Below are 61,075 nucleotides of genomic sequence, written 5' to 3'. Positions count from 1 at the left end.
TTACACATATTACAAAAATAACAATGCAAAACAATACAAGAGTGCAAAACAATACAATACAACAGTGCAAAACAATACAATACAACAGTGCAATGGTCAACAATCCAATAAGTCTTAAAAAGTATATACAAAGTGCAAAGTGGAGAGTCCAGGAAGAGCAGGAATAAATAAATACTATATGGTATGAGAATGACGGTTGTACAGGAAGTTGTAAAGTTGTAACATTGTACATTGGTTATTTTTTTTTTTTTTTTTACAGTGCCACAGAGGGTTAGCTATTCAGGAGAGAGACAGCAAGAGGGAAGAAACTGTTTTTGTTTCGGGAGGTTTTGGCGAACAGAGATCTGTAGAGGGGAGGAGTTTGAACATGTTGTGTCCAGGGTAAGAGGGGTCTGCAGTTATTTTTCCTGCCCGCTTCTTCACTCTGGATATGAACAGGTCTTGGATGGTGGGTAGGTTGGCACCAATAATCCTTTCTGCAGTCCTGACAGTCTGTTGAGGTCTGTTCTTGTCCAGTTTGGCGCAGGAAGTACATCCTCTGCTGGGCCTTCTTTATGATGGTGTTGATGTTGATTTCCCACTTCAGGTCTTGGGGGATTGTGGATCCCAGGAACTTGAAGGATTCCACAGCCAACAAAGTACTGTTGAGTATGGTGAGGGGGGGCAGTGCTGGGGGGCTCCTCCTGAAGTCCACTGTCATCTCTACAGTTTTAAGCGTGTTAAGCTCCAGATTGTTGCGACCACACCACAGGGCCAGCTGTTCAACCTCCTGTCTATATGCAGATTCATCATCATCACGGATGAGGCTGATGACTGATGTGTCGTCTGCAAATTTAAGGAGGTTAACAGACGGGTCACCTGAGGTGCAGTCGTTGGTGTAGAGGGAGAAGAGCAGTGGGGAGAGCACGCATCCCTGAGGTGCACCAGTGCCCATGTTGACGGCATCATCCACTGATCTGTTTGCGCGGTAGGCAAACTGCAGAGGGTCCAGCAGGGGGCCTGTGATGGCCTTCAGATAGGTTAATACCAGTCTTTCAAAGGACTTCATGACCACAGACGTCAGGACGACGGGCCTGTAGTCATTCAGACCAGTGATGCAGGGTTTCTTGGGGTCTGTAATGATGGTGGAGCTTTTAAAGCAGGAGGGTACTTCACACAGCTCCAGAGATCTGTTGAGGATCCGTGTGAAGATGGGGGCCAGCTGATCAGCGCAGGCTTTCAGACAGGAGGGTGTCACACCGTCTGGGCCTGTTGCCTTCCATGTCTTTTGTTTCTGAAAGAGCTGGCACACATCCTCTTCAAAGACCGTCAGTGCAGGGGGGGAGTAAGGGGGAGGTGGGGAGGTGATAACAGGGGGTGCCGATGATTGTATAAAGTCTGGGTTGGAGCGTGTGAGGGGCTGTGAATGTGGGGTGATCAAGTCTGCAGTAAAACACATTCAAATCAGCCAGTTGAGGGTTCCCCATCGAGCGGGGGGAGGTTTTCCTATAGTTGGTAATGTCCTGCAGGCCTCTCCACACTGAACCAGGGTCGTTACCTGAAAACCTGTTTTTCAGCTTTTCAGAGTAGCTTCTCTTTGCCACTGTTGCGTCAGACTAGGTCTGGAGCGGTTTGTTTTAAATTCACAGAAAAATGCAGGGGAGGAAAATAAAAAAAGTAAGAAAAATGGGTGGTGTATTAGCTGCGGTAAATGCGAGTTGATTAAGAGAAGCACGAGTCAACTAATGAGTGTCAGCTGTCCGCTGTTCTTCTGATTTGGTTGTGCTGCAAATTCAGCTCACAGGTGCTTAATTATCTGGTTGGCGTTTAGTTGGTAAGACACACTGGTGAGAGTAACACGAAGATTCAACTGTGCTTGCTCTCAGTTTGGTAGAAGTGCTGTGCGAATACGTAACACTGAAAATTGGAGAGGCTGCCGGTAAGCGCTTGTCTTGTTTGATTTGATTTGTGGCGTATACGTTCGGCATGTTTGGAGCTTGGCGTTTGCACTGATAGTCATCATTGTAGTGTTTTAATGTTGGTTAAAAACGGAACGAAAAGCTTAAGGGCCCATGCATCTGAGACTTTGCAGTCTATTAATTGTGGGTTTAGCGAAATGGCTGTAACTCTTGTAACCACGCATCTCCAGTTGGGCACGGGCGCTTCATATTTTATATTGGGGTTGCTCATGTTCATTGAAGTTGGGTAGTTTCTGGTCAATTATACTCACTTTTTACAGATTACTATTTTTCTACAAATCCTAAATGCAATATTGCTAATATAATGTTTTAACATGGCAAATTTGGTACATATTTATTGGAAGCATATTTGCACATTTCATTCATGTATTTGCACAGGATTATAGCATATTTGCACATTTCATCCATGTATTTGCATTTTGCACATTTACTGCATTTTGCACATTTATTTAAGAGGCAACTAACTACTGTTCTGTCTATCTACATGTCTGTTTATCTTAGGTTTTTTACCTAAGGGCCTAGAAACTAATAGGACAAAGAGGACAAAAGAAAGTGGTTCCTGTTGCTAACTGTTAACCATTGCAACCCTATGGACTTGTGCTCTGTATTCTAAATAAAAAGAAAAAAAAGAGGAAAGACCAAAAACGGAAACAACTGTTGTCTGTCAAATCCTTGAGTGAAACCCAGTGCCTTCAGAACTCCTTCAGTGTCACATCCTTTCGAGTTGGGGAAAAAACACGGTGCTTAAAACCAACCAAGCAAAAACTGAAAAACTCACCAAAACCCAAAACAAAACCGTACAACTTGACAGCCACTTTGATCTTCTTAGTCAGTGTGTTTCTGGCCTGGTTGTACAGGATCCTGTCCCCACTCCTAAAGGCCTCCTCTTTGGCTTGACGAAGCTGCTTTGCTGTGAACCATGGTTTATTGTTATTAAAGATGCGGTTTTGGTGGGTACACACATGTCTTCGCAAAAACTGATATATGACGTCACAGTGTCTGTGAGTTTGTCCAGTGATGTGGATGCGGCCACAAAAACACACCAATCAGTGCAGTCAAAGCAGGCCTGTAGTTCCAGCTAATTTCTGCCTGTAGTTTGGGAGGAGATGAAGAAGGCAGTGATCGGAGATTCCCAAAGCTGCACGGGAAACAGAGCAGAGATTACTAGAGGAGAAACTTGCAGTTTTCATTGCTGGACTGTAAAAGTGGCCAATATGTTATTGTAAAGGGCATCTTGCAAGATACAGTTATATCTATATTGAATGTGTACTACCCTCCTGCTCACACCTCTGACTTTATAACTAAGGTATTCTTGGACTTTTCTGAGATTCAGTCAGATATTGCCATTGTAGGTGGAGATTTAAACTGCATACTAAACCCACTTATTGATAAATTACGTTCTAAAGCTATGTCTCTTTCACCAGAGGTTAAGGCACTTGTTACATTTGTGAGGACTGAGGATTTGTTGATGTTTGGAGAACAATTCACACTTCTGATAAAGCGTATACTTTATTTTCTGCACCTCATGGTTTTCACAGTAGGATTGACTATTTGTTCTTGTCAGGTCTTGCAATGCACAGGGTTTTGTCTTGCTCTATTGGTATTATTTTGATTTTTGATCATGCCAAGGTTATTTTGGAGCTCTCCTTCAAGGGTGTAAATAGTGGAGTGAGGTTCTGGAGACTGAACACATCCATCTTAAGAGATCATACATTTGTTACTCATTTGACCACTGAATTTCAGTACTTTATTTCCATTAACACTTGGTCCACAGACAACCCGGCCTTACTATGGGAAACTGCTAAAGCATATGCTAGGGGGCTGATTATTTTCTTTTCAGCAAATAAAAAAAGGCACAAAAGATAAAAGCAGAATCTGTTAATGGCTGAACTTAAAACTAAAGAAAATGCTGATGTTGAGTCCCAATCTCCCACTATTTTGACAGAAATATCTGCAATTAGAACAACATTAGACAACATTTTAACACAAGATGATGAAGTCAAAGTCAGATCTATTAGACAAAAATTGTATGAACATGGGGATAAACCTGGGAAATAATGTGGACCGGGAAATCATGTTGGCTATACGCCTTGAAGGTCACCTGCCTAAAATTATAAAAGAGAATCAAACTGGTTTTATAAAGGGGCGAAACTTTTATAATAATGTTAGGCATCTTCTCAATATCATTCATGTCTTCCAGCGTTGGCAAGTTGATGGTTTAGTGCTTTCTCTGGATGCAGAGAAGGCCTTTGATCGAGTTGAATGGTCATATTTATTTTACTGCTTGGATACATTTGATTTAGGGGTTAATTGTATTAGATGGGTCAAGGTCTTGTACGATAATCCTCACGCAGCCATTCTTGCTAATGGACTAAGGTCTGACGGTTTCCCTGTGCATAGAGGAACAAGGCAGGGCTTCCCATTGTCACCCCTTTTGTTTGCCATGGTTATTGAACCATTGGCATAGGCCATAAGGACAATACCCTCCATCCAGGGCTTACAAGTAGACAATGTACATCATACGATAAGCCTTTATGCGTACGATGTCTTAATTTATATTTCAAGTCCAGACTTACCTGTGTTACTTGATGTTGTTGGTTTATTTAGCAAAACTCTCTGGATATAAAATTAATTTGACAAAATCAGAGGCCATGCCGCTAGGGAGCCTAAGCTCAATACCTACAACACTGCCCTTTTTCCCCTTTAAGTGGTCCCCAGGGGTCTTTATCTATCTAGGCATATTCATAACCCCTACATTTGAGCAAATGTATAAGACTAACTTCATTCCATTGTTTGAGAAGGTGAGGCTAGATTTGGAGCGTTGGAACTCTTTGCAAGTCTCCTGGCTAGGTCGTATAGCTCTTATTAAGATGAACATATTGCCTAGATTGCTTTATCCTATCCAAATGATCCCAGTTTTATTTTCAAATGGAGTCTTGAAAAAATTAAATGGTTGGCTTAGTGCAAACGTTAACCAAAGCTTAAGATGATTAAAGAGATTAACCAAATTTGAGAAAGTACCAGCTTTGTGCCCATTTGCGATATGTATATGATTGGATTGTAAATGAGAAAGCCTCTCTCTGGCTGGATGTGGAAACCTCCCTTTCAAAATACCCACTGAAGAACCTGTTGTTTGTTAAGAGTTTAAAACTGGTAGGTCATGCTGTGACAATATTGTTACTCTCAACACAATTAAGGCTTGGCCACTAATGCGGAGACTTGAGGGGAGGTCAAAAATAACATCTCCTATTTTGAACAATTCTGATTTCCAACCAGAATGTCTTGATGCTGGCTTCAGACAAGTCATTTAACCAAGTGGTTGAGAAATATAATATCCCCAGACAGAGCTTCTTTCGTTATTTACAGATAAGACATTATATATTGAACAGTACAACCCTAATTTATAACCCTGGTGCATCTCATCTTGAGAACGTTTTGTTTGGAACACCTTGGAGATTGTCTATCAGTCTGCTCTACGGAGCTATGCGTACTCTGTCAATTGTGGCTTTGCAAGAACTTAAAGAAAAGTGGGAGAGCGAACTTTCTGTTACAATCAATGGCTATGAGTGGGACGATATTTGGGTCTACGCTAAATCAATTTCAGACTGTAATCGAGCCAAATCTATACAGTTGAACATTTTACATTGAATGCATATATCCCCCAACCGCAGACATCATTTTAATTAAATGTAAAACAGAAAATGGTACTCTAACCCATTGCCTTTGGTCATGCCGTGAACTGCAAAGATACTGGTCTAATATCTTGACAGAAATTTATTCTAGGTCTCCCTGCTAGATTTATACTGTTAATAAATCAGAGGCTGTTCTGTATTCTTACATATGCAGCTAGGAAGAATATATTATTGCAGTGGATAAGTGATAGACAGCTAACTGTTAAGGGCTGGCATACTGTTTTGTTTGATTTAGTACCTCTAGAATACCTGACATGTGTGATACATTCCAAATCTAAACAATTTTATGAAGTTTTGGAGCCTTATCTGAATTATTTGGACCCCAACGTCTCTGCTATATTGGATTGGAAGTCCATTTTCCAGGCTCTCGCACACCCCCTTCATTGAGGCAGAGGTTAGGTTTGCCTCCCCTCTGTGCTTTTTCACTGTGGTTTTATGACAGATCAGCAAAACTAAATAGCTTCTACACATATGTGAAATACATAACATATTCTATGGATGCAAACGACATATAATAAAAGTATTTCAGTGATGACAAACAATGAGAAAGCAAAAGGCATGCGCTCAACCCAGTGTGTGAGGTATTGCACAATCTGAGATGAGGTGCAGCTTGTCGTTGCCTCCGTCGTGAGTCCCCTCTCTATTTGAACAGGACATGCTCAAATTCAGCGATTTTGATTATAAAAATGGTTGGAATCATACAAAAATTACATTTAAAGCACAGATCAGTAGATACATATTAATTTGTATTTTATTTTATCATTATTTGTTTTTTACTTTTCATGATGACTTTTACTTTTCATGAGGCTCTTCCTGTCATTACCGCACGTCCTTATGTGTATGTAATCTGAAGAACTAACCCTGCTACCCAAACTGCTACCAGAGCTCAAAATTGTTCACAACAGCACAAAGTTCTTCATAGATTTAGCCTCTTAATTTTGCTTTCAAAGTGCACCAGATTGATGCATTGAACTTTAAAATGTTCTTTCATATAAAAATGTATTCCCCGAGGAACATGCCCCTGACCCTCCTATGGGGTTTGCATCTATTTCACCTTTTTCATCCCTGAGGAGTTTAGTCCTTTTAAAACGAGGCCAGACAGGGACGTGAGGGAATAGAGGAGTTTATATAGTGGAGAGAGTGACAGGTGCAGGTAATCAGCCAATCAGGGGACTGGGAAGGTGAATCAAGAGGGGGCGTGGCAGGGTGTGGAAGAAGCAGGGCTCAGCGCTGGCGTGAAAATAATATACCACGATAAAAATACCCATTCTGCAATAAATTACATTGTTTTCACAAACTAGTCATTTCATTTACTACACATTATTTAAAAGAGTTTGGTATATTCTATGGTCGCCCACAGATTCAGTGTTTAACCGAAAAGGAGTCGATGTCATGTGCAGATTTCTTTCAAACCCCCATACTAATCCAAACCCCCAAATACCAGCTGTGCTTTTTTGCTCTCGCTGTTAATTTCTTCCATTAAAAAAAAGAAAATGATGTTTAAATTAGTGGTGGGCATAGATTTTTTTTTTTTAATCTAGATTAATCTCACTGTAATCTTGTAATTAATCTAGATTAAAATGGCTCATTTGAATTGTTGTTTTCATATAGCCCTGGCAACTAGCCAACATGAATAATATGCACATGAAAAGAAACTTGTTGAACTCACCTCAACATGTCTCTTACAGTCATTTAACCCACCATGGGCAATGCTGAAATCCAGTGGCGGCTCGTCCATAAGGGCGATTGGGGCGACGCACTGCCTATGGGAAAAAAAAAAAAAAAAGAATAATAAAAAATTCCTGATGTTTAAATTCAATTGCACGACTACATGTAAATGTAAATTTCATATATTTTTTCTGTCGGATTCTACCACTAGACCGTCTTATCTGCCTCTGTATGTCATTGTCGAATCAGGTAACAGTCATTCAGTCAGCCTAAAGTCAAGATTCAAATGGCCCCGCCCCTTCAGGGCGATCTTGGACGAAATGAAAATCGCCCCAGACCTCTCCCATTGACTCCCATGTTAAATGCGTTTTTTTCACAAAACAGAGCTCTCAATGCATTCTCTATGGCTTCCGGGAGGGCTCGCCCCTCCAAGTCTAGTCATAAGTAAGCGACGCAAAAGCCTATGGTAAAACCAATGAGGACGTCACACAGCTTCGACAAAGGCATGTCAAGATGGCACCTGTTCAGCACAACAATTCCATCCGCTCTTTGACAGAAACTTCTTTTTAGTCAGCGTAATAATGAAGATAAATTGACCAAGGACTTCCTAGACCAAAAGTATCCATTCAACAGTTTTCTACAAAGGGAGGGAAATTGGAACAAAAGAAAATCGCGGTCGTGAAGTGGCTAACGCGGTCTGTATTTCTATTTACCACTGTCACTTTTCATAGGTTTCACAGTGTGAACTATCTTTGAATAATTTTTTATGTGATGACTTATTTTGCTTTTGTAAGCCAATACTTTCAAGATCAGTTAATAAATATCGTTGGTTTTGACGTATGTTGCCCCCTTCTTTATGTTGTTAGTGGACATATCATGTGTCCTGTTCAGCTATGTTACAACATACAACATTTGAGACGTGTAGATAATGAAAAAGTGGGATCATTTAATGTGGAGCCACATCATGTTTGCTTATGAAAGCTCCTGAATGTAACTTTCTTCCATAGCGTTCCACTTGTATCTTGCTACTCTAGCTATGTAGAAAGAGGGGAGATATTACTGTTGGTTGCTGCCAATAGTGGACAAAAAGGTATCGCTGCATGAGTAAATCGGATAACTTAATGTACCTACTGAATGGGTCGCCTTAGTCATCCAAAAAAAATTGCCCCCCCTGAGAATTTTTTCAGGAGCCGCCACTGCTGAAATCACTGTTACAGATAGTAGAGCGTGCAAGACTGCCATTGTGATTTACTTTTATAAGACAAGGGTACACCTTTGTATAGTCAGTTGTAAAATGTCTAATATTTTCTTTTTGGGGGCACTCTCCCTGTGCCATAGTGCCCCTTTTCCTAGATACACTGAACTGATCAATTCGGTTTGTGAGAAGAGATAAAAGACTGCCCACACTGCTCGCCTGTCTTGCTCGCTTGCTCTACATTTTTAAGAGATTTTAAGTAATTTGCGGGCATCTGGGAGTTGTTATCAATATGCGGGAGACTCCCGGAACTACCGGGAGACTTGGGATGTCTGAGAACTGTCTCTTTTTTTATCCTGGAATTAATAAAGTGATCCTGAAAGACTGTATGACCCCAACAAATTCTTGACGTCGTGAAATCAAATTCGTTCAGTTCATCTATTACAATTTGTATACACATAACATCTGGGAAGGTCAACAGGCATAGGATATTTTCATCTTTTGGTTCTTGAAATAAATGCTGTGGTTATTTTTCCTTCTTCTCTGCCTTCATGTGGCAGAAAAAATTACCAGCTCAGCCGGTAGACAGTTGTAGCCTATATGATCACTATCGTTACCACTACAGGCACAGGCAGACTACCAGCTCCTCTTAAGACCTAGCGATCCATTAATCAAAGGGAGCGAGCCAAACATTTTCAATCATAGCTCCTCTCTCTAACAAGTACCACACAATGCAAACTATAGTGATTGGGTGCGCCGTTTTAATTTACCCGTGTAGAACGCGCCGTTTTAATTTACCCGTGTAGAACGTTGCGTCGCATTAGTACCGCTTTTGGCGCTCGGGTGTAAAATCATAATAAATTCATATTTTTTTTTTTATTTCAGCACGGGGTGGCCGCAGGGGTGACCAGGAACATGTCTACGGGGGCACGGGACACCCCTGGCCTCCCTGTAGAAATGCCACTGAATCATAGCTTGCTTACATAGTATAGATCCAGCTACCAAACCAACTTTGAGAATAGATTAACGGCAATATTTTTTATATCGCCCGATAAGAGTCTCGCGTTAAGGCAGCACATTAATGCCGATAACGGCCCACCACTAGTTTAAATATTATAATAATATATTTACCTATATTTTGTCTTCTTAAGTTATTACAAAAAGTTAATAAACTAATATTTACAGACAAGCATCTGTTGTTAATTTGTGTCCTGAGTACTATGTACTGAGAGTTTTTTTTAATACACATTTGAAAAGATAAGTACTGTACGATGACATAGGCCAACACCGGTGAACTGCCACTTTAAAAAACAAATCTGCTTGTTTAGTCCATTGTTTTTGCAATGTGTGTGTGTGTGTGTGTGTGTGTGTGTGTGTGTGTGTGTGTGTGTGTGTGTGTGTGTGTGTGTGTATGTGTGTGTGTGTGTGTGTGTGTGTGTTCTGATGATATGGTCCTCCTCTCATCTCTCTCTCCCTCTTGTCTGCAGATGCCTGTAAGCTCACACTGGGCCCAAACACAGCAGGCAGAGAACTCTCTCTCTCTGAGGGGAACATAAAGGTGACATGTATGTATAAGGACCAGCGGTATCCTGCCCACCCGGAGAGATTTGACTACTGGAATCAGGTGTTGTGTAGAGAGGGTCTGTCTGGACGCTGCTACTGGGAGGTTGAGTGGAGTAAGTATGGGGCTGATATAGCTGTGGCGTATAAAAGCATCCAGAGGAAAGGGAAGAGTGTTGACAGCTGGCTGGGACGTAATGGCAAGTCCTGGAGTCTGACCTGCTCTCCTGACAGTTACTCTGCCTGGCACAATAATGAACGCGCTGTCTTACCTGTCCCATCCTCCGGCTCCAGAAGAGTAGGAGTGTACCTGGACTGGCCGGCTGGCTCTCTGTCCTTCTACAGCATCTCCTCTGACACACTCACCCACCTGCACACGTTCCACTCCACATTCACTGAGCCCCTCTATCCTGGGTTTTGGGTTTGGCCTGACTCCTCAGTGTCCCTGTGCTAGATCACATGACCTCCCCATGCTGCAGGAACACAGGAGTCACAAACTCCTTTTCATAAACATGTGTGATGCTGTGATGTTATGAAAAATAGTGATATGTGTATTCTGTTTGTACACCACTGCTTTGATGAATTAATAAGTATTGTTTAGCAACAATATGACCTATTCTGCTCTCCTTAAGGTTTAGTTATTTACTGCATTTGGTTGAAAATGATGCACATGCGTGTGTGTTTAATGGCGAATGCACCAGACTTTTTTTTGCACTTTTAAATAGGAACTTTTAAATGGTGACTTCTACATTCATTACTGTACTCATAAAATTCTGATCTGGTTTAACTAAGCTGGCGTGTGTAGAAGCAGATGGGTGCACATATATTGTGCTTAGATGGTGAGAAGGTCTTCTCCAGCATTCTTAGATGTGTGAGGCCTGTAATATTTTGGCTGTCTGCATTTAGGGACATCTGTGCCAAGCTATTGTAATGGCTTTGCATATTCAGCTGTTTTGTACATATCTTTTTGTGATTATCAAAATGATCAGTTTGTCCTTTTCTTTCTCTTTGTTTTTGCGCATGGAAGTTATATTATCAGTCTGTTTGTTTCTTTTGTTTTTGCACATGGATACTCTAAACCCCTTGGTGGTGGGTGAATGAGTGTGTGTGTATGTGTGTGAGGCATAGTTAATGTGTTATGTGTGTGTGTGGCTGTGTGTGTGTGTGTAAGGCATAGTTATTGTGAAATGTGTGTGTGTGTGTTTGTGTGAAAGAGAGAGCCATAATTATTGGGTAGTGTGTGTGTGTGTGTGTGTGTGTGTGTGTGTGTGTGTCTGTGTGTGTTAGAACAAGCATGAACAACAGAGGTATTTCAACATCATCCTGCATTGACCACATCTGCATTAATAGAAAAGAATTATATTCAAAAGCCATATCTGTTCCTGTTGGTTTTAGTGACCACAATGTTGTGTGTGTGTGTGTGTGTGTGTGTGTGTGTGTGTGTGTGTGTGTGTGTGTGTGTGTGAGAGAGAGAGGAATAGTTATTGTGTAATGTGTGCGTGTGTGTTTGTTTCTCTCTCTCTCTCTCTCGCTCTCTCTCTCACATAGTTATAGTGTAATGTGTGTGTGTGTGTGTGTGTGTTTGGCATAGTTATTGTGTTGTTTGTGTGTGTATGTTAGGCATAGTTATTGTGTTGTGAGTGTGTGGTTTCAGTCCTCTGTGTATCCGTTGATCTGCACATGCAGACTGGTGGAAATGAAGAGAAGTAAGACAGAACCTCACAGCAGTGAAGTGTGATGTTCTGGACTCACTGAATAGTCAAGTAAATCACATCATGTTCTGCACACTGGACAATACCAACAAGCAATTTTTTCCTGAAATAAAATGTCTAAATAAATATATTTTGAGAATATAACATGGGGGTGGCTTTACAGTGATGGATGAGTCTTCATTATTTGAGTTGATAAAGCTTTTGTTTTTCTCTGAAGCCAAATCAGAGAGTATGAATGTATTCTTTTCCAATGTGTCAACTTCAAATACATGAATGACTTAGCCATCACATACACTTCAGTAGTATAATAAATAATGTTTCATTTCCACATTATGCATCACTGTCGCATGCAGGTATATTAGTGAGGGCAGATGTGAGTTTATCTCCAGAGTGACTCTTCAGGCAGGTGTTGGAATGAAATGTTTTATTTCATGTTTAGATGGAAAGCTGCTCCTGTGCTCTGTGGCTTCTTACAGATTATTTTCATCTAGTCAGAGAGATGTCATCTCTTCAATGACCTTGGAGAAAATCATCTCTCATAAAAGCTGTCATCATTTCTGTTTGATTATGAAATACTGATTGTATGTTATTGTGTCCTTGTATGCAGCTAAGGATATCAACATTATCTCTACTCTCTCTATTAGGTGCGAGGAACAATTCAAATTAATTACACAGAAATATAAATAAACTACTCAAATGTCTTCAGACACAAACTACATGGGGCCTTAAAAATGACATTCATTTTTAAATAGAGAAAAAGAAAAACATGATGATCATAGAGATGCTGCAGGTAACAGACTATCCAGCAGTATTACTGTGTTAGGGTATATTTACAAATAACGTTTTACACTAACAACAAAGAAAACAGTGTTTATTTTAAAATCTTAAACGCAGTCATTATCATATTCATCATTGTTATGCTTCACAAATTCTCTCCCACTCTCTCCAAATTGTACACAGAAAAAACATGTTTTTTTATCTTCTTGATGAATTATCAGCAAAAGAAAGATCAATCTGCTGAATGGCCTAGCCCTCCTTGTCCCCACAGCGGGCCCACCACTTTTTCCACTTCCTGTTTCCTGTTGGACACCTGTTGTACATCTGAACTGGGTAAAGCAAATCTATAAATATCGCTGCAATCCTTACTTATAATACGACAACGTTTTGTAAAAGCTCTCGAACAAGAGAAAATAAATCTTGTTGGTGCTAACTTGAAAGTTTGGAACTGTTTTTGAACCAGAGTCTGTTGGGCCCAGACAAAATGGCTTTTGGAAAGGGGAGCAGAGACAAAGGGGATAAAGACAATGATCAAATTGTATCAATGGCACAAGTACAAGAACTGCTTGAACAACAAATCACTTTTTATAAAGAACTTTTACAACAGCAAGAAAACTATTTCAAAGCATGTGTCTGCACTATTTTGGAGACATGCAATAAAAGGATTGATGCGATGCTGAAAGATCAGCAAGACTTAAGAACAAGTTTGCAATTCTCACAAAAGGAGTTGGATGATCTAAAATGTGCAAATAAAGGAACTCAAGCAAGCTGCAAATCACAGGAATCGGATATTGAGAGACTGGCAGAGTCAATGCTGATACTGGATGCAAAATCTGACTTACTTGACAGTCAGGCAAGGAGAGCTAATTTAATCATTGATGGCATTCCTGAGGCAGAACAACAAACATTGTACTAAAAAAGGACTTGCTTTTTACTGGTGTAAATGTTTTCAACTGCTAACCAAGGGCTAACCAAAAAGGGGTTGAAGGTGGCTCATCTGAATATTTGTAGCATGAGAAACAAAATCAATGACATTTATGAACTCTTGACTTCTAACTCTGTGCATATTCTTGCTATTTCAGAGTCTCATCTTGATGAAACTTTTAGTGATGCTATGATGTATATTCCTGGTTTTAACATGTGCCGTAGAGATAGAAACTGTCATGGTGGTGGAGTGGCTGTTTATGTTCAAGATCATATTCCAGCAAAAATAAGAGAAGACCTTGTGTCAATTGATATTGAAATAATGTGGCTGCAAATTCACTTACTGCATCAAAAAGACATTATTGTTTGGATGTTGTTACAGACCTCCCAGTGCAAATATTAGCTATCTGGACAAGATTGACACTATGCTTGATCAAATATGTGACCTAAACATGGAGGTCATCCTAACAGGTGATCTAAATGTAGATTGGCTATCACCCAACTGTCCATTAAAACAGAGGCTTATGAACATAGCCAATTCATGTAATTTAAAGCAGATGGTGAAACAACCAAATAGAACAAGCATGAACAACAGAGGTATTTCAACATCATCCTGCATTGACCACATCTGCATTAATAGAAAATAATTATATTCAAAAGCCATATCTGTTCCTGTTGGTTTTAGTGACCACAATGTTATTGCAAGGAAGGGAAGTGTTCCAAAGGCTAAGCCAAAAGTCATTTTGACGAGGTCCAATAAAAGGTTCTCTGAGGAGGCCTTTTTAAGTGACACAAGTAAGATAAACTGGTCAAGTGTGCTTAAGGAAGAGGAACCAGATATAGCATTAAAAGCATTTATGTCCAAGTTTGTGCCGGTGATAGACTTTCATGCTCCACTCAGAAAGATGACTGTCAGGACCTCTGGAGCACCTTGGGTGGATGAGGAACTGAAACAGCAGATGTCATTGAAGAATGAAGCAAAGGCAATAGCTAATAAGACTGGAAGTATCATTGATAGAATAAAATACTGTAAACTGAGAAACTACGTCACAAAACTAAATCTGAAGAAAAAGAGAGCACACTTGACTTCACAGTTAAGTGAATTTAGCAGGGATGGGACATAACTATGGAAAATATTAAATGGGATATTGGGAAAAAAAAGCATCTTCACAACCAACATTTCTTGAGAATGATGGGACCTTCATCACAAATCCAACGAAAATCGCCAATCACCTCAATGCCTATTTTTATAAGAAAGTGGACAAACTAAGGAAGGAGCAATTATCAGAGGGGAGTAATGGCTCGACTCCTACAACAGGGCATCTAATAAAAGAACATTTTTGCAGCTTTCAGTTCAACAGGGTGGAGGAAGATACAGTAAGCGAGATAATTAAATAATGTTGCAAGGACCAACAGGCAGGTCTTGACAACATAGATGGAACATTTCTCAAAATGGCAGTGAATTACATCTCTGATCCGATATGCCACATCTTTAATACCAGCTTAAATAAGGGTACCTTTCCACAAACCTGGAAGGAGGCCAAGATAATATCACTACCTAAAGATAAAAAGAAGACTTTCACCCCATCAAATTGCAGACCAATCAGTTTACTACCAGCACTTAGTAAAATATTTGAGAAAGAAGTTTTTAATCAAATAAAACATTACTTTTATGAAAACAACCTGCTAACAGAGTTCCAACATGCCTACAGGAAAGGACATTCGACATGTACAGCTTTAACCAAAATGACATATGACTGGCTGCGAGAAGTAGATAATAAAACATCTGTGGTGCTGTCCTGCTAGACTACACCGCAGCATTTGATGTTATTGATCATGGATTGCTGCTTCAAAAGTTGGGGAGGCATGGTTTTAAACCCTCAGCTATAAAGTGGTTAAGCAGTTATCTGACAAAAAGATCTCAAAAAGTATTTTTTAATGGCAGTTTCTCTGACAGTGTGAACCTTGACTGTGGTGTGCCACAAGGGAGCTGTCTAGGTCCACTTATTTATTATATTTTTACCAATGATCTACCATCAGCTATACAAAATGCAAAAGTAGCAATGTACGCAGATGACACTACGGTGTATACATCGGCAAAGACACCAGCAGAACTGACCCAGTCTTGAAACAAGGTGTTAGGAACAATAGAAAGGTGGGTAAAACAAAACAAACTTGTCCTCAATAGATCAAAAACTAAAATGCTTGTGTTTGGTTCCAGTTATGCTTTAAGCCATGACCCAGTGCTTAACTTGTATATGAATAATAAACCCATAGAACAAGTAAAGGAAACCAAACTGCTTGGTGTCACCCTAGATAGTAGACTGTCATGGTCTAAACAGATTGACCACACAGTGAAGAAAATGAGTAGTGGTCTTGCACTACTGAGACGCTGTGGCCAATTCTCACCCAAGAATTGAGAAAGAGAGTTGTCTGTACTTTGGTTCTAGCGCAAATGGAGTACTGTAATATTGTGTGGTCAAATGCCACTAAAGAACATCTTACCAAACTTCAGCAAGTCCAAAACAAAGCAGCGCGGCTTGTTCTTAGATGTTCCTACAAGACAAATATCAACCACATGCACTCATCTTTACAGTGGTTAAAAGTTGAGGACAGACTGAATGCTGCTGTATTAACATCAACCTGGGCAGTTTTATGCAAGAAAATTCCAGTACAACGATACAATGTCATTTGCAAAAGTTGTGACAGCCATACCTATAATACAAGGCATGCAGCAGCAGGGAGATTTAGTGTGCCAAAAACAAACACTAATGCATCTCAACGTACAGTTGAATATAGATCAATAATAGCATGGAACAAGTTGCCAATCAGCTTAACTAAATTAAATAACAAATCAGCTTTCAAAAAACATGTGAAAAAGCATTTAGGTCTATCATACATCAAATGAACATGGCTTTAGACAAAGCAAACTTGGAAAAGGTCTAGAACATTTTAGGATGCGTAATGAGTTTTTTATTTGTATTGAATTCTTGTAAATGTATATTGTAATAGTTTTTTTATGTATTGTCTTTTATATATATATACAGTGCCCTCCGCAATTATTGGCACCCTTAGTGAATGTGACCAAAACAGGCTATGAAAAAACATTTGTTTGCTGTTTATCCTCTTGGTCTTTCACTCAAAATATTCTCAAAATTCTTACCTTTTCATTGAAATAAAATTATTGAAAGAAAACATTTTAATTTTACATTAAATAAATATTATTCTCCTAAACAGGTGTTAATTTAATGTTTTGAGCAGCCTCCCTTTGCCAAGATAACAGCTCCAAGTCTTCTCCTATAATGCTTGATGAGGTTGGTGAACACATGGCACGGATCTGAGACCATTCCTACATACAGTATCTCTCCAGATCCTTCAGATTCTTAGGTCAACGCTGGAACAATAGGTTTCAGCTCTTTCCACAGATTTTCTATGGGGTTTACGTCTGGGGACTGTGATGGCCGTGGTAAAGCCTTTATTCTGCTGTCGGTGAACCATTTTTGTGTTGATTTTGAGGTGTGTTTTGGATTATTGTCCTGCTGGGAGGTCCAACCATGGCCCATTTTAAGCTTCCTAGAGGGGGCTGTTAGGTTTTCATTTAATATCTGCTGGTATGTGATGGAGTCCATGATACCAGGTATCCTAACAAAATGTCGAGGGTCTTTGGAAGAAAAACAGCCCCCCAACATCAGAGATCCGCCACCATACTTCAAAGTGGGTATGGTGCTCTTCTGTATGGCTATCTTTCTGTCTACGCCAAACCCACCTTTGATGTTTGTTGCCAAGAAGCCTTATCTTGGTCTCATCTGACCATATAACTCTAATATAAAAGTCTGACTTACGCTTGGCAAACTGTAGGCACTTTAGTTTATTGTTGAGCGACAGCAGAGGCTTTTTTCTGACAACCTTCAAAAACAACTTGTGGTGATGTAGGTGCAGTCTGATGGTAGTTCTGGAGACTTTCCCTAGGACTTAACTAACCTCTGCAATTATCCAGCTGTGATCCTTGGAGATTCTTTTGCCAGTCGAACCGTCCTCCTCACGTGCGTGGGGTCAATTTACAGATAGCACCTCTTCCAGGCTGATTCCTTACATCTTCAGTCGCTTTTAATTTCTTAGCTATTGCCCTGATTGTGGAAGTGGGTATTTCCAAATGTTTATATATTTTTTTATATCCCTAAATCTGGGTTCCAGCAGCTCAACTACTTTTTGGCGCACTTTGACACTAAGTTCTTTTGTCTTTCCCATCTTGATGAATGACTAAGGGTATTTGGCCTGTGTCACCTCATATTTATACCTCTGTGAAGCAGGAAGCCATGTTTGACCACTTAAGAGTTCCTAATCAAACAGGTGAACTCAAAAATGTAAAAAATTGCTGCTAATATACTTCAGTTAGATTTTAATTAAAGGATTTTCTAGGGGTGCCAATAATTGTGGCACCCAAGTTTTGGAGAAAAATATTTTATGTAATGTCAAAAAAATGAATTCTTTCAAGAATTTTATTTCAATGAAAAGTTTAGCTTTTTGAGAATATTTTGAGGGGAAAGACCAAGAAGATAAACAGCAAAGATTTATTTTTTCATAGCCAGTTTTGGTCACATTCACTAAGGGTGCCAATAATTGCGGAGGGCACTGTATATCATGTATACTTTTTACTGTTGGACCCCAGGAAAAATAGCTGGGTCTGTGCCCCAGCTAATGGGGATCCTAATAAACTAAACCACCACTGCGTCTCCTCCTGGTCCTCCCTGCGCAGGATGGTCATGCAGTCCCCCTCCCTGAAGGACAGCTCATCCTCAGCCTCCACCTCATAGTCCCACAGGCCATATACCGACTTTTGCAAGCAAGCAATTAAATAAACGACTGAAATTACAACGGAACTGTCTATCACATATGAACACCCATCAAATTTTATGATTCACGATTTAGCATTACCGTAACATCTTTCATCACTGCAAGCCTACAGTAGGCTTGTCTCCAGTTTGTTTTTGGCTTCTCAAATGCTTTCAAACCGTTTCTTTCTTCACTGGAATGGAGCAGGAGATGGGCAACCACACTGACAAGAGAGCAAAGCGGACTCATGGACTCAACCATTTTACAGGGGAGGGGGAACTTTAAGATTTTAGAACAAGTTACCAAAGAGATCAACAGCTTAAGTAGCAAAAATATAATACCATTCAATAAATGTATAGTTTATTATAGGAGGAGACACTTCTGACAACCTGGGTGGCAAGTGGGATGGCAAGCAATTATTTTAGGGTGGCAGCTGCCGCCCCTTGCCACCTCGGTGGTTTCGCCACTGCATACCATCTAAACTTGCAAAATATGATATACAGATCTGGGCGGCCTATGATGCAACTTCCTCATATGCTTGGAACTTACGAGTCAAGAAAGTGTAACCTGATGAGGACGCCTGAGAAAAATAAAGGAATGAGAGTTGTCCTGGACATGGCTCAGGGACTCAGTGGACACAGCATCACATGCTACAATTGTTTTACATCGTACAAGCTGGGACAGGAGCTGACCATGGTGGGAACGATAAAGAAAAGCAGGTCTGAGCTCCCACCCCAACTTCTGCCTTCAAAGAACAGGCCTGCTAACTCTTCCAAGTTTGTGCACACGGCGGGGTCGCGGCTGACAGGTACACAGGGAACCCCTCACAGACACACACAGAGACAACGCCAAGATGCCCAGATGCCCAGATGGCATCTCCTTGCTCATTTATAGACTTCACAACCGTATGGGGTGCCAGTTATCCACTCAGAGAAAAGGTGGGGCGAGAGAAAGAGCTAACAAGCACAGCCACAGTGCAAAATCAGTTCCACCAGCTACAATATACCCCACACCTTTACCCCGACGATGGGCCACATATTCCCTACATTACCTACAGGAACTTAAGCCGTGCCTGACGGCCTGGACAAGACAAGCATTAAATATCGTTCACAGTTATTACTTGGATATTACTTTCATGCTTTATCAGGTAATTGTGACGGGGCAAATGACATAAATGTGACAGTCATGGCAGATTCAATAGATAGAATGAAGTTGACTAATTTGGTTGGGGAGAGCAGAAACTTGGATGGAATCTTTCTGTCAGGTTGAAGACAGTGACTTGCTCACAGATACACCCTTATAACCCGCTCAGACAGAGAGGGGACCCACTCACAGATACACCCTTATAACCCGCTCAGACAGAGAGGGGACCCACTCACAGATACACCCTTATTACCCACTCAGACAGAGAGGGGACCCACTCACAGATACACCCTTATAACCCGCTCAGACAGAGAGGGGACCCACTCACAGATACACCCTTATTACCCACTTAGACAGAGAGGGGACCCACTCACAGATACACCCTTATTACCCACTTAGACAGAGAGGGGACCCGCTCACAGATACACCCTTATAACCCACTCAGGCAGAGAGGGGATCCGCTCAGAGATACACCCTTATAACCCACTCAGAGATACACCCTTATTACCCACCCAGACAGAGAGGGTGCCAACCAAGGCCGGATCTAGAAGTGGGCAGTTCTCTCCTATGCAACACATTCCTCCCCTGACCCAGGATCCCTATCTTATGTGTGCACACAGGCTCTGGAGTTTCTCTTTATACTTCTTGACATGTTCGTCAAAGGCAGGAAACACAAAAAGAAACATTTTTAATAGTGTCTTACAAGCGGTGCTCTGGTTCCACAACAGAGTAGAGAGAAAGGGAAAAGCTGAACTCAAATTCTCGTAGGTCAGGCTGATTCAAAGCATAGCTAGCATTTAGTGTGACTGTCTCTCTCTCTGCCTCTCTGTCTCTCTGGGGAAATAAAGAGCTCCGCCCACTATCTCACATTCCTGCCATGTGGCTCACTTCTCACTCTTGCCGTGTTGTGGCTTGCCATGTTGTGGCTTGCAGTGCCTCACTCATCACCAAGGCTCTAGAATGATTTTGCATGCACGAGCATGCACGCGCACATGGGACGTGCACACATACACGCACGCTCTCACACACACGCGCACGTACACACATGTATGGGATCATTAATGGCTTGGTTTGAGCCACTATGTTTGTTCTCCCAGAGTCAGGACTGAGTACAAACATAATTCTTAAGGGGTTGAACAGACAAACTGCTAGAGGCCTGTGTGCAGCATTTTGAAAGAACATTTTGAATGTTCATTTTGAAAGAACATTCGAGTAGAACTGTGGAGACACCTTTAACAAGGCTGTATTTGTGTGAAGATGGTTTTTCTGGGAAAGGACTAAAAAACATCACTACATGTTTTCACAAACATTCTTCAATAAAATCAGACATACAAATAAATGTACACGTACATGTACGTATATTAAACACAAATGCTTATGTTAGAAAAATAAAGGGAGGGAGGGGGATACATATTAAGTATTTGACCATTCTTGTTGTTGTAGAAAGAGATGATTGGGAAAGAAAGAGTTAAACATTCATGCCAAGATCATTTTTTTCCCTCGACACACCGTAAACTCCGATTACTGAACCGGTCAAGCCAGTTCTCTACAAGGAGTGTCTGAGCTTCAAGGACCTAGATTCCAGTAAAACAAGCGAACGGCACCTCAAACATACTCTTACTCTACTCATACAAGTTTATCTCACTAAATACAACTGGAGGTGTCTGAGATTCAACGGACATGGAGTCCACTACATTGAAACAGATGGGTGAAATTTAAGACACACTGTAAGTAACTTTATTAAATTAGTTTGTGTTTGTTAAGCCCGGCTCGTAGGCAACATAAAAGAAAGGAACCAGACAACAAAACTATATTTCTAAATACTGCTTATTTACTCCCTACAAAAATGTAAAGAAAAGGAAAACATGTCTAGGGGGTTGATGTCTGTTTGGATAGGTGTTAGTGGTATGAGGGTGGACAGGAATGGATTGTAAGTGTGTGTGCATCAATAAGAGGAACGTATAGAATGAGGTGGGCTGAGAGAGAGCCACAGGTGTGCACATATGTGTTCATCTGCCACAACCTCTTCAGGAAACATATATATTCAGTATCTTTATTGTTTTTCTTGCTTTTTGTGTTTACTTGAACTGAAAACGGAGGAAATAATGGTTTGTGGGGCTACACCTTCACCACTCTTTCATTTGGAATGAAATCAGATTGTAGAGTTTGAGGAAGACACATTTTGATAAGTTGAATGGGTGTTTCTAGCTATTGAAAAGGTCAGGGGCTAAGTCAAGTTTGTCAGGGGCTTATCATTTCTTTTTTCTTTTTTTTGAAGGGTGATTGGCATTGGTAGGTTGGGGAGGTATATCTACGTGGAGATTAAGATTACATGTGTGACAAAAGAGCAAATCAATGTGTTTAGTTTTTTATACGTATGTCGCTTTGTATGTGTTTCATTCGTCAAGTTTTCTTTGGCAATACTGATTTTTATAAAGCAAGTTTATTTGAACTTAACTGAATTGAGTGAGAGAGAGAGACAAAGAAACCCTCAACTGACAAATGTTGCCGTCATCGTAGGCTTATTATTGGTGTAAGGGCTATGTATCTTGGGCTGCTAGTCACATCAGTGAAAAAAGAAATGTCTGGCATCAACATAATTTGATACATTGGTACCTGCCCAATGAGGGCTACATACCCTCTCTCAATAATTTACCTTGAGAATAAATGTACACGTACATGTACGTATATTAAACACAAATGCTTATGTTAGAAAAATAAAGGGAGGGAGGGGGATACATATTAAGTATTTGACCATTCTTGTTGTTGTAGAAAGAGATGATTGGGAAAGAAAGAGTTAAACATTCATGCCAAGATCATTTTTTTCCCTCGACACACCGTAAACTCCGATTACTGAACCGGTCAAGCCAGTTCTCTACAAGGAGTGTCTGAGCTTCAAGGAACTAGATTCCAGTAAAACAAGCGAACGGCACCTCAAACATACTCTTACTCTACTCATACAAGTTTATCTCACTAAATACAACTGGAGGTGTCTGAGATTCAACGGACATGGAGTCCACTACATTGAAACAGATGGGTGAAATTTAAGACACACTGTAAGTAACTTTATTAAATTAGTTTGTGTTTGTTAAGCCCGGCTCGTAGGCAACATAAAAGAAAGGAACCAGACAACAAAGCTATATTTCTAAATACTGTTTATTTACTCCCTACAAAAATGTAAAGAAAAGGAAAACATGTCTAGGGGGTTGATGTCTGTTTGGATAGGTGTTTGTGGTATGAGGGTGGACAGGAATGGATTGTAAGTGTGTGTGCATCAATAAGAGGAACGTATAGAATTAGGTGAACTGAGAGAGAGAGAGAGAGAGAGAGCCACACCTCCCGAGGAAACATATACATTCAGTATCTTTATTGTTTTTCTTGCTTTTTGTGTTTACTTGAACTGAAAATGGAGGAAATAATGGTTCGTGGGGCTACACCTTCACCACTCTTTCATTTGGAGTGAAATCAGATTGTAGAGTTTGAGGAAAACACATTTTTATATGTTGAATGGGTGTTTCTAGCTGTTGAAAATGTCAGGGGCTAAGTCATTATTGGTGTAAGGGCTATGTAGCTTGGGCTGCTAGTCACATCAGTGAATGTTTTTTTTTTTTTTGGCATCAACATAATTTGATACATTGGTACCTGCCCAATGAGGGCTACATACCCTTACTCATTAAGTTACCATGAGATTTCTTCTTGAAATAGCCAAGAAGGCTAGATTGATAGTGTGTGTACGTCTGTTTATCTCCTCTTATGGTGTGTGTGTCTGTTGGGTTTATCTCCTCTTATGGTGTGTGTGTCTGTTATGTTTATCTTCCCCTTTGGTGTGTATGTCTGTGAGTATGTATGGAGATATGTGTCTATGGTAATGATATTTTTGTATTTGATTGTCCAAAAACAATAAGGAAAGGACTGACATCATATCATAACATCTTTAACAAGACTGGGAGCATTCAGAGAATGCAAACCTCCGCCTTGTGACCTTGACCTTTGACCTTGACATCTGAAAATATAATCAATTATTGCCATTATATGACCCAATCTCCCCACAAAGTTTGATGGAAATCGGTCCGTGCGTTTCTGCGTAATCCTGCTGACAAACAGACAAACAAACAAACATACAGGGGCGTGTAGAACCTGATAATGTAATAATTTCCCGATAATGTAATAACTCCCGATAATGTAATACAAATTCCTTTATAAGTCCCTAAAACATGTAATAAAACCTGATAATGTAATAATACCCCGATAATGTAATAAAGTGCAGGTTAGCCTCAATTTTGCAGAACCTGATAATGTAATAATTACCTGATATTGTAATAACTTTGGTTGGTGCTGTAGCATCAGGTCTCCAGTTTCAGAGGTCCAAACAGTCACACTGTTTGGGCACTGTAAATCATGCAATAATGGCAAGCAATCATGAGGGGGCCTATTAGCCTAGAAATCTAGACGCCCCTAGCGGCAGCAAATTTAATTTGCAGCCAGGGACCATCTGGTCAACTGTCGTCGTTTTGTGCGGCTGAAAATCCAAACTGTACCAGGCCAATCAAATCGTCTTTTGTCATTCGTCAGTCGCTCGGATTGGTTGTAGCACCATTCCTATTGCGTGGCATTGCGTGCAGAGGCAACTTAACAGACAACCGTTAATCCCGCCCACACTGAAAATCGTGTTGTGCCAGACCCTTGTACAGCTTCTTGCTGTACAGGTTTGGCTTGCGAGGCTAAAGGCCTATACCATTGGGATCAAAATATGAGCAAAACAATAGTGGGTGGTTGTCTACACAGCATCACTACTTGGTCTGAATAACTGGTGTCCCAACATTTCAGCACTGACCAAAGTTTTTACAATATCAGGAATTTATTACATTATCAGGTTCTGCAAAATTGAGGCTAACCTGATAATGTAATAACTTCCAATTAATGTAACATTTTATTACATTATTGGTATGGCGATTGTTACATTATTGGGAAATGCACTTTATTACATTATTGGGATATTATTACATTATCAGGTTTTATTACATCTTTTAGGGACTTATGAGGCCTTTTTTATTACATTATCAGGGTTATTACGTTATCAGGAAATTATTACATTATCAGGTTCTACAGGGCGAAAACATAACCTCCTTGGCGGAGGTAAAAAGGCTATTATCCATCTTAAAGTGCTTCACTGGAAAGGACATACTGATGCTTTGATATCTTGTTAACTCAAACCTTTACTTGACATTGGTATGATGTAGGTGATTAATTGGTCTCTTTCTGTGACACATTTAGTCATTCTGCAACTTTGTGCTGATATACTTTGTTTATCTCCTCCTATGGTTTGTGTGTCTGTCTGTGTGGTTGTTGTGTCTCCATGTCTGCCTCCACAATATGCTCAGAATGCATTTCTGTCAGGCAAGGCAAGTTTATTTATATCGCGCATTTCATACACAGAAGCAAATCAATGTGCTTGCCATGAATAAGGCAATAAGGCTATACGTTGCTGCATGTCTGAAGTAGCTTAAAAAACTGAAAACACTACAACTCCAAATTTTTCTAGGAAGACTTTAGTGTACCTAGGTGGTGTCAGGAGCAGCTGCTTGCACACAAGTTACCACTCCACTGGCACTCATGGCCTTATTATTTTGCTGAACACTACAATGTATACATGAGAGTATGTTTGGCAATGCGACTGGGCTATTCAGACTATTAGAGATGTCATCTCTATTTATAGGTCAGTTTGTAAATGTAATGGGCTCTTTCACTTTGAAAATTCAAATCAAATGTTTGTCACGCATACCCCCATGTCACTTTGCGTAGCCCTGGGGGTATGCGTACCCCAGTTTGGGTAAAGGTGAAATAGGACAACTGCAAATAATAACAACTGTTCAACTATAGCCTACACTCAGTGGTTTAATTTAATGATATTGCATTGAATTGTGTTGCATTGTCCAACCAATCTGTTCTTAATTGCAGCAACAATGCAATGACAAAATATAAATTATCCAAATAATAAAGAAGCATGCCAGCTTCATTTTCTAAAAGCATAACATTTAGTCTACTTCATATCAGTAGATCAACATGTGACTCCACTGTTTAGGTTTTTGTGCTTTGTGAGCTGTATAAGGCTGAATCCCATTTCTCCCGCTACCCCTTCGTCTTTCCCCTTCCCCTCCGTTTTGCGCGTTCATGTGGAGGGGTAGGGCTGTCCCAATTCACGTTAAGACAGAGGGGTAGGGGAAGGGGAAGCGCTTTCTACCGCTCCAAACGAAGATTTTCCGAGGGCACACTTCAAACGGAGGGGTAGACTGATTTCCCTCAATGCATTGCGAACCCGTGATCATTAAAGAAAAAACATCGCGCGAGTCCATTTAAAAATGTCGGAGACAGCAGGGAAAGCATCACACAAATGAAAGTATTTTCTTTGTAATTCATGATTTTAAAACTTGTTTGATGAAATGTTGCATTGTGTAAATAACAGCTGCAGACGCCATGTTTGTTTATGTCTGGTGAGTGACAGCTGTCGCTCTCCGGTAACGTAACAGCTGACGCTTCGTACTGATGACGTACGTAATTGTTGAAGTGCTATCCCAATTCGAAGGGCTAGCGTTCCAACCCCTTCCGCTACCGCTCCGTTTGAAAAAGCGAAGGCGAAGGGGTAGGGGTAAGGGTAGGGGTAGAGATGAGAAATGGGATTGGGCCTAAGTCTGTTGGTGAAGTACTCTTAATTCAAATATGGAAATTGAATATGAATTGACCAACTAATCTGCCCAGGTCACAAAGCAGTCTACATCTGTGTTGCGATGCCCAAGTTGGGCTGTGCAAAATAAGGTAATCATAGTCTGTCATGACAAGCTTGTTTTATGCCACTATAACCTTATGTGTCTATTATCAAGTCGTAAGCCAATCCAAGTATGGGGAGACTTATCTGTTACTCTGTTACTATGAAGTAATATTTAGCCTTTTTCAGTCTATTGATTCATATGTTTTAACTATGAATGAAACACCCTATATTAACAAAATGTGGGCTATAATGGCATTACAGTATGATTCTGTATTAATTTTCTTCTGCTGCTCTGCCCTAGTGAGACAACTGAAATGAGTCAAGAGGCTGAGGAGGCTGTAGGTCACAGTCAGACACTCAGACAAGAGTCTGCACTACACAGCTGTGTGACCATGAAGAATGACCAGGACATGGATGACCCTGGAAACATGAGCTGCACATCAACACAGACCAATACAGGGTGAGTACAGAAAGCATGAGTTCACTCACTCAAACACAAACTTGCTCAAAGACACACTCACCCATGGACACACCCCTCAGGTTCATTCAATCATTCCATGGAGAAACTAGTCTATGTTAATTGGTTTCTTGTGTCTCCTTGTGTTTGTAGACGACACACACACAGACCGCAATCTCCAGTGCCCAGCTGTGTGTCCTTCAAGACTGACAGGTCCATTGGAATTCCTCCACTTTTCAGCATTGAACCAGTTCCATTAGGTCTAACGTGAGTTGTCCAATGACATTTATTGCAAGTCCATATGAACCTTCTCTTCTTCCTTGTCATTTTTTTTGTTTGTGTTATGTGTATCTCCTCCTATGGTGTGTGTGTGTGTGTGTGTGTGTGTGTGTGTGTGTGTGTGTGTGTGTGTGTGTGTGTGTGTGTGTGTGTGTGTGTGTGCTGTGTGTGTGTGTGTGTGTGTGTGAGAGAGAGAGAGTGTGTGTATCTGTTATAGACACGGTGTGTGTGTGTGTTTGCAGTTGTTTGTGTGTGAGAGAGTGAGAGAGAGAGAGATAGTGAGTGGGTAAAAAAGAAAGGGAGAGACTCTTTCTGTTTTGGTGCAGATATTGTTATATAACATTAAGTGTGAACTCATTCAATCATTCCAAAGAGAAACTAGTCAATGTTGAGTTCATATATTTTAAACTAGCTGGAACACCCTAAATTAACACAATATTTTTGGTGGGATATGTCATTGCAGTTCTTGTAATGATTCTGAATTACATTTCTTCTGCTGTTCCGCCCTAGTGAGACAACTGAAATGATACAAGACGTAGAGGAGGCTGCAGGTCACAGTTACACACTCAGACCAGAGTCTGCACTACACAGCTGTGTGACCATGAAGAATGACCAGGACATGGATGACCCTGGAAACATGAGCAGCACATCAACACAGACCAATGCAGGGTGAGTACAGAAAGCAGAAAGCATTATCCCTAGTATCCAATCACTCAAACTTGCACAGAGACAAACTCACACAAATGAGTTATCAGCTGTTAGTTTAAACAGGATTAATACAGTCACACCAGTTGTGATATTCAATTGTAGAGCCAATACTGTAATGATGATCTAAACCAGAAAGAGGCAGATGGCTGATATGTCAGGGTACAATTTAAGTGCATTTAACACAGACTTTCCTGGTATCTTCTGTAGGTTATATATAATAATACATAATACATTGCCCATTATTAGTCTCTGGAGTGGTTAAGGGTCTTTTGGAGCCATTCATTATGATCCATGAGTTGTTGAGATCATGTTGACCTTAAGACCGTCAGTTGTCAGTAAGTTGATTTTGGGGGAAAAGGCAGCTTTTAGTTTTGGTTGTAGCCAAATGGGACAAATCATACATGCTTGTCCTGATAAAAGGGGAATTGGTTTGAACTGGTAGGTGGTAACACCTGCTAGGCTCTAGGCCTGCCGCAACTCCACCGGTGCCCATTAGGCTAGCTGCAGGGTCATCAGCCGGGGACCACCATTCATGGATGTTTCGCCCCTTATCCCGGAACATCTCCTGGTGGTGGGGCAGTGCACATAGTACTTTGCCCTCTTCCTTTCGTGGGCTCCCTCCATCCCCTCCTCCCATGGCACAGTCAGCTCCACAAGCAGCGCAGATCTCAGTCTCGGCCCACAGCACCACATCTGGCCACAGTGTGGTGCTGCAGATCTCCCCTGGGAAGTGGAGCTGCCTGCCCAAGTCCACCTCCATTCTCCATTCCATACCACTATAAAATGGGGAATTGTAATAATGACATCAGACATAATGAAAATGCCAGTATGACTAATGGTAATGTGGGTGTGGCACATACAAATGTAATGAAAGATCTTGAATCATTGATTGTATATGATACTTTGCAGTTTGCACATTGACTCAAATGATGATTTTTGTACTTTCTCCTTGTTTTTATTTTATTTATTCATTTAACCCCCCCCCCCATCATTTAGTGTATTGCTCTCTCTCTCTCTCTCTCTCTCTCTCTCTCTCTCACTCCTTTACTCACTCACTCACTCACTCCATCTGTCTCTCTTTCTTCGTCTATCTGTCACACACACACACACACGCACATACAGGAATAATTTCAAGCCTGAATATAATTATCACACTTCTTTGTGTCATGTCCGGCTCTCAAACAACAGAGTCCAACAGAGTTTAAAAGCCAAAATAGTGTTCATTTATTAGCAACTATACAAAGGAGGAGCATGGCTTCTAGCATAGCCTAGGGAGCAAGGTTTCCCCATTCTCTCTCTCTCTCTGGATCTCTGTCTCAAGCCTCCCTTGGCACCTGTGGAAGGTGCTTTTGTAGTCACAGGGAACACCGGTCCCAGGTGTTCTCAATGACTAACAAGCCAACCACACCTGCTGTTCATCTGCAATACAAACACAGACACACAAGCAGCCAGCCCAGCACTCAACAGAGGCAGGGTGCGTGTCAGATAATTTTCAATATCATTAAATGACTGTCTGCATCAAGACATCATTTTGGTGTTTGTACGTTTTCTTTATGAGCCTATTTCACGAAATGTATCCTGTTTTTAGTGCTCCATGTGAACATGAGGTATTTCTTTCTAGACCACAGACAAACAGACCTCCATCTCCAGTGCCCAGCTGCGTGTCTATGAAGAGTGACCGCTCCATGCGTAGTCGTCCTGATATGAGCAGTGAGTCAGCCCCATCAGCTCTAAAGTGAGTTACCAGCCTTTAGTTTTTGAAAAACATTCAGACAAGAAAAAAAGACAATTTGTTACATTAGGGTTATACTCTCTCTCAAACACACACACACACACACACACACACACACACACACACACACACACACACACACACACACACACACACACACACACACACTCTATTATTTCCTGTACTCTATTATTTACTATTATTTCCTGTATCACAAAAGGACTATCTGACTATCTCTCATGGGACACACCATACGTGCTTGTCTGGATAGAAGGGGGATTCGTTTGAACTGGTAGGTGGTAGCACCTGCTAGGCTGTAGACCTCCTACGGTGCCCATTAGGCTAGCTGCAGGGTCATCAGCCATGGACCACCATTCATGGATGTTTCTCCCCTTATCCCGTAACATGTCCTGGTGGTGGGGAAGTGAACAGGGATGTCTCCCAGGCCTCCTTGCCTTCTCTGCTTCCTCAGACAGTTCTCTGGTGTTTTGTGTAACTCCTTGCCCCTCAGCTCTTTCAGTAGGCGAGCCACTGAGCTTCCGACAAACCCCCTTGTGCCAACCTCCATAAGGCTCATGTGGGTTAAATGAAATATCTTGAATCATTTAATAAGACAATATTTTGTGTTTTGTGTGATTGTATATGGTACTTTTTGCATTTCTTTGTTTTTGTTTTATTTATTTATTTACAATCCCCCCTCATTTTGTTTATTGTTCAATCTCTCTCCATCTTACTCACTCACTCACTCTCTCAATCTCTCTCTTTTTCTTCATCTCTCTCTCTCTCTCAGACACACACATACACACACACACACACACACACACACACACACACACACACACACACACACACACAAAAAGGAATCATTTCAAGTCTGAATATAATTATCACACTTCTCTGTGCGTGTCAGATAATTTTCAATATCATTAAATGACTGTGCATCCAGACAAAATGTTGGTGTGTGTAGGTTTTCTTTATGTACCTATTTTACGAAATGTATCCTGTTTTAAGTGCTCCATGTGAACATGTATTTCTTTCTAGACCACAGACAAACAGACCTCCATCTCCAGTGCCCAGCTGCGTGTCTATGAAGAGTGACCGCTCCATGCATAGTCGTCCTGATATGAGCAGTGAGTCAGCCCCATCAGCTCTAAGGTGAGTGGAAGAGATTCAAGAAGAACATTTACTATTTGTAACGTGGTTATTCGCCCTCACTCACTGTGAGTGACAAACACGGCATAATCCATATTGATGAGAAGGGAAATGTTCTACTTCTCACACTCACTTATTCACTTTTTCTCTTCCTCTCTCTCTCTCTCTTGCACACACTCACACACACACACACACACACACAAACACACACACACACACTCACAAACAAAAACATATCAAGTATTGCACCTCTTTTGGCATGATCATTTCCATAAAATGACTGCATTAAAGGCGCCCGAGGCAACATTAGAGGCTTGAGACTCGAAAAATAAAAGTTCAATTTCTAGTCTTTTTTTACACGTAGTAAGTTTCAATAACTCCATACCATTACTTATCGACATTCAAGGAGCAAAGATGAGACGTCGTTGTGTGGTGAAAACTGATAGAAAATCGCGCTGCCAGCGCCGCCGGTGGGGACAGGCCATTTTTTTTCAAATCTTTATTTCTTGGTGGCACCAATAAATAAAGGGCTACGCTCTTGCGAATAGTTTTAGCCCTGTTTTTAACGCACAAAGTATCAAATAATGATGCAAATGTGCTAATATGGTGAAGTCAGTGTCAATATCATAAAGATTGTCTTATCCAGAATATTTCCATTTTGATGCCCTAATGTTTCTTTGGGCGCCTTTAAGAGCATATTTTTTTGGTCTGGACATATGTTGTACATAACGTTGCTTTCACGGAATGTATCCATGATTTTGAAGACTACAGAGGAAACGGCCTCCATCTCCAGTGCCCAGCTGCGTGTCTATGAAGAGTGACCGCTCCATGCATAGTCGTCCTGATATGAGCAGTGAGTCAGCCCCATCAGCTCTAAGGTGAGTGGAAGAGATTCAAGAAGAACATTTACAATTTGTAACGTGGTTATTCGCCTTCACTCACTGTGAGTGACAAACAAGGCATAATCCATATTAATGAGAAGGGAAATGTTCTACTTCTCACACTCACTTATTCACTTTTTCTCGTCCTCTCTCTCTCTCTCTCGCACACACTCACACACACACACACACACACACAAACACACACACACACACACACACTCACAAACAAAAACATATCAAGTATTGCACCTCTTTTGGCATGATCATTTCCATAAAATGACTGCATTAAAGGCGCCCGAGGCAACATTAGAGGCTTGAGACTCGAAAAATAAAAGTTCAATTTCTAGTCTTTTTTTACACGTAGTAAGTTTCAATAACTCCATACCATTACTTATCGACATTCAAGGAGCAAAGATGAGACGTCGTTGTGTGGTGAAAACTGATAGAAAATCGCGCTGCCAGCGCCGCCGGTGGGGACAGGCCATTTTTTTTCAAATCTTTATTTCTTGGTGGCACCAATAAATAAAGGGCTACGCTCTTGCGAATAGTTTTAGCCCTGTTTTTAACGCACAAAGTATCAAATAATGATGCAAATGTGCTAATATGGTGAAGTCAGTGTCAATATCATAAAGATTGTCTTATCCAGAATATTTCCATTTTGATGCCCTAATGTTTCTTTGGGCGCCTTTAAGAGCATATTTTTTTGGTCTGGACATATGTTGTACATAACGTTGCTTTCACGGAATGTATCCATGATTTTGAAGACTACAGAGGAAACGGCCTCCATCTCCAGTGCCCAGCTGCGTGTCTATGAAGAGTGACCGCTCCATGCATAGTCGTCCTGATATGAGCAGTGAGTCAGCCCCATCAGCTCTAAGGTGAGTGGAAGAGATTCAAGAAGAACATTTACAATTTGTAACGTGGTTATTCGCCTTCACTCACTGTGAGTGACAAACAAGGCATAATCCATATTAATGAGAAGGGAAATGTTCTACTTCTCACACTCACTTATTCACTTTTTCTCTTCCTCTCTCTCTCTCTCTCGCACACACTCACACACACACACACACACAAACACACACACACACACACACTCACAAACAAAAACATATCAAGTATTGCACCTCTTTTGGCATGATCATTTCCATAAAATGACTGCATTAAAGGCGCCCGAGGCAACATTAGAGGCTTGAGACTCGAAAAATAAAAGTTCAATTTCTAGTCTTTTTTTACACGTAGTAAGTTTCAATAACTCCATACCATTACTTATCGACATTCAAGGAGCAAAGATGAGACGTCGTTGTGTGGTGAAAACTGATAGAAAATCGCGCTGCCAGCGCCGCCGGTGGGGACAGGCCATTTTTTTTTCAAATCTTTATTTCTTGGTGGCACCAATAAATAAAGGGCTACGCTCTTGCGAATAGTTTTAGCCCTGTTTTTAACGCACAAAGTATCAAATAATGATGCAAATGTGCTAATATGGTGAAGTCAGTGTCAATATCATAAAGATTGTCTTATCCAGAATATTTCCATTTTGATGCCCTAATGTTTCTTTGGGCGCCTTTAAGAGCATATTTTTTTGGTCTGGACATATGTTGTACATAACGTTGCTTTCACGGAATGTATCCATGATTTTGAAGACTACAGAGGAAACGGCCTCCATCTCCAGTGCCCAGCTGCGTGTCTATGAAGAGTGACCGCTCCATGCGTAGTCGTCCTGATATGAGCAGTGAGTCAGCCCCATCAGCTCTAAGGTGAGTGGAAGAGATTCAAGAAGAACATTTACAATTTGTAACGTGGTTATTCGCCTTCACTCACTGTGAGTGACAAACAAGGCATAATCCATATTAATGAGAAGGGAAATGTTCTACTTCTCACACTCACTTATTCACTTTTTCTCTTCCTCTCTCTCTCTCTCTCTCGCACACACTCACACACACACACACACACACAAACACACACACACACACACACACACACACACACACACACACACACTCACAAACAAAAACATATCAAGTATTGGACTTCTTTGACATGTAAGATAATTTCCATAAAATGACTGCATTAAGAACATGTTTTTTTTGTCTGGACATATACTGTACATAAAATTGTTTTCACGGAATGTATCCATGTATTTTGTAGACTACAGAGAAAACGGCCTCCGTCTCCCGTGCCCAGCTGCGTGTCTATGAAGAGTGACCGCTCCATGCGTAGTCGTCCTGATATGAGCAGTGGGCCAGCCCCATCAGCTCTAAAGTGAGTTACCAGCCTTTAGATTTAAAAGACATTCAGACGAGAAAAAAAGACAATTTGTTACATATGGTTATACTCTCTCTCAAACACACAAACACACACACACACACAATCACACACACACACACACACACACACACACACACACACACACACACACACACACACACACACACACACACACATACATACATACATACACACAAACACACACATACACATGTATAAATCAATTAAAGTGTGAAAATAATTAGCACATTTCGCGTAAAGGATAATTATTGTGTGTGGTCATATACTGTTGAGTCAAACAAAATCAGTGTGTGTTGAGAGTTTCTATCTATTTCCTTGTGTTTCTATAGAGTTATGAGTTAGCAACTGTGAGGTCAAAAAAGTGAAACATGGCTGGTACTACTTCTTTGCACTGTCTCAAAGAAGTGAAGTGTTTCCCAGTCAGCTCCTGTGTTGGCATCATCATGAGGGTCATAATGAATTTCCTCCACCATGGGTAAAAATCTTAAGAACTACAATAACTGTCTTTATCAGTCACGTATTAAGTCTGCTTCATATTATGTTTTTGCAGTGAATCGAGTGCTGATCTGACCCAGGATCAATCCAGGTGTGGAGTGTGTGAGAGGATACTGAGGGACCCAATCATCACCACATGTGGACACAGTTTCTGTAGGCAGTGCATCAGCACCTACTGGGAACAGCCTGGACTACCAGGAGACCAAGCCTGTCCCCAGTGTGGAAAGACACTAAGAACTCAACATCCTCTACAGCCTCATCTGGATGAACCCACAGACATAGTAGAAAGGACCGAACTAGGTAAGACAGATGGAGCAATATGTATCATTTTAACCAAGATATTATTATTATTGTGGCCTCCATTTTAAGTGCAAATGAAAAGAAGATTATGCACACGTACCACCTTATCCAGACATCCACATTTTACACAGAAACTCAATTCCATTTGAACATCAAAGTGTTTGAATATCGTTTGGTTAAAAGAGATTGGCCTATACCAAGATTTGTGCTGTGGTGAGATTGATTTTTAAACTAGGAGAAATGAATGTTGAATCTAAATGGTTCTAATACACACCTCAAAGTGTGCACACAAATTGCCTGAACGCTAATGTAACCACGACGATAGAACTGGGCGACGGTTTCTGTGTGTTCGTCTTTCTGTGATTTGCTGAAATACTATTTTTTAAGGAAACTGTCTTCGTAAAACTTAATTATTCTTACTTGTTTTCGGAATTCAGCATTTGTCCCTGTTCTTTTAATGCTGTATTGCAACCCATTAGACCTATGGTCATTTATTTTGGATGCCTCTGTTTTGACGAATACCATGTTACTTGTTCTGGGGAAAAGCTTAGAGAGGCCAAAGTGCTGCCCCGGGGCTTACCAGCATGGTACACCAAACCGGTTTAGGGACTGAGTGCCAGGATGCTTTGACACTTATTAAATGCTTGTAATTATACTTCAGTCTTCCATAGTAACATCTGAAAGAAGACACTGAAGCATTTGGGAGTTTGTGTCATTCTCAAAACTTGTGGCCGTGACTGTACAATGAAAGATAATATCAAAAGATAATATAGATAATTAGCATAATTCTGTGCATGCACAGAACTTAGGTTTACTTTGGTAGCTGGGTTCGGGAGATAAATACATTTCATGTAATAATGAACAACGAAAAGGCCACTGCTGAGAACATTTCAGAGACAGATTTTTTCACGAAGGTGAAGGCTTTAGTTAGTTTGTTTTCACTTGAATGAAAAAGCCCAATTTGGACCGTCATCACAGCTCATAACTTGGCAAATCAATTCCCTGTACTATATTTTGAGCATTCATCCAGATGTTTTCATAAAAAGCTTTGTTGTGAACTAGCTAAGAAGCAGTGGGGTAATTCATAAATGCATTATAATAATTCAAATGACCAAATATTATGTATTACTACAACACCATTGCTGTAACTGATATTTAAAACTAGGCTAGGTGAAGTCATGTAGGAATACAAATTACTTTGTTAATAATCACAAGGCTCTTGGTAGGAGAAAGATTCACCATTCCTGCTCTAGAATATCAGACAGGGTTTTAGACTGTAGCTCTACAGCAGATCAGGAAATTACCATTTGAATGTGTAAGGTACAACAGCAGTGACAAGATAATGGATATTTGTGCATGGCATGTCAATGATAATTTGCCTGAAGAATTCACAAATGACAATCAATACTGTGATTGCTAATACACATGCTAAAAATATGTTCATTTGTGTTCATTATAAACAGCTAATGAAGTCCTGAGGAGAGTTAAAGAGAATCATAAAGCCAGTCTGAAGAGGAGGTATGAGAACATATCTGAAGGCATCATCAAACCAGGAGCTGAGACACCCCTCAAAAAGATCTACACAGACCTCTACATCACAGAGGGAGAGAGTGAAGGGGTGAATAAGGAACATGAAGTTTTGCAGGTAGAGTCAGCATCCAGAGCACAAACCACAGAAGACACACCAATCAACTGCAATGACATCTTCAAGCCCTTACCTGGACAGGAGAAGGACATCAGAACTGTGATGACCAAAGGTGTTGCTGGCATTGGAAAAACAGTCTCAGTGCAGAAGTTCATTCTTGATTGGATAGATGGGGTAGCCAATCAGAATGTAGACTTTATGTTTCCCCTTCCTTTCCGTGAGCTGAATTTAGTCAGTGGTAATCAGTATAGTCTTCACAAGCTCCTGCTTGACTTTCACCCAGAGCTGAAAGAGCTGGAGAATGGTGAAGAATACAAAGATTGTCAGGTTGTGTTCATCTTTGATGGTTTGGATGAGAGTCGACTTCCTCTGAATTACCAACAGAACATGATATCTGATTTAAAACAAATATCATCAGTGGCTGTGCTGATGACAAGTCTCATTCAGGGAACTCTGCTTCCCTCTGCACACATCTGGATAACCTCACGACCAACAGCAGCCAGTCAAATTCCTGCTCAGTGCATTGACCGGATGACAGAAGTACGAGGGTTCAATGACCCACAGAAGGAAGAATACTTCAGGAAGAGAATCAGTGATGAGAGTCAGGCTGGCAGAATCATCTCACACATTAAGTCATCCAGGAGTCTCCATATCATGTGCCACATTCCAGTTTTCTGTTGGATTGCAGCCACTGTACTTCAGCAAATGCTGAAACAGAACAACACCCAGGAAATCCCCAGAACTCTGACTGAAATGTTCATACACTTTCTACTCATCCAGATCACCAGAAAGAATCAGAAGTATCAAAGTGGAAAACAGACAAATAAAGAGCTGCTTCTGGAATCACAGGAAGAAATTATACTGAAGCTAGCAAAGCTGGCTTTCAAGAATTTAGAGAATGGCATTGTCATATTTTACGAAAAAGACCTGGAAGAGTGTGGCATTGATGTCAGTGAAGCTTCAGTATACTCTGGTATGTGCACTGAAATATTCAAGGAACAATCTGTGTTTCATCAGAAGGTCTACTGCTTTCTCCATCTGAGCATCCAGGAGTTTCTTGCAGCACTTCATATCTTTGTGTCCTACAGCAATCAGATGGAGACCATGGGGACATTTTTCTGCTTGGAAGAGTCGCTAAAGTTGGCAGTAACCAACGTTTTGGAAAGCAGGAATGGACACCTGGATCTTTTCCTTCGCTTCCTCGTGGGTATCTGTCTGGAGAGCAATCAGAAACTTTTGGGAGGTCTACTGAACCACATACACAACAGCTCTGAGAGCGTTAAGAAAATGTGTCTGTACATTAAGGAGCTCAACAAAGAGGATCTTTCCCCTGAAAGATGCATCAGTCTTTTACAGTGCTTATCGGAAGTGAATGATCATTCCATGCATGAAGACATTCAAGAGTACCTGAATTCACCAAAGGGCTTAAAACAGAAGTTGTCTCCTGCTCACTGTTCAGCACTGGCCCACATGCTTCTGATGTCTGAGGAGGTGCTGGATGAGTTTGACTTGAAGACATACAACACATCAGATGAGGGACGCAGGAGACTGGTCCCAGCCTTGAGGTGCTTCAGAAAGGCACAGTGAGTTGCATGCTCTTAAATTAATAAATCCCCTAGGGGTGGGCGATATAGCCAAAATCTTCTATCACGGTATTTTTAATTTTATATCACGGTTACGGTATATATCACGGTTTATTATACGTAGGGTGACCAGATTTGAGTTAGTGAAAAAGAGGACATTTCAGCGGTGGCAAATTTTTCCACAGACATAGGCTTTACAGTATGATCATTTATTTATTGGCACTATGTTGACACTATGTTGCAGAAACAACACTGCCTTAATAGACTATTGGCCTAAGCAAAAGTGGCCAGTATAGGCATACTTTGTACTGAACGTCTCCCAGGCACGTGCACAGATAGACCCCAACTGGTGCTCAAGCACCAGCCCTTGTGCCCTGGTTGAGAAAAAGTGCCCTTTTTTCTGGAGACCAATTTTTTTTTCAATCATCAATATTTCTAGAATACAAATTAGTCTCTCGTCATCAATTTCCCCAAATGTGTTTTGATATCTGAGGGGGCATTTATTTGGAGTTCTTGTGAGAATTTCGCCCCAACATGCTCCGCGGCATAGACATAGAATAAGTATTCTTTGCCTATGATCTGCGGTGCTCACAAGCCCCCTCCGCGCCCCTCCCTCCTCATCCCCCGCATCAATGTTGAGCGGCAGGCCAACAGGTTCAGCCTACTTCTTCACTGACCTGTATCAGACAAACAGGTAATGACGGTGTTTGTGCAATCCCCCGACGTTGTATAAATTAACAACATGAGTGCCGCTGAAAACAATACGTCTGAAAACCGGACTGGTCCGACGTTTCCTAAAAAAATAAATAGACAACTAACTTGATTTCAAAGCATTGTCCAGCTGTTAACTGACGTTTGTCAGGTGTAATGACATTATTTGTCTGAAAGTGCATATTTTGAGTTGTATAAATGCCGTTTAAACAATTTCGAGAGTATGTTGAATGTTTGTTTATAAATGTCACGAGAATTCACAGCTAGAAAATAGCAGGTAAACTATGCTAGCTCTCGGGGTCATGCTATCCTTGTCACATCCTTGTTTAACGTGATATTTATGTATCTCTTCATTTTGCCTGTTTTACAACGACAACCAGAATTTTTCCTCCCAAAAAATTATGAAGGGCGGTCATTCCAAAAGCATTGGTTTTCTAAAAATGGGTGGCTGGAGTATTGCCCAAGTTCAGATTTGATGCACAAGCATGGTCAGGTGGACCAATTACAGAAAAAAGGCACCCCAGATATCATGTATCAGACGTTAAGGGAGTGGAAGCCAGAGAGCGAGAGAGATTTAATTTCATTAATAATTTTGGTGATGGGCGCCCTTTTTTTTGTTTTTGAGCACCTGCCCCCCAAAATGTCTGTGCACGTGCCTGACGTCTCCATTGAATCTTTAAATAGTAAGATTAAAACAAAGTGCATGTAGTGACATTTAGGCTTTCAGTGGTTCTTTAATGTACTTTCAGAAGAAGTGTTAAAAAACTTTCTTTTCAATTTTTGTTCATATGTTAACGCAAAAATGATGAGAAATTGGATAAAATGCATATTAGCGTTTACATTTCTCAACTGATTTAATTTTTATATTCAAGGATTTATGATCTACGTGGAGTAACAAAAAAAATTGTTTTGTCTCCTTGCTACTTAATGCCTGATTTACTAACAGGATTGCGCCCATTTCTGGCGTAAAATAGCGGTCGTAGACATAAAACGGTATTTACTAAGCGGGCGCAGCGCATATTAACGCCTGTGGGTGTGAACAGGGGAGGGCAGGTAAATGTGGGTGGAAACCTGGGTGGAACGTGGGCATGGAGCGCAATTTAATGGGAGGAGAGAAGGTAAGTGCGCCTAATGATGTATTGCGTGGTATTTACTAAAACTGCCTGTCGAGCGCACGTCTCAATTTGCGGGATAATTCTCCGCCTCCTAAAAGCACGTCTTAACCAGGAAGCGCATTTTCCATTGAGTCTGAAAACGTTGATATTGCACCAGTTATAAGAGCAAGGCGAAGATATACACAGAGACAGCGCACAGAAATATTTGTTTCAACTCGTAAACGCTTTTTCAGTTAAGCGATCCACAAATCATTAGACGGTACAGGTTAACCAGCCATGCAATACTTCTGAACCAGATCAGAGACATCGAAGCCTCCAACGAGATCACATTCCATTCCATCAGATGTTAAACTCAGGACAACATTACAAATTTTGGCATCGGATCATTTCAAACAGTTATAGCATCAGCAGTTGTCATATCTCAGCCTTCACTCAGCCAAATATTCACCCAGGTACTCGACGCATTGCTACGGTGCGCTGGTCAATACATTTCCCCACTGCCATAGCTGAAATTAGAGACATCAAACAGGACTTTTTTTGAAATCGCAAACTTTCCGAACGTAATTGGAACCATTGCTTGCACCCACATGCAAACAGTCCCACCTTCAATCCACGAACACGTTTACCGAAACAGAAAGCACACATATTCAATGAATGTCCAGGTCATATGTGATGCCAACATGACCATTACTTACGTGGTAGTGGTCTGTCCATGACAGTTTTATCTTCCGGAATAGTGCCATCTATTCATGATTGAGCAACAGTGATTTTGAAGAGGCCTGACTACTTGGTAAATGTATTTGTTTCAGTGGGGATATATTGTAGTGAACCCATGTCCAAGAACGTATTAATCTCGCCATGTACACACCTTTATTGTTATAATAGACAGTTTATGCATCAATGCCACCAATAGCATATTATTTATAATCGTGTTCTTTTAAACATCTCGCTGTAGGTGATGGCGGGCAAAACATCAATATAACCCATTGAATCAGGTTCAATGATTGAGCAAACGTGAACCAATATATCTATCTCCTCTCCGCTGAACCTTAGTTTTTTCTTCCTCAAATCTCCATGGTCGGCAGTAACTTGCAGGCAATTTCTCCCGTCTTTTAACGGTGCGCTAAATAATGATTGCCCAGGATCTGGCTTGATAAATATCACGGAAAATGCAGGGAAACACTGTGCGTTAATGTGCGCCTGGCAAAGGCTGCGTTCGCAAATCAAGGTTAGTAAATCAGGTCCTTTAAAGGGTGGAGTAAGCACACAGTGCCCAGCGCAGATGTGGTTTGATAAATACCACGGAAAATGCGCAAAAACACCTTGCGTTAATTTGCGAACGCAGATTAAGCAGCGCTCGCATATTAGTAAATCAGGCCCTTAGAATCTAGATAGTTAAACTATAATTGCCATAGACATATACATATACACATACATATGCTATATGTCTATGATAATCGCTGCTAGACGCTCACTGTTCTTGTGCTCCCACAGCTTCTACACTTTGAAATACTGAAAAGCAATCTAAACTATCGAAATGGTGCATCTTAAACTACTACTATTTGACCCTCATTGAGAAAAATGGAACAGAATCTGCAAATAAATGGCTACACTTGTGTTATACTCGTATTATACGGCTCTTCAAAATGTTCAAAAAAGTTCCGTTGATTTGAATGGGCCACCCCAACGTTTGCACGTCTGTAATGTCTTGATTTTCACTGCTGCGAATAACTAATGACGCTGTCATTAGCAACGGGTTTTGTAGAGTAGTTTTGTGTATAGAGTGAATTCATATCATTCCGCAATGTAGTCCTCCGGTAATTTAACACTCTAAGGTCAGCTGCCTTTTAGACTTTTCTAAGTTGTCTGACATGCCTTGATGTTTTTGTACATTTCCCTAAACTAAAAACATTGATGCACAAATGGAACATATGATTATATTGTAGAAGACATCAGCAATAATAACATGTGAGTAAAAGGAATGTAGTAATTCATTTTTTATTTTTAAATCTAATGTAAACATACCCTTAGAAAAACCTAATTTTAGAGGTGCTCAGATTTAGTAAAAAAACACATTGTGCAAATTTATTCACAAGGCTTTTTATTTCTGAACCTTGAAAACATATGTGTTAGCTATGTATATGTTAGTTTAGCATTTAGAAAGTGTGTGTGGTTTCTCTTCTATAAATTTATAATTTCAGAGTGACCTTTCCCTGCCCAAGAATTCTTTCCCTGCCCAATGAATATTGATGAGTTAGATTTGACAGGCCGGTGATTGCTCCTCCCCCCTGTCACTGTCACCTGTCAAAGAGGATGGCCAATAGATAACAACCCTGAAATGTCTCTCAGTTTTGAAAGTGCATAATTAGTTAGTGGATATAACTAAGTCAGTAAACAAGTAAGTGGATATATATTAGAAAAAAGTGCATAATTAGCAAATGCATGCAAGTAAGTGGATATAACTAAGTAAGTAAGTGGATATAATAAGAATCAGAATCAGTAACAGATTTATTGTCATGCAGGTTTACACCAAGAAATTGCTCTGGTGTATGGGTACAGTAAACATATAAACAAACCCAACACAATAAGTACTACACATAACATAAGACATAGAAACACACTAAGTACTACACATAACATAAGTACTACAGATAGACCACAGTATGAATACAGATATATAAAAAGAGTGTATATAAAAAAGTTAACTAAGCAAGTAAGTGAATATATATAAAAAAAGAGTGTATATAAAAAAATCCACTAAACGAAGAGGGGATGTGGACATCGGACCATGGAGCTGCCGATGAATCAGCACAAACGAACACACAGATGACACATTTCACCAACCAGGGACATGTCACCTGTGTGTCGGTTTGCCTGTTGCATGTTGCTAAACTAAGCAAGTAAGTGGATATACTGTACAAAAGAAGTATAATCATATCCCCCCAGCATGCCAAGCCTCAAAACAATTCCTCTCTGGGATAAGGCAAAGGTGGATACGACACGCTTTGCACTTCCAGAGGGTTTTTGTTTGCTTTCCCCTATACTTTCTGCAAAATGCACATGTCTTGCGATTATCGCGAGTAGCAACCTCACAAACTGGCATACAAACATTGCTGGCATTCATTATAGGGTCTGTTTGTGGCTGAGTTTTTAATGGAACGCCAAACAGCTGAGCAGTGAGCTCCTCAATGAAACGCTTGTGGGACAAGCTGTCCTTGTTCAAGCTTTGCCTGAGTTCTCTGTGTAGAATGTATGCATTTGTTGCGGCTATGTCTATGAAGTGATACAAGAGCTTCTTGTACCACTTCATAGTTCTGTGTTGTGCAGTGTAATATTGTATTAACTGGTCAGAGAGATCCACACCTCCCATGAACCTGTTATATTCTGTCACAGGTGAAGGGCATGGAACAGCCAGAGAAGACCAGACACCCTGCTTGGACTTCACTCTTCTCTTAGCTAAGTCCCCAGTGTAGGCTGTGTGGATGGTGGAACAGACAGACACCTCTCGTGTATCCATCCACTTCACAAACACCAGAGGACCTTGCCTTATCCAGCGTATTGTTCCTCTGGGGGACTTCTTGTTCAGTGCATTGATAGCACTGCGTGGGCACTCCTTTCGAAAGTCTCGGTATGTGCCACACGCGCCAAACTTAGCAGCAAACAAGTCCTTTAGAAGCGTTGGGCTCGTATAGAAATTGTCCATATACACATGATATCCAGACCCCCAGTACTGTTTGTCAATTAGTGACATGACACTGTCATACGAGAGGCCTTGGCCAGTGGGGAAATGGTTCTTTCCGGTGTATACGGAAAAGTCCAAAGTGAAACCATTGCTGGAGTCAGCAAGCACAAACAATTTAAAACCCCACTTGGTCGGTTTGTCCTTCATGTACTGACGCAAGAAGTGTCCTTTGGAAGGCACCATGCGCTCATCCACAGCAATGTTCCTGCGAGGCTGATAGAATGCTTTACAGGCATCCTTGATAGTGTTCATGAGGGGTTTGAGCCGGAACAGTTTGTCGTGTTCTGAGGTCCCCCTCTTGGCATCGTTCACGCTGTCCTCATCTGGGTCGCTCATGTGCACATTCCAGGATATTGTGCGGTACCTGTCTCTTGGCATCACCTCTGCTGGGAATGGGACAGTGAAGATGTGGCCTTTCCTCCAGTATCCTCGTACATCATTCAGCTTGACCATGCCCATGAGGAATATCAGTCCAATGTATCTGTAGAATTCCCCCACACCTACATCCACCCATGTATACTTCACTCCTCTGGCTATGGACCTAGCAGCCTGCTTGTTGGTGTGTTTGCAGAGAGTTTCCACGGCATCACGTGAAAAAAACAATTTGAACAGGTCCAGAGGACTGTAGTTGTCCGCTGCATTCAGCTGCACACCAGGCTCCCTTGCAGGAAGAAATCGCAGTGTTGCTGGAGCAACATCAATGTCCTTTTCTGACTCCCATGTCAACGGCTCCTGCTGGGGCAGACGCTGTGACAATGGCTCCTGTTGGAGATGACGCTGTGACAACGTCTTTGTCTTCTTTTTGGGCAGAGGTCGTGCTCTTTTGCGGGGTGATGTAGGTGCTATGTTCTCCTCGTTGTTTTCCACGTTGTTCTCCACGTTTCTGTAATAGAGTAAATAAAAACAATGATCAGTTGCTTGTTCAGGGATTTTTGCAACATAGAATCCCAGAGCTGCAATTCACACTTTACAGCAGTTTCGGCCATTCACACCTGGCCTGGCCTGTTTCGATTCACACCTATCAGACGTGTTTGAATAGCCTACACTAATGACTAACCCAAGGGGAACAACATACTTTTAGCGTTAGTATTTGTACTTATTTTGATGCAGACAACAAAACTGCAAACATCGACGTATATAGCGAGATAAAGTTATGTAAATGATTCATAATCGCCATATAGACGGTAGTCGCCTGGTTTACTCCTCTTTGCGCACACAATAAACCCCAAACATCGACAACAAAATGTCGGCGTACGTAGCAACATAAAGTTATTTACCTATATTATTCAAAACCGCTATACATACGGTAGTTACGTGTTTTATTTATTTTAGGATAGACAACAAACTGCAAACATCGACGACTGTAGCGACATAAGGTTATGTATGATTCAAATCGCCATATAGACGGTAGTCGCCTGGTTTACTCAGCTTTGCGCACACAACAAACTCCAAACAATATAAAGTCATTTATATTATTCAAATTCGCCATACAGTCGTAGCGTGTTCTACTAATTTTTGCACACACAACAAACTAGACGCCAACGGCATAATAAGCATACTATGCCATGAGTTTTACTCCCTATAAGTAAATCAACACCATGCAAGAGCCAGTCAAGTGAATATAAATTACTTACTCATCAGGAATATCCTGAACGGGGTCAAGACGAAGCACGAAGTGGTTATGTTCGTCCTCACTGTCTTCACTACTTTCATCGGATTCGTGGTTGTCCTCCTCGCTTTCCAGGTCAAGTTCCTCCTGAATTTGTCGTAGAGCATCAGCAGCAGAGATGGGAAGGGGCATGTTGTCTCATTCTCAGTCGAAATGTAAACAAACATACGACCATGTGGACTGGCTTATATGGGTGAAAAGGGCGATTACTGAGTGCTCCTCGCCACGGCATGACCCAATAGCATTCGCCGAATTACCATTTCTTACCATATGAATAGCCACCGAGTGCTAATGGGTGCGTATTAGGAGCTGAATTCTGGCTCAGACAGTGAAATGTGCAAGTTTTCGTTCGATTCTCCTGACAAAGTGCCTATTTATTTTTTAGTTTTGAACTTTATATATTTTAAAAGAAAAGGGTTCAATGATTATGTGGGTGTTATTTGTATGTCTGTAGGTCAAAAACTCGCGGAGCTTTAAACATTTTTTGACAAAAAAAAAAAATATCCCTGACAAGGGATATCGACCTTAGATCGTTAAAGTAACGGAAGTCAGAATTTCAAAATAAGAGGATGGATTTCAAAATAAAAGTATATTGCGGTTGAAGCGGTATAGCCAAATATCTCCCGGTAGACACATTTCTACCGTTGCACGGTATATACTGAAATACCGCCCAGCCCTATGCAAATAAGGCATCAATTGACACCAGGGGCCCTATCTTGCACCCAGCGCAATTGACATTGTCACCGACGCATGTATAATTCCTATCTTGCACCCGGCGCACAGCGCGATTTTTCCTCCAGAGGCGGGCTTCGAAATTAACTTGCGTCGACATGGGCGGGGGCGGAACAGAGAAGGCGTTTCTCTGGCGCAAGTGGTATTTTGCAGTTTCAAAACAACGCCGTGCGCCGTGCGCCATTGACCAAAAAAAAGCTGGTCTAATGTGAGGCGCAATGTCTAAAGTCTGTAACGCGTATTCAGAACGCTATTTTAAGGGCGCATGTGCTTGCCCGCACAGTATAGGACCTATAGGCTACACTTTACTTCTGTCGTCTTCACGAGAGATTTACACCAATTGTTTGGCAAGCCATATATAATTACAAGGAAAATAAAGTATTTACCACATGAGGAAATCATTGTGATATCCGTATCCAAGACATTTTAAAACTAGGCATACATCTAGCGTACACAATTGACCCAAATGATTCAGGTTAATTGAAGCTGCGTGACATTTGATTTATTGTATGGCTTTGTTGCATTTATTTAATGCCAGTATTATTATAAATCTTGTAAACTCATCTCTGTGTATGCGGACTTTATTTATGTACCTTGGGTTTGGTCAGCTGGTGCACTGGCTTGGGTGCCGATTTCCATGCCCCCAAATCCCTGCAGGCTCTCAGGCGTGAGGGTAGACGTGGCGATGTCCTCTGCTGCTGTCAGATCCTGGGTCGAGGCAGATCCACCTCCCGTGAAGGCACGAGAACGTGTGTTGCCTTCCAGCTTGGATGTCCCACGTCTCCGGACGTCATTATAGCGTTTTCGGCAACGTTTTCGGGTGCCCCGTTGCAGAAACAATCACGGCAATATCTTGACATGCTTGCTTGACTTTGCTTACTTTTGGAGGGTTTCTCGCATCCCCATATATATCTATCTCCCGGCTTTTTACAAAGCCATACAATAAATCAAATGTCACGCAGCTTCAATTAACCTGAATCATTTGGGTCAATGTGTAGGCTACGCTAGATGTATGCCTATTTTTAAAATATCTTGGATATGGGTATCACAATGATTTCCTCAAGTGGTAAATACTTTATTTTCCTTGTAATTATATATGGCTTGCCAAAAAATTCGTGTAAATCTCACGTCGGTCTCCTCGGCTGTGAACTTTTCCGGTCTTCCACCAGGTAATTCCGCCATCAAAATAACAAGCCGCTATGGACTATGCGCTCCTCGCTCTTAAAGGGAATGTGAAATGACGCTCGGATTGGTTTATTGCATATTACGCCCAAACCACACCTATGGCTGAGTAACCTCCTTTGGACCAACCCTTTTGACACTTGCGCTGGACGCAAGTGTGTTTTTTCCGCCGTTAAAATAGCAACTGCGCCATAGAGCCGCCCACACAGCTACTTGCGCTTGGCGCCGTCCTACTTGCGTTTCTGATCGGCAAGATAGGGCCCCAGGTGTTTTTTTATGTTATTCACCTCCCTACCTTTAAGAAACTCTTGAAGACCCAACTCTTCAAAGAGCACCTCTCTTCCTAAACTGGCACCTTGGCTCAACCTGCACTTAAGCAGCAACATGCCAGCACTTCTTTTTTTTTTATTCTTTCTATGTCGTTTTATAAGCAATATTTATTGTTACACCAGGTTTTTTAATGCTCTTAGCTTGATTGTTCTCCCTTGTACGTCGCTTTGGACAAAAGCGTCTGCTAAATGACTAAATGTAAATGTAAATGTATAATGTCTGTTGGTACAATGGAATACACAGATAAGTCCAAATCAAAATATTAATTTCTTCGCTGTTCTTCCACAAAAGAAACTCTCTTTCACAATTTTTGATGAAATGCTATATTATACAGCTATATGTTTGTGTTCACAAAATATAGCTGTGCTTTGATCATGTAAATTAAATTTTAATGTTTAAAAGTTTGAAATTGTCAAAAAAGTATTGCATTGTAAAATGTTTGTTTTGCCATGCTGTCTTGTAGACTTGATGGGTGTAACCTTAACCGGGTGTCATGTGAAACAGTGAAGAGATATCTGCAGTCTGGCAACTCCTTGATACAGCTGGATATGAGTTGCAATGCCCTAGGAGATTTTGGAGTTCAGATTATTTCTACAGGACTAACTAGTCCCCACTGTAAACTGCAAACCTTGAGGTTTGTAGACATATTTATATTGACCTCATGTATTAGCTGAGGTCTTAGATCATTGGGAGCATTCCTGTGTGACATCAACAGTTGATCACATTTCACATGTGGGTAAAGCTGAGAACCATTTCCCCACTATTTTAATGTGTCTGTTCATTCATTTTTAAAATATGAGTGTATTCCTGAAGTCCATGATTCCTATCCCACACACTTTTTTTTTAAGAGTAAGTGAATTGCCCAATGTAGGTCCTCAAGCTGTCTGTCCAAAGTCTCCAGTGTACGTCCACAGTCCAGGCTTTGTAAATGGGAAACAAAATATACCACCAATCAACCTTTTGTGAAACATCATCACCAAATCATGCATCTTTTAAACTATTGTTTTTATAAAATATATGTCAAGGTTTAGAGAAAATGGATTTGGCTCAACCACCAGATCATTTCAATTTTATAAAAGAAGCAATATTGTCATAAGCTGTTGTGTACTCTGTTACATATGTAAATGTTCTTTATTATTCATGAGTGGTGCTTTCACACTTTGCCAATAATACGCCTATTGCCTGCATTCCATAAATACTGTGTGTGAGTTGTAGAACACCATGGTCTAATTTTTGATGTATTGTTACAGACTTGGTGACTGTAAACTCAGTGGTGAATCCTGCAAGATTGTGGCCTATGTTCTACAGTCAGCAAACTCCCTAGCAGAGCTTGACCTGAGTCACAATGATCTTGGAGATTCTGGAGTCCAGCTTCTGTGTAAGGGACTGGTCAGTCCTTGTTCTGAACTGCAGATATTAAGGTTGGTGTTAAACTTCATCCTACTTTAAGGAAATTCTTGTTTGATAATCTTCATGTCATATTAATATTTGTATCACTTTTTTAACATAATTATGAATCAGACCCCTTGCATTCCTTAGTACTCATCTGTATGGACAGCAAACTATAACCTTTGTGATTTAAGTGTCTCGCAAGTGGTGCAGTTCGTTTTTATTAGTTTGCCTTCAATCTTAAATCAATTACATTGACTTATTAGAATAAAAAAAAACTGCGTCGTTGTTTGAAGTTTATGATGAGTGATATAATTTTAGCTTAGGTTCTAATTCATGAGACTTTGGGTCTGATTTACTAACAGGATTGCGCCCATTTCTGGCGTAAAATAGCAGTCGACAACATGAAACGGTATTTACAAAGGAGGCGCATTTGAGTAGAAGCGCATTTTTACGCTTTGTTGGTGTAAACCGCAAAGAGGTGGGAAGGTATAAGAAACCTGGGCGTGAGGCGCAAATATATGGGGGGAGAGAAGTTAAGTGCGCCTAATGATGTATGTGGCATTTTCAACTTGTATAACACTTTTTCAGTTAAGCGAACCACAAATCATTAGACGGTACAGGTTTACCAGCAACGCAATACTTCAATTACTGAACCAGATCAGAGACGACATCGAACCCTCCAACCGGCGATCACATTCCATTCCATCAGTTGTTAAACTCCGGACAACATTGCAAATATTGCCATCCGGATCATTTCAAACAGTTATAGCATCAGCAGTTGGTATATCTCAGCCTTCACTCAGCAAAATATTCACCCAGGTACTCGACGCATTGCTACGGTGCACTGGTCAATACATTTCCCCACTGCCATAGCTGAAATTAGAGACATCATAGAGGACTTTTTTTTAAATTGAAAACTTTCCGAACGTAATTGGAGCTAGTAACAGTCCCACCTTCAATCCACGAACACATTTACCGAAACAGAAAGCACACATATTCAATGAATGTCCAGGTCATTTGTGAGGCCAACATGACCATTACTAACGTGGTAGCCAAATACCCTGGATCTGTCCATGACAGTTTTATCTTCCGGAATAGTGCCATCTATGCAACGGGGATTTTGGAGAGGCCTGGCTACTTAGTAAATGTATTTGTTTCAGTGGGGATATATTGTAGTGAACCCATGTCCCTTGTAGAAATTATTAATCTCGCCATGTACACATCTATATTGTTATATTAGACAGTTTATGCATTTATGCCACTAATAGCATATTCTTTATAATCGTGTTCTTTTAAACATCTCGCTGTAGGTGATGGCAGGCAGAACAACAATAAACCGCGTGCACATTGAATCAGGTTCAGTGATTGAGCGAAAGTTAACCAATATATCTATCTCCTCTTCGCTGAACCTTAGTTTTTTCTTCCTCGAATCTCCATGGTAGCAGTAACTTGCAGGCGATTTCTCCCGTCTTTTAACGGTGCACTAAATAATGATTGCCCAGCGCGGATTTGGTTTGATAAATACCACGGATAATGCGGTAAAAAACACCGTGCGTTAATGTGCGCCTGGTAAAGGCGCAGATAAAGCGGCCGTCGCAATGTTAGTAAATCAGTACCTAAAGGGCGGAGTAAACACAGATTGCCCAGCGCGTATCTGGTTTGATAAATACCACAGAAAATGCGGTGAAACACCGTGCGTTAATGTGCGACCACAGATTAAGCTGCGGTCGCAATGTTAGTAAATCAGACCCTTTGTGTCTTCAGTTTAACTGCAGGAAATACTATACAAGTATTTTTTTTTTTTTTAGTGCTGTCAGTTTAACGCGTTATTAACGCAAACCCATTTAAACGCCGTATATTTTTTTATTGCACGATTAACGCGTTGTAGATTAACATTCTTTTTGCCCTCCCAAACTGTGTAGTAGGCTAACGTTACGTTTGAGAGAATTGTGAGCGCGATATGGCGAAATGGATGATAAAAAGCTTCTGAATAGAAAGTTTACCTTTAAAAGTTGTGTTGTGCAAAAGAAGCAAACTTTACTGTTGTCTGAAAATGTCAACAGGCAGCTGGCTGAAAGCACAGAAGTATTAGGCTTCCCTTTTATTGGTAACCTAACTGTTATGGTTCATTGTTTTTTAAATAAGAGGCCTGACTTCTATGTTGACAGCAAACTTGAAAAAAATAAATATTTTATACATTTTTATCTAATTCCTTCTTATTGATCTCACCAGCAGAGCCCGGTAGTACTCTTGTAAAGTTGGTTATTGGAACTAAGTTTTCACTGAAGGAAGGGAACACGTGGATTAATTCAGAAATTCACAAAAACAAACAAACAAGCAAAAAATTCTGTTACGTATATTGCCTTCGATCATGATGTCAGTGTAGTGCAGTCAACACTTGACTGCATGATATCAGTGTAGTCAACACTAGAATGCCCCTTTAGCTGTTTTTAATATAGGGTTTAACCCTTAACCCTAACCATCCATATATGTCTACTGTGCTACTCTCTCTCTCACTCTTTCTCTTGTACTCTCTCAAACTCTCTCTATCTTTCTCTCTCTTTCTTACTCTTTCTTTCTCTCGTTTTCTCATTCTTAGACTGTCTGGTTCTCTCATCTCAGAGGAAGGCTGTAGATTTCTGGCTTCAGCTCTTTCTTCAAACCCATCTCATCTTAAAGAGCTGGATCTGAGCTACAACCATCATGGAGAATTAGGACTAAAGCTGTTATCTGCTAGACTGGAGGATCCTCACTGTAAACTGGAGACACTTAAGTATGTACAGAGAATCTGCACATGAAGTACATCTGTAGTACAGAGAAACTCCACATACATGAATTCCTGTAGTTGCATTATCACCCTTTTCATAGTCTACTTCAATTTGAAGATTTAGAAAGTAACGGCATGTCATAGACAACCTGATGGAGAAGCCTACATATACTGTAGAACGTGATGGGACTGGAGAGGAAAACTTTTAGTTAAATTTTGGTATGATGGTCATATAAAACAGGTGGAGAAAAAAAGATGGATAGCCTGGTCAAGAGATATTCATGTTCTGTTGATACACAATCTACTGTATGCTACTGTAGCAATCTTTTAGTTTACTGTTAGTAGGATGGGCATGAACGTACTTGTGCAAGCCAATGGAACAAAAGAGATGGATGGCCTGAACATGAGATTTGTGTGTGTGTGTGTGTGTGTGTGTGTGTGTGTGTGTGTGTGTGTGTGTGTGTGTGTGTGTGTGTGTGTGTGTGTGTGTGTGTGTGTGTGTGTGTGTGTGTTTTCCCAGTGTGGACCACTGTACAGAAATCAGACTCAGACCAGGGGCACAAAAATGTAAGTTATCATTTTCAAAAGTTAATGTTAAGACCCAAATGTTTCTCCAAATGTTAATGTTAAGACCCTTAAAAATAATATCTAAAAAACAGAACAAATACAATACCAAAAACCAATAATAGTGGTTCATTTGGAGTGTGTATTGCTTACATAGCGCTATAACAGTCCATTGCATTAATAACAATCACCAAAGTCATATTTTTATTAATCATAATTTATTTAAAAAAGATTAAAACAGAATCAAATGTCATACATAACAGAATGAAAACTTAAAAGACTCAGTGTCCATTGTTTACTTGCAATGGTTGTCCCAAAAGCAGTTCCTTTCCTCTGAAAAGCAGAGACGGAGATTGCACTTTCTGAAGAGCGTATTGGAATATCCTTTAACGCAGTGTGTGCAACGTCCCCTTGTTGTCTTCACCGGGAAATGTGCGACCATGTCCCTGCGCACATCGGTTGGTGTGTGTGTGTGTTTGTGTATAGATGAGACCTATGTCTGCAGAACAGGTGTGTATGGTGTGTGTCTGTGTAGATGAGACCTATGTCTGCAGAACAGGTGTGTGTGTTTGTGTGTTTATAGATGAGGCCTACGTCTGCAGGACAGGTGTGTGTGTGTGTATAGATGAGACGTACATCTGCAGAACAGGTGTGTGTGTGTATATAAATTAGACTTACTTCTGCAGAACAGGTGTGTGTGTGTGTTTGTATAGATAAGACCTACGTATAGATGTGGATATAGATGCAACCATGTCCCTGCTCTCTCCATTTTGGACTGCATCAATGACATTGGGGACACTGAAGAAAGCTCCTTGCTGGTGTCATTCTGAAATGGAAATAATAGTTAGAGAATGTTCAAGTATAACTAATTCCAATGCAATTTAATCCTATTCAGGCAACACATTCCACTGATGGCACATAATACTGTCTGGCTAACCTAATGTGCTCTCTACTTACATTTACAAAAGGATAATACAACCCACCCCAGAACTCTTACACATTACAAACATTCACTTGTGTAACAAGGAGATATTAGGACAAATGGTCCGGATAAAAACCTGGACCTCCACCTTCAAAACTCTGCTCTACCCTTCTCCTCCTCCCCAGCTACCAACCTCACAGCCGATAACTTTGCTTCCTTTTTCACAGAGAAAGTGGCAGCCATTGGGAAACAATTCGACCAACTGTCTGCCCCCCCATAAGGGCGCAACCATCAGTGGCTCATCATTTCCCTCTTTCACCCCTCTCACTGAGAGTGAGGTCTCAAAAAACCTAACAGGTAGCCGTCCAACTACATGCCCGCTGGACCCTATCCCATCCAACATCCTTCAAGCCATATCCCCTGCCGTCTTACCAGCAATAACACAGGTGATTAATGCCTCACTTAATTTTGCAACATTTCCTTCTTCTTCAAAGTGGCTCGGGTAACGCTGCTGCTCAAGAAGCCGTCTCTCGATCCCACTCAGGTGGAAAACTATCGACCGGTCTCACTTCTCACCCTCCTATCTAAAACAATTGAGAGGGCAGCTTCCATACAGGTCACAGAGTTCCTGTCAACAAACACTCTCCTCGATCCAAACAAGTCTGGATTCAAAAGCGGTCACTCCACCGAAACAGCCCTGATCTCTGTGACGGAGGCCTTACAAACAGCTAGAGCAGCAGCTCAATCCTCGGCTCTCAGCCTGCTTGACTTATCAGCTGCGTTTGATACAGTCAACTATTGCATCCTTCTGTCCATACTGTCAAGTATGGGCATCTCTGACAAGGCGCACTCCTGGTTTGAATCTTACCTCACTGGGCGCTAATTCAAAGTGTCAAGGTCATCTGTCTGTACCTCACCACCTCACCACTGGGGTGCCCCAAGGGTCGGTAATGGGACCACTTCTCTTTGCCATCTACACCACCTCGCTGTGCCCTATCATCCGCTTGCATGGTTTTTCCTACCACTGCTATGCTGATGATACTCAACTGGTGCTGTCTTTCCCTTCTAAAGACAACACTGTTTCGGCACGGATCTCGGACTGTCTTGCTGATATATCCACATGGATGAAAAACCACCACCTTAAACTGAACCTGGCCAAAACAGAACTGATGGTCTTCCCAGCCAAACAGTTCATCCACCACAACATCAATATCAATACTGACTCTTTATCTCTTGCTCCATCCAAAACAGCAAGAAACCTCAGGGTCATTATCGATGACCAACTAACCTTCACAGCCCACATCGCCTTTGTCGCCAGGTCATGCCGCTCTGCACTATACAACATCCGCAGAATCAGGCCGTACCTAACCCAGTATGCCACCCAGCTGCTGGTACAAACCTTGGTGAGTTCTCGCCTCGACTAATGCAACGCCCTCCTAAAGGGCCTGCCGGCTTGCGCGGTGACACCACTACAGATGATCCAGAACGCGGCGGCGCATCTGGTGTTGAACCAACCAAAAAGGGCACATGTCACCCCGCTACTTATTGAGCTCCACTGGCTGCCGGTAGCTGCTCGCATCAAGTTCAAGTCACTTATGCTTGCCTACAAAGTGCTTACTGGTTCTGCTCCCAAGACCTAAAAGCTCTTGTAAGGGCAAATGTTACACCCAGGATGCTGCGCTCATCCAGTAAACGTCGTCTGGCACTGCCGCCTGTGCAAGCACGGCAATCCAGACTATTCTCAGTTGTAGTTACACGTTGGTGGAACGAACTGCCTAGTACTACCAGAGCAGGGGCGTCCCTCTCTACCTTCAAGAAGCTCTTGAAGACCCAACTCGTCAGAGAACACCTCCCTTCCTAACTGGCACCTTGGCTTAACTTGCACTTAAGCAGTGACAGTCCCGCACTTCTTTATCTATGTCGTTTTCTATTTCTTGAAAAAAAAGCAGCATTTATTGTTACACCAGGTTTGATTGCTCTTAGCTTGATTGTTCTCTCCCTTGTACGTCGCTATGGATAAAAATGTCTGCTAAATGACTAAATGTAAATGTAAAAAAAAAAACGTTTGACTATATCGCACTGCTAACATATAAATAACATTGGGTTAGGGTTAGCTAAGCCAGTTAGCTAACCCTAACCCATTTAGAATTATTCAAATCTGGTCTAAACTTAGATTTATAACAAATAACCCATTTGTGTGAATCATCAAATGCATTATATTTCTGTATGTATTTATCCTGTATTTGAACATGAAAGAAGTGCAATTCCTCCATGTAGTGTGCAAGGTGCACATGCTATTTTAGCTACCATTTTCACCCAACATTGTAAAATTACAACAATGACATAACAGGCTGAAAATCTAATGTGATGCATTCATTTCACAATAACTTAGTATTTACATCAACTACACATTCTAACAATCACCCAAAACAAATATTTCATGGAATTGACTTACTTCAATGTTGATATATTCAGTTGAATGAAACAATGAGATATGCTTCAAGGAAAGTTTGCAGGTAGAGTGAGTTCATGGCCTTATGCCCACACCTATACATACATTTGCAATCCAATGGCATTGCAAGGCAAGACAATAGGACCCATTGACTAAGTTAATGTGGTCTTTCCCCCAAAAAAACGTTTTTGCAAATGTGTTTTTTGTAGAGATAAAAGTGACGTTGCAATATTACAACAAGGGGTCTTGATTGCCTTCAACCTGCACTTGACAGAATTAGATGTGAAAATTAATACAATAGATTCTTCCTTTGTTGGTTATTTAAGTTTTGACAAAATCAAAAACTGACTCTGGAACTTGGCTGCTTGGCCCTAAAGATCTGGACGAAGAACACAAAACACTCAGTCAGCCTAAACATCAAATTTTCTCTAAGGTTTTTATTTTGAGGAAAGGTCGTTAGATGGCAAACAATTGTGCCAGTCATACTCTTACAACTGATATTGCAGGGAGAATTTCAATATTGTTTTTTGTTTACATTGGATGAGATACAAAATGTTTCCTTCCCACAAACGTTGTAACTGCAAACATAATAACTAGGCAACAGTTATTACATTTGTTCTGAAGTTATTAGGTTTGTGGGATTATTATGTTTAAAAAGTGCAGATTTGTATCACGTTAGTGGGAGTAACATATGTAAGTAAGTAAGTAAGTAAGTAAGTAAGTAAGTAAGTAAGTAAGTAAAATTTATTTATAAAGCACATTTCACACAGCTTTCACTGACCAAAGTGCTGTACATAAAAATAGTGATATAAATAAAATAAAGTAAAAAATAAGTAAACAAATAATTACAATATGAGACGAGCAACAGTAGACAGTGTGTGTGTGTTTGCTAGTCAGAAGCATCTGTCACTCCCCATATTCTGATGATGTTGACCTCTCTTCTCCTCTTGTGTGCAGATGCCTGTGAGCTCACACTGAACCCAAACACAGCACACAGACGTCTCTCTCTCTCTGAGGGGAACAGAAAGGGTACACGGGTGAATGAGGATGAGCCGTATCCTGACCACCCAGAGAGATTTGACGGGTGGTATCAGGTGTTGTGTAGAAAGGGTCAGTCTGGACGCTGCTACTGGGAGTCTGAGTGGACAGGGCGTGGGGCTACTATAGGAGTGGCGTATAAAAGCATCCAGAGGAAAGGGGGGATGAATGATGACTGCCTGCTGGGACGTAATGACAAGTCCTGGAGTCTGGAGTGCGCTCCTCACGTCTACTCTGGCAGTTACTCTGCCAGACACAATAATGAACGCACTGTCATACCTGCCTCCTCCTCCGGATCCAGAAGAGTAGGAGTGTACCTGGACTGGCCGGCTGGCACTCTGTCCTTCTACAGCATCTCCTCTGACACACACATCCACCTGCACACGTTCCACTCCATATTCACTGAGCCCCTCTATCCTGGGTTTGGGGTTTGGCATGACTCCTCAGTGTCCCTGTGCCAGATCACATGACCTCTCCATGCTGCAGGAACACAGGAGTCACCCACTCCTACTCAAACACATGTGTGATGCTGTGATGTTATGGAAATAGTGATATGTGTATCTGTTCATACACCACTGTTTTGATGATACTATGCAAATGATGATATTACATTTTTGTATATTCTGTGCATGTGGGTTATAATAATTGTAATAATTGTTCAGCTATCATTTCATGTATTCTGCTCTCCTTAAGGTTTAGTTATTTGGTGCCTTTGTTTGAAAGTGATGCACTGGTCTGGGGTCTGTGTGTGTGTGTGTGTGTGTGTGTGTGTGTGTTTGGCATAGTTATTGTGTATAGTTATTGTTCATCACCACAGGCCTGTTATATTTTTGCTGCCTGTATTTAGGGACGTCTCTCCCAAGCTATTGTAGTGCCTGTGCATATTCAGCTGTAAGATAAATTGAATAAAATAAGCTGTAAGATGATATTATAAGTCTGTTTGTTTCTTTTGTTTCTCTTTGTTTTTGCACATGGATACTCTGAAACCCCCTGGTGGTGGTGGATGAATACATTGCACGCCACTGGATTATTGTCTACATGCTGCCTTTTAGTGCCTGAAGACCCTCAACACTTAACCCCTTAACAGTGTGTTTTTTGTGAGACAGAGGCATAGCTATTGTGTACTATGTGTGTGTGAGTATGTGTGTTTGTGTTAGGAATAGTTATTGTGTAGTGTGTGTGTGTGGTTCCTGACCTCTGTGTATCTGTTGTTCTGCACATGCAGACTGGGGAAAATGAAGAAGACAGTGAAGAGTGATGTTCTGGACACACTGAAGAGTTGAGTAAATCACATGATATTCTGCACACTGGACAATAAAAACATGCCATTTTATCCTGAAATAAAATGTCTTAATAAATATATTTTGAGAATATAACATGGGAGTGGCTTTACAGTGATGGATGTGCTTTCAGTATTTGATAATTAAGGTTTTATTTTTCTCTAAAGTCAAAACAGAGAGTATGAATGTGTTCTTTTCCCATGTGTCAACGTCAAATGCATGAATGACTTAGCCATCACATTCATTGGAGTAGTATAATAAGTAATGATTTCCACACAATGCATCACTGTAGCATGCAGGTATATGAGTGAGGGCAGATGTGAGTTTGTCTCCAGAGTGACTCTTCAGGCAGGTGTAGGAATGAAATGGGTTTATTTCACATTTTGATGGAAAGCTGCTCCTGTGCTCTGTGGCTTCTCACAGATCATCTTCATCTAGTCAGAGAGATGTCATCTCTTCAAACATGACCTTGGAGAAAATACCTCTCTCATTCAAGCTGTATTCAGCATCATTTCCATTTTATTATGAAAGACTGATTGTATGTTTTTTTTTGTCCTTGTATGCAACAAAGGATATGTTGGCAGTCATTTTGCTCACAAGCTCTTTGTAAAATCAACATTATCTCTACTGTCTCTCTATTAGTTAAAGTGTGAGGAACCATACACAAATTAGTTACACAGAAATATAAATAAACTACTCAAATGTCTTCAGACACAAACTACATGAGGGCCTTAAAAATGACATTAATTTTCAAATAGAGAAAAAGAAAAACATGATGATCATAGAGATGCTGCAGGTGACAGACTATCCAGCAGTTTGACTGTGTTTGGGTACATTTACAGATAAAGTTTTACACAAACAACAAAGAAAACAGTGTTCATTTTACAATCTTGAACGCAGTCATTATCATAATCATCATTGTTATGCTTCACAAATTCACTCCCACTCTCTCCAAATGTTATCTTCTTGATGAATGTCAGCAAAAGAAAGATCAGTCTGCTGAATGGCCTAGCCCTGTGCAGAGCATAGTCACGTCAACATCTCACTCTAACGTCCCTATGGAAAAAGCAAGTGAAATGGAACCTACCGACATGCTGCCGACAGCTGACATGGAATGCAGAGCGATGTGTGGAGCAGGCGCTACGTAGGCCATCGACTCGCTAGAAACAACACTAGAACAGTGTGACCAGCCTGCTTTAACGAACCAACAGGTGTTCATGCATGGGCAGGAGAGAGGTTGAAAGCACACCAGTGAGCAGTCCTTGATGGACATGAGCTGATCCACAACACTCAGGAGGTTAAATGTGGAAACGGTACAGCAGCCTTAGACAGCTGAGACCAATGACAGGTCGTTTCACAGACAAATGAGCAGGTGGAGCTGGAGTCGTGGCTGACAGGTACGCAGGGAACCCCTCACAGACACACACAGAGACAGCGCCAAGATGCCCAGATGGCATCTCCTTGCTCATTTATAGCACAACCTAATGGCGTGCCAGTTATTCACTCAGAGAAAAGGTGGGGAGAGGGAAAAAGCTAACCACGGTGCAAAATCAGTTCCACCAGCTACAATATACCCCACACCTTTACCCTGACGATAGGCCACATAGTCCCTGACAAGCCTGGACAAGACAAGCATTAAATAACGTTCACAGTTATTACTTGGATATTACTTTCAGGCTTTATGAGGTAATTGTGACAGGGCAAATTACATAAATGTGACAGTCATGGCAGATTCAAAAGATAGAATGAAGTTGACTAATTTGGGTGGGCAGAGCAGAAACTTGGGTGGAATCTTAAAGTCAGATACACCCTTATAACCCGCTCAGACAGAGAGGGTGCCAACAAAGGTTGGAACTAGAAGTGGGCAGTTCTCTCCTATGCAACACATTCCTCCCCTGACCCAGGCTCCCCCTGTTATATGTGCACACAGGCTCTGGAGTTTCTCTTAATAGGTTGCCCTGTTTGTTAATGGCAGGAAACGCAACAATTCAAGTTTTTAATAAAGTTTCTTTTTGTGTTTCCTGCCATAGCCAAGAGAAACTACAGGTCCTATGTGCACCCTTTTGGGAATCTGATTATTTCTGTCAAGTGTGCAATACCTAGAGTGCTCTCTGCTTGAGCTTGAAAGACTGATGTTCAACATTTGTGACGTTTCAAACAGGTTCACTCTCGTGGAGAAAAGCCGTTCTCATTGTCTCCACTGGTTTCTTTGATATCTCTGTGCCATGACTAGCTATAACTATAGATGTTCTCATTCAAGCATTAAATATCGCTCACAGTTATTACTACTTATATTTTCTTTCAGATTGAAGACAGTGACCCACACACAGATACACCCTTATAACCCACTTAGACAGAGAGGGGACCCACTCACAGAAACACCCTTATAACCCACTCAGACAGAGCGGGTGCCAACCAAGGCCGGATCTAGAAGTGGGCAGTTCTCTCCTATGCAACACATTCCTCCCCTGACCCAGGCTCCCTATCTTATATGTGCACACAGGCTCTGGAGATTCTCTTTATACTTCTTGACATGTTTGGCAAATGGCAGGAAATGCAAAAAGAAAAATTTTTAATAGTGTCTTACAAGCGGTGCTCTGGTTCCACAACAGAGTAGAGAGAAAGGGAAAAGCTGAACTTTTCAAATTCTCGTAGGTCAGGCTGATTCAAAGCATAACTAGCATTTAGTGTGACTGCCTCTCTCTCTGCCTCTCTGTCTCTCTGGGGGAATAAAGAGCTCCGCCCACTACCTCACATTCCTGCCATGTGGCTCATTTCTCGCTCTTGCCATGTTGTGGCTTGCAGTGCCTCTCTCATCACCAAGGCTCTAGAATGATTTTGCATGCACTAGCATGCACGCGCACATGGGACGCGCACACATACACGCACGCTCTCACACACACGCGCACGTACACACATGTATGGGATCATTAATGGCTTGGTTTGAGCCACTATGTTTGTTCTCCCAGAGTCAGGACTGAGTACAAACATAATTCTTAAGGGGTTGAACAGACAAACTGCTAGAGGCCTGTGTGCAGCATTTTGAAAGAACATTTTGAATGTTCATTTTGAAAGAACATTCGAGTAGAACTGTGGAGACACCTTTAACAAGGCTGTATTTGTGTGAAGATGGTTTTTCTGGGAAAGGACTAAAAAACATAATTACATGTTTTCACAAACATTCTTCAATAAAATCAGACATACAAATAAATGTACACGTACATGTACGTATATTAAACACAAATGCTTATGTTAGAAAAATAAAGGGAGGGAGGGGGATACATATTAAGTATTTGACCATTCTTGTTGTTGTAGAAAGAGATGATTGGGAAGGAAAGAGTTAAACATTCATGCCAAGATCATTTTTTTCCCTCGACACACCGTAAACTCCGATTACTGAACCGGTCAAGCCAGTTCTCTACAAGGAGTGTCT

The 61,075-nt window shown here is 41.0% G+C and overlaps 2 protein-coding genes across 2 annotated transcripts; both read left to right on the top strand.

Annotated features, from left to right (window-relative positions):
* Positions 1–3,993: 3,993 nt before the first annotated feature.
* Positions 3,994–10,795, top strand: LOC308367479 (stonustoxin subunit beta-like; the record flags this gene model as incomplete). The annotated part of the gene is made up of 2 exons (XM_080841401.1): positions 3,994–4,054; positions 10,001–10,795. 2 exons carry the CDS (start codon positions 3,994–3,996, stop codon positions 10,525–10,527), a joined length of 588 nt encoding a protein of 195 aa, XP_080697527.1. The 3' UTR covers positions 10,528–10,795.
* Positions 10,796–27,487: 16,692 nt separating this feature from the next.
* Positions 27,488–56,832, top strand: LOC308377297 (NACHT, LRR and PYD domains-containing protein 3-like; the record flags this gene model as incomplete). The annotated part of the gene is made up of 10 exons (XM_080853880.1): positions 27,488–27,633; positions 29,261–29,407; positions 31,321–31,434; positions 34,274–34,518; positions 35,982–37,746; positions 47,691–47,861; positions 48,478–48,648; positions 51,219–51,392; positions 51,907–51,953; positions 56,282–56,832. 10 exons carry the CDS (start codon positions 27,488–27,490, stop codon positions 56,830–56,832), a joined length of 3,531 nt encoding a protein of 1,176 aa, XP_080710006.1.
* Between the last annotated feature and the right edge of the window lie 4,243 nt (positions 56,833–61,075).

The sequence above is a fragment of the Sprattus sprattus genome (genome assembly GCF_963457725.1).
Source record: "Sprattus sprattus genome assembly, chromosome: 1".
Taxonomy (NCBI): domain Eukaryota; kingdom Metazoa; phylum Chordata; class Actinopteri; order Clupeiformes; family Clupeidae; genus Sprattus; species Sprattus sprattus.
This window is presented reverse-complemented; position numbering and strand designations above follow the sequence as displayed.